We start from the raw sequence: 72089 nt of genomic DNA on the forward strand, positions 1-72089 counted from the left end.
GGAAACTGGTGAAGCCATTAACACCTCCTATGCAAATGCACTGTTGTGTTTTTCTTTTTTCTTTTTTTTTCTGGTTTTTTTTTTTTTTTTCTGATGCCCAAAAAAGGGGCAGACAAAAAGCCCTGGAAATGTGCTGTTCCTTATACCTCTGGGTCATTAACCCAAACCTTATCAAAAAGGTTTTTAATTTATGAAAAATTAAAGCACGTGACAAAGCCACTACGACAGCACTGTGGCCTCACGTAGTAAAAATGGTGTGATCTCCAACTCTTGACGGCAAATGCTTGAAAGCATTAGGTTGATCTCCACACTAAAGAAATCATGCCCCGTCATGTATGGTAATACAGCATTCTTTTCCCTCATACATCCTACTTCGATGCGTGTGGGTTTAGAATGAGCATCTCTTTTCACATTGCTAGTCCTCAGGGACACGTGCTTCACTTTGTGATGAAATCATCCCCCACGGGTACGGAGGGTGTCCACCTGCCCGGAGGCTCGAGGCGCCCCAGGGCGAGCAGACCTGTTTAGTTGCAGACAGACCCGTTTCCATCAGCCTGGACTGGACAACCCCCCACCCCCACACACACAACATATCCACGCACACACACACCTGCACACACACACACACACACACACACCCCTGCACACACACTCACAACATATCCACGCACACCCACAACACAAACACACCCACAACACACACACGCTGACACGTCATCACAACTCGGGTGTTTTGACTCTGACTTTCAAAATCAGAACGCGGTGACGGGGTGGAGCGTAAAATGCTGATGCTGAGCCGACGGGTCTGCGGGAACTCTGCGTCCTGGTTCCCACCGCCCCAGCACCCACCTCACCCCTGGGTGTGTTTGGAACCCAGGGGCTGGGGACCTGAGAAGACAGTCTTCGAAGGTGAAGACACATCATTTATACGATCAGAGTCAAACATCCGGAGCTGTTTAAGTCCCATCTCTAAGACCTTGAAAGATCCCGGGACGCAGATGCTCTCTCTTCTGCTTCGGACGGGCTCAGCCCCGAAGCGGGCGTCTGCGCTGATTCAAAGAGCCGTCACCACAGAGGACAGAAATGTGAAGAAGGAAGCAGGGCCACCTGCGGCCAGGGCACAGACCTGACACTCAGTCCCCAGTGTCCGCCGGGGACGCCACCCCCCTAACGTCACACCCGGAAAAATGCACACGGCGGAGTGCTGCTCTGGGCGGTCGGGGCAGCGACATGAGACGGAGACCCAGCGCAGCCCGACCTGCAAAGCGCTGGTTGGCAGCCCCGCGTCCTCCAGGAGCAGTACAGGCCTCGGGGCGAAGACGGGCTTAATGCGAGTCGTACGTGTACGTGTCCACCGTCCAAGAGCATCACGAGGCCTGGGAAGGAAGGCGCGGGCCGCTGCGCTCTCATCCCCGGGCCGCACAGGCAAGTCTCCGCAACGGAGCCGTTTTCTCTACGTCCACTTCACCCTTCTGCACAGCACGGTCACCTGAGTGTTGTTTTACTTGTCAAAGCCCTGGCCCCGACGGCCCACCGTGCACATTCTAGGGACACTCTCTGCACACGACAGCCCACCGTGCACGTTCTAGGGACAGTCTCCGCGCACACACACGCCTGCCACTCTCCCTTCCGCCAACAACCCGGCGGCCTTTCCCGGGACGTGGCCACGTGATGAAGGCCATGGTGCGCCCAGAGAGCAGTTACTGGGTGTGCGCAGTTCCCGGGACTGTCGTGGGCATGGCTTCTTTTCTTTCCTCAAAGCTGACTGCCTCTTTTTCACATTTAATCTATGTCCCATGTAGCTGTCATTAATTTGGGCAGAACATTACAGGCAAGACGAATAATGTGAAATCCTCTCGCAGTTCGGTCCCACATTCGCGTCAGATCAGCCAAGTCCCTGTCTGCATGTTTCCCGGAGCGTCTCTGCACACACTGCCCTGGCCACAGTCGGTTCTGCCCCTGAGCCCGTGAGGTGGCCGTTCCCTTCAACATGATCCCAGGGGCTCCCCTTCCCCAGAGCTTAATGCAAACTGCTGTTTTCTAGATTCGTGTTGTCGTCTGTTCTCCTTCATTCCTGTGCTGTAACAGAATATGTCCTACAATAGCTTCCTGAGAAAAACGTACAGGGAGGCATACATTTTTAGTATCAAAATATGTGAAAATGCCTTTATTTTATCCTCTCCCCCGCATGACTGAGCATAACATTTCAGAATTGTATTTCCTTAGAAATTTGATGGTATGTCTCCATTGCGTTCGAACTTCTCACGATGCTGCTGAGAAACCTGAAGCCATTCGGGTTGGTAATTCTTTGTATGCCCCATTTTTTAACGTCTCTGGCAGTTAGTGAAATCCAGTCAAGGAGAGCACGCAAGGAGCTCTAGATCCGTCGACCAGGGGGATTTTACACAGCCGCTGGCTCTGGGAGTGTTGGAAGGCTAAGGAGAGACAGTGGGTAGAAAGGTGACGGTGCACCTGTTAACCTTTCCCGAGCCGCCGACCGTAACTGCCCAGCACGGTGGGCCCCCAGCAGGCAGAAGGGCTGCGTGGCTGGCCGAGGCCCCCGACAGCCCCCACGACAGCGGCTGCAGCTTCTGTCCACGTGGCCGTGTAGACAGAGCCAGAAGATGGAAGCTGCTGCTCTCCTCCTGCCTTCTGACCTGGTACCCACACCTGCTGACACCGTGTAATAGGACTGCAGGCGGCTGGAGCATCGGAACGACATAGTTTGTCCTGCCCCAGCTCCTAGAAGATGTAGTCCCTGACAGACGAGAGCGTCCCGGCGAGAACCCGAAGCCGGCGGGAACCCGAAGCCAGCGGGAACCAGAAGCCGGCCGCTAATTCCATCCTCTTCTCCCCCACCTCCCCATCCTCACCCTTACACGACATTTACACGCCGCTGGCCATAACACAAACACCATGTTTCTCCCTAATAGGATTCAGATCTTCCTTGCTTTACTCTTCCTCCAAAAGGGGGAGACCCAGTGTCCAATCAGCTACCAAGTCCACCTTTGCAGCCACCTTCTAATCTGTATGGGTCAGAGTCCATGGCCGGTATCATCAACCAGTCGCTCATCCACCAATGTGCACAATACACATCACTGGAGAGACCGGACCCAAGCCCTCAGGCAGGCGTAGCAATACACTGTCATTCTTCCCCAGGTCCTCTGGATCGATTCAGCCCAGCCTGTAAAAGTTACACCCGCTTTCCCTGCGAAGCGCAGCATAGCAGAGTGGTCATCTCAGCATAAATCTCCATGGAAACCATTATTGTGTCTCTCTGTACATATGCTTCTCCCTTGAAATCAGGATTTCTGGATAAACAGAACCCCAAATTGTAGGGATCTGAAAGAGAAAATAAGCAAGTGACTCTTCGGTTGGATAGTGAGAGAAGCCACGCCCGTTCTTTCTTCTCCATAACTGGCTCTTTCTATCTTGGCTTCTGGAGACAGTGACCATACATGGTTATGCTACAGCTCCTAGGACTGTAAATGCATTTTCCAGGCTGGTGTCAGTCCGCTGGTCCCACAGCTGAGTCTTCCTAGACCTCTCCCTCCTCCTACAAAGTCAGCTGTTCTGGGTTACATAAACTGGATAAGACAGACGAATTTCATGGGTGTAAGATCTCTAAAATGAGCTTGAGTTTGGAAAGCACGGTGTGTGTGCATGTGTGTGTGCATGTGTGTGTGCATGTGTATGTCTGTGAGCATAGCTAGATGATCTCCCCAAGGAATGATGCCACATGGTAACTAAACATTGGTGTCTGCTATTTTCCTATTGGGCACTGGACCATAGCAATGGTCTAATCCATCTTGGGACGGGAAAGTCTATGTTTGAATCAACATGTAACCCACCACTTTGTAGCCATGAGTAGTCAGCACACGGACAGAATGAGTGGACGCTGTGGTCTAGGGAAAGAAAACAGACACCTTGAACAGGTAGAAGGAACCACCTGATTACCTAACGCTCTCCATATGCCCATTTACCACATCATTTCTCTAATTCCTCAATCTGGCCTCCCTACATCATGGATGATTTAATGAAAGCATTAAGCATACTCCGTGATTCAGTGCAGATCCAGATCTCTAGACCTCTCTAGAGCCAAGAAAAGTGGGAAACCACAACCATTGTCTAACTTCTGTCCCGTAGGTGGATTTCTGTTCACAACCCCTCTTCTCATCCGTGGAACGCAAGTCTTACAGTGTTTCGTCTCTTGCTGGTGGCTGCGGCCGGGAACTTACAAATCACCCATAAAACAGGCCCGTGTGTTCCCCACATCCCCATCAACTGCTCGTAGAGCATGTGTGTCCGCCGAGAAAGAAGAGCAAAGCAAGAGAGACCAAGTCACCAGGCTCTGAACCACCTGTTAACTGAGCTTAATTTAAGACTTTGAGAACTTCTCAAGCATGATTACATGTGCAAGATATATACAGATCGAACACATCTACTCGTCAGCTCTCTGGGCATCTCTTAGCCCAGTCAAGCTGACACACAAAATTGACCATCTTGGTTGGGATGGAAAATGAACAAGATCGCCACAGCTCTGATGGGGCGGCTGCTCCATGGTCATCACGCCTGAGCCGGGATTCTAGCGTGAGAACGAAGCGTTCTTATCGCTCGTGTCTTTTTACAGTTTAGTGTTGGTGAGGTTCCTTTGCTGTCGTTCTTGGCCATTTCTTGAAGTCCGTGAGAAAACGTGACTAGTCATCCTCTGTGTCCCTCTGTGGCCCCCGAGCCACCTTTTACCTGAAGCACTTGTTTCTCATTCGTTTGTAAGGTGGATATGAGTCACAGATTTTCACTTTCCATAGCATTACCTTAGCAACAGAAGATGTATTGCACTGTGTTCATGTTTCTTTCGTTTTGGAAATGCAGAGAAATAAGTAGAAAGTGAGCATTTACAGACCGTGTGCGTTTTTCCACACGCTCATCCTCCAGAGAGCTATCGCGTCACGTGTGACGGAGGGTGAGGTAGATAAAACCCACACCCCAGGGAGTCCCGGGACCCATTGCCGAGGGCACAACCATGTAGACTCACTGGTGATGTGTGTCGCTGACCCATGGACAGAAATAAACAGGTGCTTGGTTTTGCGTAAGTAACAACCGATTTTATTCCTTTATGTCTACAGACTTTTACTGTGGAAGTAAAAAAAATGATATTGATCTTTATGTCACTTCTACATATTGATCTTAATGTTAACTGTGGCTCTTTTAATCATGTACCCCAGACAGGCCCATTTACTCTCTATTTGCAACATATAAATGCTCCCACATTCATAACTCAGCTGGGGCAGGTTTACAACAGCCAGTGCGGTGTTTGGCTGAAACTGTGTGTGTCGGTGCGATTCAACAGCATTCAAGCAAGATCTGGGAGCCCCTATGATATGCCAGTCGGTGTATGGTTCCAGAGATAGCAAACTTCCGTTCTGCTCTGGAAATTTCACTTTGTCCATGTTCAGCCCCGATAACAATGCAGGACGGGACCCGTGGAGCAGAAAGATTAGTGGCATCAATTTTTGAGTTCCGGAGGCCTGAAACTGAATCCTAACTATGCTTTCCAAGAAAGCAAAGTAGCAGGTGAAATGCTTGTGGAAGCGCCTGGCTCGTAGCAGGTGCACAGTGAGCGGCAGGTGATGTGTTTTGCTACATTGTAACTGCAGTTAGACTTATTAAGACAAAATCCTGCAGGACAGTAATGAAATCCTCATCTACAGTAACTTTCCAGTAACACATAACCCAGTAACACAACATCAGGTCTCCTTCTGGAGTTGCACTTGCCCCCAGTACGTATGAATCTACTTCCAGTGCCTGTTGCTCACGGTGGAAAGTTTCTGTTGTTCTGGATCCAAGGAGACCCGATGGTTTTCTCTGTCTTCCCGTTTTCTGTTGAGCTCACCCACTGAGTTTGTTGCTGTTGTTGAGTGTCGCAGGTCTAACGTTTCCATTCGGCTCTTGTTCACACCTGGGATATTCTCCGTTACCATCTCTGTCAGGTTGGTGTGTGGATCCCCTGACCCCGGAAGCATTCGGAGGCCGGCTGCTTTATAGAACCTGGTGATGCTAACACCGGCCCCTGCCCCATTGGCTTCTGATGACTGTCCTTTCAGTTTGGGGTCTTTGTGTTTCTTGGAGGCCGTGTGATGTTCCATTGAAATCTGGGCATTTTCATGTTAATGTTGTGACAGTTTGGATGCCCTTGAAGCCACCTGTTTCGGCTGGCTTTCCCCGTCGCCCTCCCGCTGAAGAAAAGGAGGGTGCAGCCTCACTGCTGGCAGGTGGGGACAGAAGTCGGGGCCCCACTCTCCTCTGGAGACAGGGAAGCTCTGTGTGGGTTGGCCTCTCTGCTGCAGGAGCGGGAGCCGTGGCCTCTCGGTGCCGTGTTTCACAGCTCCCTGGCCGCTGTGTGTGGCTGCCAGGCCCTACACTGACCCGTAGTGGGTTAGGTGTCTCGTCAGATCATCAAGGGCTGCGTATGCAGAGGTGACGCAGACTTTTCTGATCTGGCTGGTGGAGGGGTGGGGACCGTTTTTGCCTGGAATACAGAGGGCGTGGCACGAAAGTTCTGTGTTCTTCTGCACTGACCTTCCAGAGGGCAGCCTGATCCTGGCTTCTTTTTGTTCACTCCCACTGGTATTCTCACACGTTTGGCTTCTTCTCTCCGATTCCAGCTGAGATAAGACCAAAGAAGACCCAGGAAAGCCACCACCACGTGTTGCCTGTGTCCTGAGGCCCCAGACGCACGCAGCTTTCTTCCTCTTTGCCTTCTGATGCTCTGACAGCGGCTTCTTCCTTCACATCCATGGTGGTGCTGGGGCAGGAAATAGGGAAGTGTCTCTACTCAACCCCCCTCCAAGTAGAAGTCTAGACACAGAGATTCCAAAGGCATGAAAAAGGAAATGAAAGTCAGGACGGTAACTTTGGTATTCGCATCATTTTCTGACAGTTCTAAATTGCTGATTGGATTCACACAACTCAGCTCAGAATTAATTAGCGTGTGCCTTGGGAATGCAAGCTAATGTAAATATTAGCTTTGATAAAAGATGATTAGTAAGGCACATTTAGCAGCAACACAAAATGGGTTCATTTCAAATTCAAAGAGTGATGATTTAGGGATTATCAACTCTCTGAGATTAGATAAATAATCAAAACCTGGCAGCTCTCCCTAAGAGTCAGAATTGTTATTACTGTGCATGAGTCTCTCTGTTCGGTCTGGTTGAAGATGGGGGGAAGCTACGATAGAGCGGATGGATATTCTAACAAGGCTGCTCACTCTAGTTCCAGTAGGTCCATGAACATCTGACTATCGATGCATGTGTGTGTATGTGTGTGTAGATAGAGACACAGATACAGACATTGGTGTAAAGTCTGCAGAGAGGCAGGCACGGGGCGGCAGAGCTATGCAGAGGGAGACCCTGTGGAGCGAGAAGTCAGCAAGCCCACTTGGAAAGCTTTCATCCCAGCTCCCAATTCTCAACAATCCGTAGTGTTGCGTAGCACATTGTGTTGATAAATATTGTAAGAACGAGTCAAGACTCAGCAAGAGATGAAATTCTCCTCGATGAGCTGAACTTCCACAGAGGCAAGAACAAGATGCGGCTTCGTACAACCAGCCACTTCCGCTCCAGTGAAAGGAAACATGGGAATTGAATGAACATCATAGATATTTGCTGGGAAAAATACAGAATCCAACCAAATTTATGAATTATCTTAATTCAAAAATAATTTCAACTCAAGGTAAGATTTTGCATGTCTTATGACATCATATTCTGAATTGCTTTCTCCTGTAAATTCTATAGCTGCAGTAGGGAAGCCAGATTTTAAAATGTAGAAATGATAATTGTAGGAGTGCCTGGGTGGCTGAGGCAGGTAAGTGTCTAAACCTTGGTTGCTGCTCGGGTAATGGTCTCAGGGCTGTGAGACCACGCTCTACGCTGAGTGGCACATCTGCTTGGGAGTCTCTCCCTCTGCCTCCCTCTGCCCCCGTCTCTCTCAGAAGGAAAGAGAAAAAGAAATGATAATTACAGTTTCTTCCTGTACTTCGACAACACCCTGCAGGATCCCAAGATCTGGTGTTCACGGATTTGTCTAATCCCCTTTCAACATTGCAAAGTGCTTCATCCAAGACAGCAAATGGCTGTCCTCACTTAGCAGACTCATTCCTATGACATAAAACGTGGGGCCTGGTCTTCTCTACAGCAGCCGAGTACCAGCGTTCTGAAACCACCTTCAGGCAGAAGAGAGGTGGGGGGGTGGAGAGTATGGAGAAGGGAAGGTGGGAAGACAGGAACAGAAGGAGGCTGAGGGTACACCAGGGGAGAACCTAGAGGCTGGGACACATGGTGACCCCAGGAGCAAGAGCTTCTGAGACCAGCCAGAGACGACAGACAAGATGACTGTGTCTCAGAGGAGTGTGATTCCAGCAAGAGAGCTGACGTCCGTCGCGTAGAAGAGCAAATGCTACAAAAACCCCAAACAAGTCCCAGGTACCATAGCACTCCATGAAAACGGAGCAGGTTTTAACATACTGTCCTTTAAAATGTTCAAAATAATAGTGTAATATTTAGACATGTGAAAACCATCAGAACGATCACAAAAAGGAAAAATGTTTTGTGTTAAGAACGGGAAGTATCATTTCTATGCTTAATGACAGGTTCAAGGACGTGTTGCCATAATTACGTCCACAGCACATGAATTATTTATCTAAATGTGTTATTTTACTAACATTTTAAGGTCAGAGCCGATACAGTGGCAAACTACCAAACCACAAATTTGTTGAGAGGAAAATGCTTAATTAGTGTTTAAAATTTGATCAATGAAAAGTTAAATATCTTATTAATAGGAAGCAATTAAGTCTACGTGTAATGCATGAACATTTCCATATTAAAATATCTGATGCACATTGTTCCAGAAGAATCTATCCACAAGTCATAATAGATGTGCAGCTATTTCCATGAATCCCCCAGCTGGTAACAGTTGCAATGTTCGCAGGACACGTTTGTTCCATCGGTCTGTTCCGCAAGTAGACTTTCCCTTGTCTGCTTTTGGAAAATACACATGGTCAGCTTATTTTTTAAATTTTTATTTATTTTCTTTTCTTTTCAGTGTTCCAGAATTCATTGTTTGTGCAGCACACCCAGTGCTCCAGGCAACACGTGCCCTCCTTAATTCCCAGCACCGGGCTCACCCGTCCCCCCGAACACCCTCCCCTCCAAAACCCTCAGTGTGATTCTCAGAGTCCACACTCTCTCATGGTTTGTCTCCCCCTCATTTTTCCCCCAACTCCCTTCTCCTCTCCATCTCCCCGTGTCCTCCATGTTATTCCTTCTGCTCCACAAGTCAGCTTATTTTTGAATGATTTTTCCTAAACTGACAATATTGAGCCCGGTGAGGGAGAGCCTGGCCCCCTGGCCAGCCTTCTGCATCGTAAGCCATGAGAACCATGCATGGATTTAGGTAATCACTAACACTTGCAAAACATGTCCTCCGTAAAGGAATAAATTAATGCAAAGCAACTAAAATATTTCTCTTTGTCAGTTTGCTCCAAGAGTGAGCCTGCTGTGAACTGACAAGATATCCACTCAGTTTCCCTGATCATCAGGAGCATAGACATGAAGTCTTCCAGTCAAGCTCTCAAACCGTCAGAAACAAGGTGGAATTGGCCCTCGTTGTCGGCTGTTACATATCGTCAGCCTCCGAGAACGGTGCTGATCTGTGACCTGTGTGAGGGAACTCGAATTTAACTATTAGGAAAAAAAGACTGGAAATTAACAAATTTTTTAAAAAAAGACGACCTCTGAATTGCGGCGTACGTATACTTAGAATGATGTAAACGTACAAGGTGTATGTTTTCTATTAACTTACACAACCATGCCTGCTCCTTAGACTAATTTGGGGATGTGCCCGCACCTGGCTGGCCTGCCTCTGACTGTTCGTCTCCCGTGGAGCTGGCGGAGCCCCCCCCAGCCCGCCGTTTCACTGAGCTCCCCTCTGTCCTGCCCTCCCGTAGCCACTGCAGATACACATTCCATCCTGCCTGTCTCTGCAGCCCCGACGCTGCCACCGGCGGAAGCCTCTCCCGTCACGGGCACCACACTGGTCCAGACAGCGGGCAGCCCGGGCCTGGACCTGAAGCCTCGCCCGCGACGGCCTCCCAGTCCGGGGCCAGGTGTGCCTGGATCAGGACTCCGTGTGCGCGCACAATCCTGGGGCTTTCTCTCCGCGCCTCACGGCTGCTCCCGGACTCGGTTCAGACCCCGAGTGCTGACTCCCGGCAGCTGTGGGTACATCAGCCTGAAGTGAACTTCGCAAATAATAGCTCTAGTCGTTTACTCTTCAGCTTCCACCAACACTGTGATGAGGCAGATGAGAGAAATTGTACTTGGGGGCATCTGGGTTGTTGAGTGGGTTAAACTGTTGCCTTCGGCTCAGGTCACAATCCCACGGTCCTGGGATCGAGCCCCGCATGGGGCTTCTTGCTCAGGAGGGAGCCTGCTTCCCCTCCCCCGCCCTCACTCGTGTTCCCTTTCGCTCTCTGCTCGCCCTCTCTCGTGCTCTCTCTCTCAAATAAATAAATGAATGCATAATCTTTTAAAGAAAAAAGAAATTGTATTCTGATTGATACCACAGAAGGCGTTTGTTAGAATCTTTTAATGAAGTCATAGGTTTCCAGTGAAAGACCCCTAACAAACCCAGGTCTTAAAATATGACCAGAATTACCCACGTCCTCGGGGCGTCTGGGTGGCTCCGTGGGTTAAAGCCTCTGCTTTCGGCTCAGCTCATGATCTCAGGGTCCTGGGATCGAACCCCGCATCGGGCTCTCTGCTCAGCGGGGAGCCTGCTTCCTCCTCTCTCTCTGCCTGCCTCTCTGCCTACTTGTGATCTCTGTCTGTCAAATAAATAAATAAAATCTTTAAAAAAAAAAAAAAAGAATTACCCATGTCCTGACAGATAGATACCTCACCTATGCGTACCCAAAGCTTGCTTCCCTCTTCAAGATTATCTGTAGTTCTTTGTCTCAGTGAAGCAGTGTAGAATGTGTATTAGAATGATTCAGCTTAAAAAGAAAAAAAAAATGACTGAATTTTGTAACCAGAAGAGAATTAAATAATTTTATTCTAATGTGCCAATATATATATTTTTCTTTTTTTATAGGCAAAGTGGGGGAGAGGAGTGGGGGAGGAGAGGGAGAGAGAATCCAAGCAGATTCCACACAGAGCGTGGAGTTGGACCTGGGGCTTGATCCCACAACCCTGAAATCATGACTGAGCAGAAATCAAGAGTTGGACGCTTAAGTGGCTGAGCCACCCAGACGCCCTGCAAGCCTGCCATTTTAAAGAGGATAAAATCTGAAAACAGAGCCAAGAACTTGCCCTTGCTCGCCTCGGGGCGGCCGGTGGAGGGACCAGAGCCGTTTCCTGTGCCCTGCGTGTCCCCAAAGCTGAGATGAGGCAGAGGCGTAGCCCTGTTCTGAGAGTCACCAGCCTTTTTCATTCACTAGACACATAAGCCTTGTCCATGCACATGCTTGTCCTGAAGCTCACACCCTTTCTCTGTCAGGGGAGACGTGGATGACAGAGCTTCCCGCATGGTCTCCAACAAGCAAAGTTTGTACTTTGGTAAGCAATTCTATGATTCTAACGTCTAAACTACATATTTCAACACAAATAAACCAAACGTCACGTATTCTGAACTTTTGGATTTCTATTGAATAGGACTGCCTCAGCTTTCCAAACTACTGTGTCCTGGTGTTAAGCAAAAGAAGGAAACTTTCCCGGAGCCTGTATTTTGATGATGGAGTGTATTTCCATTTTTAGCAAGTTCCATAGACCGTCCTTGCTTTCATTCCTTACAGCCATCACTGCGGAGGGGAGACTTGGCAAGAAACATAGCAGAAGCAGAAACGTGTCAAGTTCTGGAGATGACCACTACAAGGGAAAAAAATCTACCCATTAAGAAACATCTCCCCTGTTTTCTCCACCGTGCTAGTCTTCGGGAAGTACACGGGTCTTGGAAGAAAACTGGTCCAAGCTCAGAAGGACGGGATACGTTTTTGTAGAGGAAGAGTCAGGTGTGTTTTATTTTTACACCTTTATTTGTTTATAACACAAGTTGGATGCTCAGAGGGTCCTCTCCTCGGCTGGATGTAAAACCAATGTGACGTTGGGTTCACAGCACATCAAGTGAAGTCCCAGAACGTGTTTCCCAAAGACGCATGTTTGTCCAGTCGTAGCCTCCCCCGCTCCTGTGGAGAGCTCAAATTCACTGTGACTGGGTCCTCTGACTTCCTAGAATCCCCTTTAAACTAAGGTCATTCTTTCCAGCTGGGGCTTCATTAAACATTCATGGACAATGTTTTCAATGCATAAATCATAGAACATTGATCATCTCTCCCTCTGTGAGTAGTTAGTGTGAATGTACTGAGTTCTTCAGGAAGCATCAAAAGCAATGAAAGAGCACCAGATCTGGGACCCATCTATTGTGAAAGCTACAGCATTTCAACACACATTCTCTGATTCCAGTAGCTTATGTTCCCATAGGAAAACCAATAAGGAAACTGAAGCTTTCAAAACTATATGGTAAAATAATATAATAGCAATATACTGTTATTTTCAGTAGAGAGAAATTTCTCATTTTTTTCTGTAAAGCCTCATGGATGCTATTTTAGGTAAGCCAATAGTCGGCCATCCATTAAAAATTGTGTGTGTGTATGTGTGTGTGTATCCCACAATATATTTGAAATACATATAAGAAATACTCCATATTTTTAAAAAATAATGGTGCTCTCAAAACTTCCTTAGTACTTAATACATATAGTATACATTGTATACCATATATATATATATATATACACACACACAGTATATATAGTATACATACATATAGTATATATAGTATACATAGTATAGTATGCATAGTATAGTATGTACTATATAAAAGTATATACTATGCGTATATACATAGTATAGCATATAGTATATGTAGTAAACTATATGTGTGTGTATACACACACACACACACACACACACACACATAATCTGTATTTGTAAGTCCTGGCGTTTAAGACAAAACAGTTTGAACTGGCTTTAATTTAAATGTTATACATCATTGAAGTTGGAGAATGTCACCATCTCTTCCAAAGGTAAGAGTAACTGATTCATCATTTTCAGTGAAGGGCACGTGTATGTGCTCACTGTGCTGGGTCATGTTTTCTTCGGGTATTTTTTTCTAGTAGCATTAACTTCCGGTGATTACCTGTGTGCTCCAGGCACGGTGCTACGTAGGGTAATGAGACACGAGGTCACCACTCTGATCAAAGCCACCCCATCTTGCACAGAAATAATTGCTGTCATTTTAAAAGATGAGCATCATCTAAACCCATTTACGTTCCCAAAGACAGCATGTTTCTGTTTGGTGGCACAGGGCGCGAGAAATTGTTCTAGGAAGGGAGCAGAAAGAATGAACGAGGTTCAGAACCTTTCAGATCATAGTAAATGTGAAGTCCATTTTCCAAATTCACAGAGGCCGGGCCCCGCAGAGCGTTGATGACAACGGTGGTGTTTGATTCACAGTAGTTCATCCCTAGTCACTGTTCTCTGAAACCTGTCCATGTTGCTGTGGCGGATCTGTGGAAGGCAACACGTCACAGACCATGCTGAGAGTTAAAATGTGGGCGAGAGCCTTTACTCAAAGAATAGGCGGTCATTAGGCAGATACCTGCGAAAACAGCAGATTTCTTCCTCATTTATATAGTCGGGAACATCAGAGTTGAATACAGAAGTAGTTACTAAGAACCAAACCCAAAACCAAAAACCAGAGTCAGTGAAGAGTGCAGACAGCAGGTTATAGGAGGGATTTTGACCCCTGCTACAGAGCTAGGCTTCTCCACGGTCACTTGGAGGAGGGGCATTGCTCACATCCTCTTCCTATAGATTCTGTCTGATGGTTTGGGTTGGAGAATCTGATCTGGTCCTAATACAAAAATGGGACTGCACTCCTTCCCTGAAGAGAGAGAATTTGTAGGGTCGGTCCCATCTGGGTGGAGGGCCCAGGGGACAGCCTGTATTGGGCTACAAGCTTCAAAATGAGAGCATGAGCAAGGCAGGAGGTAGAAGTCCCCCTCAGCCACTTGGTTCTCTTTCCCTTCCTTAACGGCAAGAATCCACTCACTTTCTGGTAGGAAAGAACGAGGAAGTTGTAGAGGATCAGATAGAAGCTTTATCTTCATCCTTCCAAGAAGGTAGAATGTCTAAGTGGGCTAAGACAGAAACAAAAAGAAAGATAAATAAAGAGTTGTTCCTTTAAGCGGGGTGAAGTTCCTAATTTAATTCAATTTTCTCTAATAAAACTGTATGATCTCCATAAAAGGTTATGGTGTGTAAGCCAGCGTACTGCTCTCACTCCCGGGTCCAAGTCTTCGGAACTGGAATGTCTTCAGCAACGGTTTCTCAGTATAACCTGAAGTTGTGTTACATTCGGAGAGATCCAAAGTGCTTTAGAAGATCTGGAGGAAAACAAACGTTGTTTCATGTGGTTTATCTATCGTAGCTCACGGTGATCAGGTGCGTAAATAAGTCATGACAGAAGATGAATGGGATAAAAACAGTCAACACAAGGGAAAGAAGAAAAGCAAAACAAAGAACAGTTGAACAAAAGAGCCACATGCTAGATCTTCATCCAAAACGTATCAGCAATTACTCTAAATAGCAATTGTCTAAACTCGCCAGGTTTTTTTAATTTAATTTTATTTATTTATTTAATCTATTCATTCATTGTTTATTTATTTATTTTATTTATTTATTTATTTATTTATTTATTTGACAGATCACAAGCAGGCAGAGACTGGGGGAAGCAGGCTCCCTGCTGAGCAGAAAGCCGGATGCGGGACTCGATCCCAGGACCCTGAGATCATGACCTGAGCCGAAGGCAGAGGCTTAACCCACTGAGCCCCCCAGATGCCCTAAACTCACCAGTTTTAAAAGAGAGAGGAATTCTAAGGTTAGAGAAAGAAGCAAAGCCCAGTTACATACTGTCTATAGGAAACTCCCCTTAAATCTAAAGACATAAGTGGGTTAGGGACACCTGGGGCGCTCAGTTGGTTAAGAGTCTGACCTTGATTTCAGCTCAGGTCATGGTCTCAGGGTCACAAGATCTCCAGATTCTCTTATGGAAAACTTCCGAGCAGTACATGCATGTCACATTGTTCTTTGTTACCTTCATAAATAATTTTTGCCCTACCTTTGCCTCCAGGTGTGAATTAACCTGTGGCATCTGAACACCTCTTCCCTCAGGAGCTACCCCGTACGTTAGACATGCCCTGTATCTACAGTGCGAGTCACACCCTAACTCAGGGACCTTCTTTCTATCTGATCTAGTCCTCATTCTCTAGAATAGAATTCGTCTTATTTTTTAAAAACTGTAGTAGAAATAAAGAACACAAAATGTACCGTCCTAGCCACTTTTAATTGTAGAGTTCAGCAGTGTCAAGTCTATGCACACTGTTGTGAAACAGATCTACAGAAGCCTTCATTTTGCAAATCTGGAACTCTGCTCCCGTGAAGGAATAACCCGTCCCCTCCTGTCCCAAGCCCCCAGTCCCCACCATCCTACTGCCTGTCTCTATGTGCCTGACGGCTCCCGGCCCCTCATCTAGATAGAATCACATGGCACATGGCTTACTTCACTTTATATAATGTCCTCTTCTGCATTGGAGCAGGTGCCAGAACTGTCCTCCTGGGGCTCCACACTAGTCCGTGGGTGGACCGCATCTATTCATCCGCTTGTCCGTCGATGGACGTTTGGGGAGACTCCAGGTTTTGTATTGTGAGCGATACTACTGTGAACACTGGCACATCTACTCCTTTTTAGAAGGAAACGAACACGATCATTTGGCCAATCTACAAACAGATAATGGTCATATAATATTCCTGGAACACATTGTCAAAAAAAGGAGATGGGTGAACTGTTATGTACTCTCTGATTATCAATCTTTCATCCCAAGTGATGGACTAAAGTTAAGAAAATGCCATGAGAAATCATGGGGAACTCCATGCACATAGCATGTTCCCATGCAACTGTCTCCTGGCTCTCTCTGGTCCTCCCACATTCCTTCCTCATAACCAGGACCTGTGTGCCTTTATAATGTGTAACGTACTCAGCATTCTGTCTGTTGTCTTATGTGTGTATCTATAAAACCCTGCCCTTGTCTGGCTCCCATAGAACGGCCCAGCTCCTGGTACTAAATGTCTTGGACCCTCATTTTGTGGTCCGCCCAGCTGCTGTGACAGTGGGGACCCGTCCTGGTAGAACAGAAGCCCTTCCCTCCCCGATACCTACATCCTAAAAGTAGTCTGTGTCTCTAAACTCAGAATCTAACCAACCGGGGCAGTGTCCTATTTAGGAACCCAGTCAAAGGCATGATTTTCCTCCCATTCTGATCTTACCGCATCTCTCTGCTTCCAGGTTTGAGATGGTTTCCTGGCCTAGGACAGGTGTGGTTCACCTGAGCAGGGGCGTGTGGAGTGTCGGAGCTGTTATCTCAGAGCGTTCAGCAAGACCGGCCCGAGTCCTCATCCGTGGAGCCCCGCGGCTCTACATCATCCCTCTGGTGGACTCTTCACCCATGAACTGGTAAAAATAAGACCGAAACTGGACAATATGGAAAGCCCTTCGTGGGACATGTGGCATCTTAGCATTGGAGTGCCCCTCGGTGGTAACAGTGGACAGTGACAATCCTACTACTACCAGGGCCACCAATGAACGAGCTCTACCCCACGTCCTCTGCCTCACTGCAGTCCTGCTCCAGGGAGAAGAAAAGGGGCCTGCACCAGTCTATGGCCACTGCCCAGAGTTCTAGTGGCCTCCTAACCTTTGCACATCCGTGTTGACCTGAGGAGGCCACATTGCCCAAAGCCTCCGGTATGCTTCCGGTCATCAGGTTAGATGAAGATCCCGCTCTGGGTCTGGTACCTTCTTGAAACGTCATCCAGTGAGAAGCATGGCCAAGCACTTCCTGCAAACGCATTGGGCACTCCATCTTCCAATACGCTCGAGTGTGTAGAGGGTGTGTTAAAAGCAAGGTAAGTGCTTAATGTGCTAATGCATTAACTATCATCAAATGTATAAGCAAAGGTCTGAACTGATGAGAGGTTCCAACCACAGACTATTTGGTGCAGGAGGTAAGCTATACAAGGTGGGATTCAAAAGACCAACCCAGGGGTGGTGGACTGATTCAGTCAGTTAAGTGTCCGACACTTGGTTTTGGCAAAGGTTGTGATCTTAGACTTGTGGGGCCAAACCCTGCATTGGGCTCCGCACTGAGCTTGGGGTTTGCTTGAGGTTCTCTCTCTCCCTCTCTCTCTCTGCCCCTCCCCCCACTCATGCTCTATCTCTTTCGTTCAAAAACATTAATTAATTAATTAAAGTCCAGCCCAGTATTTTTTAGGTGAAATTTTCATGAAGGGAAATGTTTGGTCTCTCAAATTTCCCAAATCAATTGCACATCTAGCTGGTCACCAGGGTCTCAGTAACTTGGTGGACATGACCCGGCCGCTCTCCTGGGCCAAGAAAAGAGCATTCAGGCACTGTGTGCAGGGCAGCAGGACTTACTGAAGGATCTGGCTTGACAGCTGTCCCTTTCTGATTTGGTCCTTTCTGCTGCCTTCCGCGTGGTGCCCAGCCCCCGGGAGTGTACGCCGTTGGCCGTCTGGTGCTGTCTCCATGGGCTGACCCAGTTACAGAACCCATGTATTTGTATATTGTCACTTGCTACCCAAAGGAGCTATTTAGACAGCGTGTCCTGCCACTGGGAAGAGGGGCCCCGGGGCCTGTGACATAAAAATGCTGGGACAGCATTTGCTTCTTGGCTGTAGAAAACCAAGCGATGTGGCCCCTGGCAGCAGGCCGGTGGGACTCTATCTCCGAATGCCGCAGCAGCCGCAGGAAGGTGTCCCCTTTTCGGAAACTGGATTGCTTCCTTTTCGCGTTAAGAATGGATTTGTCTCAGCTTGCTCTCAGAACCCGTACAAAACAACGCCCACGGTCTCTCAGGCTCTCATCGGAACACGCCAGCTGTGACCTGCCTTCCCATTTTAGGGGTCAGACTGGAGACCTGCCCGGCTGTCATGTTACCTGCACCTGGTGGTCTGATGATACTCAGAGCTCCCGAATCAACATGCAAAAGAGATTACCCCCCACACACAGCAATTCTGCTCATTTTTAATGTATTCAAGCCTTCGTAAATGAGGCAAGTGATTTAATCCCACCTTAAGTCTCACGGTACGACAGAGTTCTGTGCTTCTAGCGTAGGCTTCTCTCCTGATGCGGTGTTGCTGGGTGACAAGCTTTCAGGAATTGTACTTTAAGACCCTCCCTCCATCTCTATGTTGAGATTTTTAACAGCTTTTATCAAGTTATAATTTATATACCATATAATTTACCCAACATAGAAATATAATTGTCAGTGAATTTACAGAATTGTATAAAGATCACCAAAATGCTTGGTTCCAAGCAGTCCCCTCGTCTACTCTGTGCAGGTGACATGGTGGTGAGTGTTACCGACCTCATACTCTTGAGTTTGTGTTGCAGATGTCACTAATACCTCACGTCTGACTAAGATCTGTGCCAACTATCTGTATGTGTCAAGGTGACAACTCCACAGCACCCAGATGCTGGTCAAACCCCAGTCTGGATGTTCTCATGAGAGTATTTTATTATGTGTGATTAACATTTAAATCAGCTGATGTTGAGTAAAGCCGATTGCCTTCCATAGTGTGGGTGGGCCTCATGCAATCAGTGGAAGGGCTTATGAGCAAACACTCAGGCTCCAGAAGAGAACGAAGTATGTCTGCAAACTGCCTTCAGATTCCAGACTGCGCATCGGGCCCCACTGGAATTTCCAGCCTGCCAGCTGGCCTTGCAGATTTGGGACGATTTATCAATCAACTGATTGATAGACAGAGTGGGAGAAAGACACCTTGATTACCTACAATGCCCCTTTTTATCCTTGGCCTGCGTATTAGCCTCTTGGTTCCTGTTTGTGTTACATGTTCAAATGTTTAAAGTCGGAACATTAAAATATCATTTCAAACAAACCTGCAGGAATTTGATTGTCCTATCATATGCATCCAAGAAAATATATATTTATGGCAACTTTTGCTCTTTTAGATAGTTGGAAGGGAAGCAGCAGCAGCGAACAAAGTGTGGGTGGGCAGCCTTGGTCTCCAGTGTTCACAAAGTTGCTATTCTATTTTCTTAGGAAATCCGTGACAATGAAAACTTCTCCCTTTTAGAGAATTTGCCACAGCATGGCATCATTATCGGGGCTTAAATTTAAAATGTAACAGTGGATGGGGCGCCTGGGTGGCTCAGTGGGTTAAAGCCTCTGCCTTCGGCTCAGGTCATGATCTCAGGGTCCTGGGATCGAGCCCTGCATCGGGCTCTCTGCTCAGCGGGGAGCCTGCTTCCTCCTCTCTCTCTGCCTCTCTGCCTGCTTGTGATCTCTGTCTGTCAAATAAATAAATAAAATCTTTGGTTGAAGCCACAGATGTGATGGGACCTGGGAAGTTGCTTCTATCTCGGTCTTGTTCAGAAATGAATGACGCCCAGGTTCTAAAAATAAAAAAAAAATAAAAAAATAAAAAATAAAATGTGACTGTGGACTCTGCAAAACAATCTGAGGGTTTTGAAGGGGCAGGGGTGGGAGGTCAGGGTACCAGGTGGTGGGTATTGGAGAGGGCACGGATTGCATGGAGCACTGGGTGTGGTGCAAAAACAAGGAATACTGTTACGCTGAAAATAAATTTTAAAAATTTAAAATTTATTTTAAAAAAATAAATAAATAAAATGTGAGTATCGTGAGCAATGATGTCTTTAGAGTCTCTGGATTCCACTCACTTAGCAATAACTAGTTATCAGTTATATTCAGTTTTTAAGGGATAGTGTATGTTGAACAACTAGGTTTATAAAAGTAAATGTGATACATTGTTGGCAGCTGCGTATGGTCACTGAGGTACCTCAGAACTCACTGGTGAGCCCTTCTCGTAAGACTAATTATTTTGGATTTCTGTAGTACATCTTAAATCTTTGTCAGGATAGAGATTCCCTGAGGCCAGCTCCCCCAGTACTGGCTCACGTGTTTCCAGACCCTCTTTTATTTCTGGAGGCACTTTCACCCTCAGGGAATCTGGTTATCTGTGCCAAGCTCACCAAGCCTTAGAGGACTTTTTTCATTGCCTCTGGAAAGTGAAATTGGAAGATAAGAATCACACACCCAGGCTGCAGAGAAACCTCTCGTGGCAATAAAAATAGACTTCGCACCAAAATTTTTAAAGTTGGTTTAAAGAAAAGTCTCAAATTGAAACCAATTTTTGTATTTAAATTTCAGCAAAAAATGGCATGGACTTTGCCCCAGAAAGGGATGTAATTCTATATTGCAAGGGCGTTGTGGGATTCGTCAGCGTAGAGAGGACTGGGTTAGCGTTGAGATAGGATACATTAAAGAAAAACAGTCCAGTTTGGAAAAGCTCCTCCTTGGCTTGACTGCTTTAAACTCCTGAGGAAAATGACACATTGCTATGAAATTTCTTGAGTCTGATAATTAGCCAAAAGTCACCAGAATCATTAATTTTTACACAGTTCCTCGGGACCTGTTACTAATCCAGATGTATTCAGTAATTGGGCTTTTCTCTTTTGGTCATTCCACTGTGTTCAGCATATTAAATAAAGCTCTAAACGCCCCTGTAGAGAACAAGACACAGAAGAGCTATTTGTTAAAGAATTCCATTTTCTGTCAGATCTTGTATGAAGTAGACTCAAGTCTAAATGGGGAAGTTTTGACCTTCTGGAAAAAAAATAATAATCAAACCTCTGAATACGTAAGTGCCTCATGGTCAAAGGTGGTGGAAGAATCTGTGTGTCCTTGCATTTTTGGAGACTGTGCTGTCTGGGGTCAAGGAATATCCTGGTTGATCTCCTTTCTCGGCATGCTACCGGTCTTTCGTATAATGAGAAACTGATTCACTTCAGTAAAGCAATGGACTTTACATGTTTCTTCCTTTGATGTACAAGGCACAGACAAATAACAATATTCAAAACACTAATGATCGTGCACTTCCCATACGAAAGGGCCAACTTGCTAAATTGTATATTACTGTTAAGAGGTTTCTTGGAAAATGTATGGTCTAATGCAAACAATTTATGGGCAGGAAATCTGAGAGACTAGGACATTTGAATTGCCTGCCTGAATTTTCAAGGAATTCCAAGACCTGGGTCTCTCAGGGGCGTCTTCTCTTCCGCTCCCGCACTGGTTCACTGGGTTAGGCTGGGCTTTATCTTATTTGGTAAACATTGTTGATCTTTTAAAATTCCAAACTTTTTCTTTTTCAAAATGTTTATGATATATAGAATTAAATGGCTCTATAGTCCTGGCTAAACACACACACACACACACACACACACACACACACACACGCGCACACGGGATTATTTCTTTAATTTATCTAGGATAATAACTACTTCACATAAAAATCCTACAGAGAGGCCAGGCATGAAATTATTTACCAAGTAAAGTTAACAAAAAGAGTAAAACTGAAATTACATTGGTGGAGGAAGAATCTCTGGATGTAATATCTGTTTTACACATTTAGCACTCGGAGTCTTACCTGTTCACCTTGAGGGTGACTCTCGGATGGACTCCAGCCTCGACTTGCAGGATGTGATGTGGCCCTCACCGTGCCTCTAACTCCCTGCTCTGTTCCACTGGGTGCAGTTTCTGTCTTGCTTTTCTCGTTTGTCAGGTCACTACTAAGAAAAATAACCAAACAGAAAGAGCCAATTACCATACGGTCTCACTTACTTGTGGAGCAGAAGGAATAACACGGAGGGCATGGGGAGATGGAGAGGAGAAGGGAGTTGGGAGAATCGGAGGGGGAGATGAACCATGAGAGACTGTGGACTCTGAGAAACAGACTGAGGGTTTCGGAGGGGAGGGGGGTGAGGGTCGGGTGAGCCTGGTGGTGGGCATTAAGGAAGGCAGGGATCGCATGGAGCACTGGGTGTGGTGCATAAACAATGAATCATGGGACACTGAAAAAATGAAATAAAAAATAAAATAAAATAAAAATATAATAAAATACTGAATATTAAATATTGAATATATTTTAAAATTATATTATTATATGTAATATAAATCATATAATTAAATTAGTATATAATAAAAAAAGAAAAGAAAAGAAACAACGAGGATACTAAATGTCTGTAAAACACTGCAACATCTCAGTATGCTACATAATGGCTTGATAGTAACATTACGTGCACATTTCCTTTCAATATTGATGAATGCCTGTGTCAATGCACCTTATTACCAGCATTCTGTGATCTATATTCTGCAGCCGCCTAATTCATTTTATTACTGAATTTCTATTGTTTTTATCAACCCCTGTGCTTCTGTTTAAAGCTCTCTATGCTCACTATACCCTGCTCTCTCTGCTCATTATACCTTTTGAGTTCTTCAAAAGCAAGACATGCTTATGTTTGTGAAGGAGATTTCTTTCACATGCCTTTGAGCTAAAATGTAAAGACTGCTTTAAAGCCACCTGTCTACTTTTCTAGACAGGTTAATATCTATAATATTCACAGAGTCTTGCCGACTACAATTTGGGAACCACAGTCCTTACCAGTGTGCAAACACGTGATATTACAGTCGCATTAGAAGATTCATGAAGTCAGCACTTTCATTGGACTTTTTTTTAAGATTTTACTTAATGTTTTATCTTATTATTTTTTATTTCTTTTCAGCATAACAGTATTCATTGTTTTATCTTATTATTTATTAAGATTTACTGATTTATTTTTGGAAGAGAGAGAGGAGAGAGAGAGCGTGAGAGCATGAGCAGGGAGCGGAGGAGGAAGGGCAGAGGGAGAAGCAGACTCTGCCCCGAGCAGGAGCCCAATGTGGGACTCGAACCCATGACCTGAGCCGAAGGCAGACAGTTAACCAACCGAGCTACCCAGGCTCCCTCGGATTAAATTTCTTAAGAAAATATAAACTTAATCACAAATATGGAGTCTCTTTCAGGTCTCACAACTGTTCTTTGGAGATAGGTCCCCTCATCCCCCTGAGAGTGCCTGGGACTGGGGACAGGGAAACAAAGGACATTCATCCAAGACAAACCTGTCCTAAATAGCAGAGAGTGTGTGTGTGTGTGCGTGTGTGTGTGCGTGAGCGTGTGACCTTCCTGTCTTACATTTGTGTCTTTAAAATAAGTAAATGTGGAAAGATTTCCCCATAGAGTTGCCTTAAGTTTTATAGGACTCGGACACCTGACCATAGGGTGACTTCATAAAGGCCATTACCCGGCAGACGGCCGTGCTCCCAGGGCCGTGGTCTCGGGGATGTCAGTATCTACGCACTCCTCCTCGCGTGGGCTCACACCATGTTTCTAGGGACCAGGTGAGCCTGCATCCCGGCTGGTCCGGGGCAGTTTGGGTTTATGGATGTCGTCCCAGTGTGCGGTCCAAATCACCCTGTTCGCGATCTCCCGGGACCCCAGCCCTGCTGTGTTCATGCGTCCCCGCGAGGCTGACAAGGCTCTTCTGCAAAGCAGAGCAGGATCTTGGCTGTCGGAAGGAAGGCACACTCTGCGGCTTTAGAAGAAAGAGTAAACCTTGCTCACTCTCGGTCAGGGTTCTGCATTCACGATTATTCTCGCTCAGGAACAATGTCTGTTGTTGCCTGAATGGTGTCCCTTACTGGCACTCTGGGGCCATCCTATCCCCCAGTAGCTTTCTCAGAGGTTGACAGTGAAGCCCAGCGATCTGCCCCTTCCTGCCATGCGGTCCCTCTCCAGGCAAGCTCTCGTGATCAGGTCAGTGAGTTCTGCGTGGGACTTTCCAGGGTCTCCCTGGCTCGGGGAACACAGACACCGGGTTCAGAGTCGTGCCCTCAGAGAATGCAGGGACACATGGGACAGGCCCAACCACAAAGCGATAAGCCTTTGGAGCATTTTGAAAAGGTAACAGCCCTTTCTGAACTCAAACCACAGAGATTCTGATCTATCATGTCTGTTTCCATGATCAACATTTTCCATTTTTCTTAAGTAATCCAAGCGAAGTTGATGACACCAAGACCACATTTACAGAAACTGACCCTTGGGGGTAGAGGATTTTATACTGGTGTTTAGAAGGTGTATAGAAGGATTCCTTTTGGGGCGCCCGGGTGGCTCAGTCAGTTGTGCGTCTCACTCTCGGTTTCAGGTCAGGTCATGGTCTGGGGGTCGTGGGATCAAGCACCGGGTCGGCCCCATGCTCAGCACCAAGTCTGGTTAATTCTCTCTTTCCTCTCCTGCCCCTGCCCTTGTGTTCACTTGCTCTCTCGCTCTCTCTCTCAAATACATCTTAAAAAACAAAACAAAAAAAAAAAAAACAAGCACATATTCTGATAAGAAACACGTAAAATGCACTGTAAGTAGAGTTTAAAAACATTATGGCTATCATAGCCGTTACGTATAAGGAATATAGGATATGTATGAAGAATATTCGAGTATTGTGGCCTCTGGGTGGCTCAGTCAGCTAAGTGTCTGCCTTCGGCTCAGGTCACCATCCTAGGGTCCTGGGATCGACTCCGCATCGGGCTCTGTGCTCCGCGGGGAGCCTGCCCCTCCCTGGGCCGGCTGCTCCCCCTGCCTGTGCCCTCTTGTTCTCTCTTGCTTTCAAATAAATAAATAAATAAATAAATAAATAAATAAATAATTTTAAAAACGATTCCTCTGTGAGTGACAGATGACAAAATTCCTTTTGACCCTACGACTTCCCGGCACACATGCCACTCCTTCCCCGTCCTGTCGGAGCGACGAGCAAACTGTAACAGGAGAAGCAGAGACACCGGTGAAGGTGAGACAAAGACACGTGTCCTCCACGGACAAGCATGTGGCTGCTGCCCACCAACGCTCGCTCCTCTGTTTCTGGTGTGCGGAGGATTGCTCCCCACGGCAGGACCATGTCGTTGGGTGGGACAAGTTGGCACTGCGGGATCGCGCACAGAGGTCGTTACGAAGCCGTCATGGGTGCTGCGGGGTCCTTCCATCCTTTCCTTTCTGCTCCTGGTCCCACAAGGCAACAGGAGCCTGATGGTGCGGGTCAGAGAGGGCAGAGCCCAGCTCAGACGTGACTGCTCACCCGCTGAGGGTGATGGCAGGGATCGCCCGGGGTCCATTTCTCCCGCAAGGTACCCTTGCCGAACCTCGCTAGTTCGCTCCTTCCCATGGCGGGCTCCCGTTCCCACCCTGCCACGGCCGCTCGAGGTTTCCCCCCTGCACCCCTGCAACCTCGTCAGGGAAGCCTCGAGGGTTCCAGCGGAGCTGACCCCCCCTGACATGCTGAGACCACCAAGCCATGCCCTGACTCCCTCCGAGGTGGACACTCCAGCCTGGGCACCGGCTAAATCTTCACGAATTCTAGAAAAACACTCAAGACCTCCTCCTGCACCTTTGATGAGATCCTCTGAGGACAAAGTGTGAAACATCAACATCCAGTTAGAACCTGAGATGAAATGACCACGAAGCCAACTGCAGGGCATGTGAGACCCCCCCCTGCCTCTACACACTCTGCCGGAACGCCACCTTTTCCCTCAGAAATGATCCCTGACTGCCGAATGAAGAGGCAAGACAAAGGCTTCAGTTTTCGGGCTTTTGAGTCGTGTCAGCAAAATCCCCTGACAGGCTTGAAGGTTTATGAATACCAAATAGCTTTTTATCACTGTGTCGAACGTTTCTCTGGCTCCCATATTTTAGGGCTGCTTTGGATCATTTAGAGGGACGTTTAAGGGATGCATGTAAGTTTTGCTACTGAATGTCAGCGGGAAACAAACAAGACAAAAACGGGTATGTGAGGTGTGTTTTAAGTACAAAAATCTCAAATATAAAATACAAAATGATGATGTTCAAGCTGATATGGGAAACAAAAATCTTACTAAAGGATTTTTTCAAGCTGGGAATAAGTCTGAGGGTGGTTTTTTGTTTATTTTGGTTTGGTTTGGTTTGGGTTTTGTTGCTTTTTGGTTTTCAGTCCAAATTTGAGACTTATCTTTAAACTTTTCTACACACCAGAATCAACACAAAGTTTTGCCTGAACTTAAGTGTGAATTAACAGGAAGAGGTCTGTGAGGTAATGCGGAGGCTTTTCTAGAACCGTGCAGTAGGAGAGACTACCAAACACAAGGGGCCGTGTCCAGCCTGGGGGCAGTCGGTCGGTGGTGGGAGCTTCTCTTTGGTGTCTTCCAATTTCCTTCTACCTTTCTATGGTCATTTATTTCCCCCAGGTTCCTCCTGGAGAGCATATATGCTATAGCATAAAATTATGACCCCATAATAAAGACTCGCTGAGCTTCTAACTTCTTAAATGTTATGGATTGAAGTTTATTTCTCATGCTGTTTTTGTCTGAGAGTTATAAATTGTGTGGGTTAAAGTGAGTACCCAGCTACCCCATCAGAAATGTTCGTGAGGCATCATTTCTAATACGACTGACACTGACTTGCGTCTCTCATTTTGTTTCCTGTTTGTGATCTTCCACCCCACTGATTCTGTGCTCCCAGTTATCCAGTCGGTAAGAGATGCTGTGGAACAGCACAGGTCTTCAAGTTGATCTCAACTGTATTCTATTATACATGAACTGCTGTTCAATCAGCCTCATTTTAATAGGCATATCCATATTAATTTGCACATATCATTAGAAGTTTAAAAAGTATAAAAATAGGAGTGGGGACTATTCTGGAAAGAAGAACTGTGAGTGATGTAATTCTTGTTTATTTTCTGCATTACTCAATTTTCCTGAGAACTTCAATACAGAAGACCATGTTTAGGATCAAGGTTATGCTCTAGGGGAAGATATTGTGCACAAACACAGCATGTGAGCCTCCTCGCCCAAACCTTAATTCGCGAAGAGCTCAGGACAGCTCCTCAGGATGGCTCTGCTCTTTGGAAGGATGGTTCGGTCACAGCAGCCAGGGGCCCCATCGCCTCAGCAGCCCAACCATGGGAGATGGGCGACCACACACCCCATGGTGGCTGCACTGCCCGACCCTGGTCTCCTGGGATGTCAGGCAGAAGAGAGGGGCAGGTCACACCTGCTCTTATACCCCACCAGACAGTGCCGTGGGCTGTGTCTAAGAGGCTGTGGTGACCCGTCCTCCTTGTGACCCGGGCATTCCCCACACACACGCTTTTTTTGGAAGTTGAGTCAACACACAGTGTTGTATCAGTTTCAAGGGCACAGCATCATGTTTTGACAAGTGTAGGCGTTCCTCAACCTCATCACTCACCCTCCATCAACAACAACATTATTACAACACCAGTGACTGCATTCCCCGTCCTGCGCTGGTCACCCCCCTGCAAATCAGATCTGCACTTATAACCATGCAAGAAAACAAAGCTAAGACCCACAGTTCACTGGGAATATTAGTCCTAAGATCCTTCACAGCCCACACACGAAGCCGATCTTTCATCAGTGGTGTGCTGCACAGAGGTAATCTAGCCACATCCTCATTGTAAATGAGCAATGATGGATTTTTGAGGATGTAAATCGTGGATGTCTGCTTTACCCACCACGGCTTTGCCATCAATCCTGCTCCTTCTTCTGTCATGAAGAACCAAGACTTTGGCCAATTATTTCATAAAATATCTTTCAATCACTTCTTTAAAAATTCCTCTGAGAAATTCTGAATTTTAAGGATTGCCCCAGAAGATGCTCAGGAAATGAAATCATAAATGTAAGAAAGACACATGTATGTCACTGAATGCACATTTCCTGCAACTCAGCATGGACTTCTTCATGAGTGTTTGCATCATGTATCTACGGCTTCTGAAAAATCTAATGAGGTAGATGTGGGGAGGGTTTGGGGGCTATGGCTGAATGGGAAACAAATAGATTGAAAGAACCTTAGTGTCTGTTGGGATGCATTTGGTGCCTGAGCTAGAGCTCAGGAAAAGCACTCCGTGTGGGCACAGGCTTATCTCCATTGGTGTCAGTGGAACTTCGGGTTTATAATTAGGAGAAGAGAGACAGTTTGGGGTTGAGGATCAAAGACCGGAAGGAGGTGATTTTGCTGATGCACATACCCCTGTGCATGGGTTCAGCCCCTCCAGTTAGAGGAGAGATGGAATTGGGAGCAAGCATCATTGAAAAGTCTACTTGGGTTTGTGCTTGGAGAGGGTCTCTGCTGGGATCTCAGGAGATTTGCTGTGGATCTCAGCATAGCTGGGGCCCCCAGGCCCAGTGCAGCTTGAGCTGAGGGAAAAACCCCCATCCACCGGCTCTCAGGCTCCAGGACCCCGAGGAGGGCACTGTGGTGCCAGGCAGCTGCCCCGGTACTGCAGACTGACTTTCTGCAGCAGCGGCTCTCTGACCCCCAGACCTGCCAGTTCCTGGGTTAATGTGAAACAGCCCTTTATGGGAAAATTGGGAGATTCTGTGTTTCGGTCTCATTTCTGGTCACTATGCTTTGGGAAGACATTCTTATAATAATCTGGGTAGAAAAACATAAGACTTTTCTGAATTTGTAATAACCACGAGGAAAGAATTGGAGCACAACGTTAAGTGTGATTCTCAGCACTGTTTTCCCCACTCACACAAGAGAGAGTTCCCTTTTAACGCACATCTCTAGCTGCTGTGGGCACACCAGGTCCGTGACTGTCCGCCGAGCTGTGAACCGAGGTGGGCGGGGGGGGAGGGGACGCCGCAGGCTTCTACCATCTCACAGTGGCTGCGAGGCTCCGTGGAGGCACAGCTTCCCCTCCACCGAAACCACTGGTCCCTGGACCACTCCTATGTGGAATCTTTTTTTTTTTTTTTAATGATTTGATTGATTTATTTGACAGAAAAAAAATGAGCAGGGAAAAATGAGAAAGAGGAGGAGAAGCAGACCCCCCCCCCCACTGAGCTGGGAGCCAGCCGTGGGGTTCGATCCCAGGATCCTGAAATGGTGACCTGAGTCGAAGGTGGGCTCTCAACCGACTGAGCCACCCGGGCACCCCTCACAGGTAGAATCTGAAGACAAGATCAAACTCCTAGAAACACAGGAGAAAAGTGGTTGCCAGAGGTTGGGGGCTGAGGAGAGAGGGAGAGGCGGGTGAAGGGGAATCGACTCAGCCGCAGGCGTCTGTCCGTCTGCGTCCGGCAGGGAGGCTGCGGCCCATAACGTCCGTTCTGTGCAACTGCAATTGCCTCAGGGACGAGAACTGAAATGTTCTCATCAAAACCAAAAAAAAAAAAAAAAGATAAAGGTGTGAGGTGATGGGTGTGTTAATTAACTAGAAGGGGGGAGGGAGCCTTTCACGGCACGTACGTGCATCAAATCACCACCATGCACACTTGAAATAACGTGCAATTTTACAGGTCAATTATACCTCATCAGAGTTGAAGTAAAAATCAAGTCAAATCAAATCAAATCAAATCACTGGTTTACAGACCGACTTACAGTCAATGCCAATGTTCCCCCGGGTCCGTGTATTTGGAACACTCAGTAGGTCTGGAAACAATCAAGACATTTGAAACCCGGGAATCCTGTCAGGCTGCCGCAATCAGCAGGAAGCAGGCGTGGGGAAGCAAGCCCGCCGCTCCCCGATCGTTCCGCTCTGTCCTTTGTTGTCCACACCTGTGAACAGGGACATAATGAGAGGATTACTGAGCTCCTGGTTTCTGTGCGTGTCCCATTTTGTAGGAGACAGAACCATTCACCGTGCATGTTAAAATTATCATTTAAAGCAAATTAACTTACTTTTCTTTCCACTAATCTCACTTCTCAGGAATCCATCGGTTTGGTATCCTAGATGAGCTACACATTACCCTGTTCTGAGGGGGTGGGGGGCTGTTTTGCCATTAAATTTTAAAATGTATATATTTAATATATTGTTTCTACTCTTAGGTTATCCAGCTTGGAGGGTGAGAACATGAGAAGCAAGAGAACACACACACGTCACACCCTCTCCATCCTGCTGTCCTTCTTCTTCAGATGAAGAAGCTGAGCCCAGAGAGGCCATTCCCCGGCCAGAGAGCGCCCCCCCCCCCCCGACCTGGAGGTGAGTGCGTGGGCCCCACATCTGCAGGCTGGAGAGAAGCAGGCATTCAATGAACAGACAACACAGAACTGCAACAAACACTCCGGGATACATTGTGTCAAACCGATGAGTGTGTGGTTTGCGCACAGGAGGGGGCATGAGAAAGTCTCCTCCCCAGTGACTTCAGCACCATGGAAAGCTGGGAAGGTGTTTTGCTGCACCTAAAGTTGTAATCAATTTCCTTTGTTTTTGGAAAATACTTTTCTTAGCACAAAGGAGAGAAACATTTTGTGAAATAGTTACTTAACCCTGTTGCACAGAGGCTGACGGAGTTTTTGTTTGGTTGGTTTTTTATCAAAGTTCAAAATACAGGCAAGTTTCCAGGTTCCTCCACCAGTGATCTTGCAGTAAACATGGCCAACAATTATGAAATACTTTGCAGGCTCAACCTATTCTCAATTTGATAATTTCCTGGTGGTTGGGAAAAAGTCTGTTTCTACAGGGATCCGGAACCTGAGACACACAGAGAAGGGTTTTATGAAAAGGTGAAATTTTAAAATAGGTCACGAAAGTAAGTTTTGTCACAAGATTGTAGAGAAAATACACCAAGCATGTAATTTTCACCACCAGTAACGTTATTGACAACGGAGCTCGACCTTCGTTTTGATTCCAATAGGTGACTCCTTTACTCATGTGTCTTTGAAAAGCATGAGGTCATGTAACATATTCCCTGCAACCCAACAGGAGCATGTTCAGGGAATCATCATGAGGTGGAGAGGCAGCCAAGGGAGGACCCTCACGCTGCCTTCACAGAGGACGTAGGACACTCATGCGGCTCTTAACAAAACCCAAATTCTGTTAGCCAGACGGAGGCCAGACCGAGAAAGGGACCAAATTGAAAATAACCGTCAAGAAAGCATAGTGAGTTTGAAGAATGGCAATGAGCTGGAAGAATGACAATGAGTTGCCTAGTGAGGTGCGAATGGGTAGCTGCTGAGGCCAGCTGTCTGAGGGCTGTGTGGGGACAAGCTCTCTGTTCTCCTGGGAGCTCGGCAGGAGTCTTGGCCTCATTTACTCTGCGAAGGGCGAGCTAAGCCCTGTGTTTCCTCTGGTGTTCGGCTGGCATGAGCGGGAGAAGCTGGAGACAGATCACAGTGGGGATGGAGCGCAGGTGAGAGCCTGGCTGGGTCATGCGGAGAGCGGGGTCCGTGGTAGTTAGTTAGTTTTCGCTGGAAAGTGCCAGGAGGACCACCCACCCAGAGGGAGATGTACCTGGGCCCACCACTCTGTCCTCCATCTGCAAACCGCTCCTCAGGCACTGCTCTTCTGGAAGGACCTAAAGCTCTTACTTTTCAAGCCTTTATTCCCAGTTTCCCTATGAATGAATCCCAGATGCGGGCACAGTAGAGAATGCACTCCTCCAGAAAGCACCCGGAAAGGCCACTGGATTTGGTGTTTATTCGGAAGTAACTAATAAGACCTGGGCGGCACTGTGCAAACCCTCCCAGCCCACACGCCCCAGCAGACCCCCTTGATCCACATTAAACTACTTGGATTTCCTGTAAAGGGAATTGTGAAGTGTGTGATTTACAAATCGACTCCGGGCAGACCCTTCACAGAGTAACCCAATACCTCACGTCCATTCTAGACTATTGGTCCTAAGAATGAAGTTGAAAGGCACTATTTGCTAGAAAATGATCTGCTCTACTCAACGAAGAAGTTTAGCACATCCTTTGGGCAGCAGAACCCATAGAAACTTCCATTTAGTGACTTGCGGGTGCCACACAGTCATAAAAGTTAACATTGTTAGCGCGGGATGAGCTAATGGCTTCTTCATTTATTTTCCACTTTGCTCAGATGACCTCTGCTTAGTGCCACATGTAGATCTTGCAAGACATCCTGACTAATGTTTGGAATGAATTTAGATTTAATTGGCCCAATAATTGATTTAAAAGCTGAGGGAATGATATAGTCTAGTTAGTACTCAACAGAGAGATGTTTGTATATTTATATCCTAATTGAAATCATTTTTTATTTTTTACTTACCATATGGCATATAATATAACAACTTATTTTAAAACTTAGAATATATATGTATATATATATATATATATATATATATATATATACTCAAGACCTAAGATGATATCCAAATGATCTCTAAAGAAATTGAGTCACCAACCCCTCGAATTGTCAACAAACTGGGGAGATAGATGATAAGTCATCATGTTGCACATTCATAAATATATTTTAAAAAACAAACAATATATCTATTCTATTTTTTATACTCTATTTTATGTCGGTCTGCTTAAAGTTGAAGCAGTCAAAAATCACATATGAAATTTCTGATTGGCAAACTGGGAAAAAAAACTTTCACATAATACTCGTTCACACAAAATGGCAAAATGACACAGTAACAGTTGTGTGTCAAACGATTCTCCAACTGTTAGTGAAATCTAATTACAGAATGATCTAGAAATAAAGCACACAGTATAATGTGACGATGCTGTTTTTCATGAGATGTGCTAAGTCGTCAGCTGGTGTTGTTCTGCAGGGCACGATCAGATAGAAACCCCACCCCAGCCCCCACCAGCAATGGGGCTTCTACTGGGCTCCCGATCTTGAACCAAATATTCCTCACCCAAAACACATGAGGTCCTGAGTTTGGCAGTGTAAATTCTTGTTGGTCTTTGGAACATAACACAGCCATAATTAGGTCTACCTGCCGTCTGATTCTCCCACAGCGGTATGTGTGCGGATTTCATCCCTGATTCCTGGGTCAGTGGGTACCCCACTATCTCGTGAAGGGACACTGTGTGGCTGACACATGGGACAGTGTCGAGGGATGAGCACCTGTCCTGTGGTGAGCCCAGCCCTGGATCTCTGACTCATGGGGGGACCGGCTATGTCTTGCCTTCTGGATGTGCCCAGAGCACCCAACACTTCTTCAGAGACCCTGGGAGTTTTAAAGGGTCAACATCCTTGCCAAGCCTTGCAAGATTGAGTCTTCTTAAAATTTCAGCCACTCTGTTGGGTGCCTAGCAATTTGTGGGTGTCATCTTCATACTCTTTGTGATAAATGTGTTTCAGTGCATCTTCATGTTGTTGGTCATTTTAAGAACACTTTCCCTCGGTTGTGCAGTGTCTGATTCAATGCTTGTTTTTCCCCCAAGTTCATTTGTATTTCTTATTGATTGTATAGAAATATATATATATTGTATGTACATACATGAATATATAGAGGTCAGTGTCAGAATTCCAGATATGTCAGTCTAAAATTGCAAGGAAAAAATAAGTAAAAAGCAAAAAATCACTACAAAAGGCATTAGACATTGAGGAAACTATTGACAGGTTATATCAAAATGCACCATTAAGAGAGAGGAACAGCCACACGGCATGCATGTTGTTTGGTGGACGTCACCTGGCATTGCACAACGTGTGCAATACACACTGGCAGAATGTGCGTTATTCACAGAAGCAGTCTCTCCTTTGCTTCTCTCAGCAGTGCTGTGCTGTTTTCAGCGTGGGCTACGCTGACCATATGAAGAATTGGAAATTTCCCTTGCTTTTTTGTGTTCTTTAGAAGAATGTGTATGCTTGCTGTATTTTGTTTCTTAAAAGATGCAAGTGAAGAAATCTATACCTGGGATTTACTTTGTGAAAGGATATAATTATGGATTCAGTTTTTAAAAACACATTTTGCATTATTTGGATTTTTTTTCCTTCTGTCAGCTTTGATAGATTGTATTGTGGAGAATTTATTTGCTATACCAAAATGTCAACTGTATTGGTGTAAAATTGCGCCTAATAACTCTTTGTAATCTTCCTTTTGGGTATGATTTGTTCTGGCTTTTTATCACTCCTCATATTTGCAATTTGTCTTTTCTGTCTTCCTCACGTGATCAGTCCGGGTGGTGAATCCTGAATGCGTTAAGCTTGTCGAAGTGCCGACTGGTGGCTTGGTTGAAGTTCTTTGTCATGTGTTTGCTTCTATTTCTTTGATTTCCATTTTTATCTTGATTCTTTTGGGCTTACCAGTCGCCTGAGATGTGATCTGCTGGCCTTTCTCCGGCTGCTGTGAAGGGACCTTCCATGACTGAGAGTTCAGCCGCTCTTCCGTCCCCAGACTGAGGTCCGTGGCTCTGCTTTTCTCTCAAGCAAGAGCTCCCACTGCACGGCAGCGTCTACACCAGGGAGCTTGGATGAATACCCAACTTCCGCTTCAGCATGGATGGGACTGGAGGAGATGATGCTGAGTGAAATGGCTCAGAGAAGGTCAATTATTATTTGGTTTCACTTATTTGTGGAGCACAGGAACAGCACAGAGGACCTTAGGGGAGGGAAGGGAAAAATGAAACGGCGAGGAGGGGAGTCACAGGGAGAGGAACCATGAGAGACTGTGGATTCCTAGAAACAAACTGAGGGTTTCAGAGGGGGGCGGTGGGGGATGGGTGAGTCTGGTGGTGGGTATTATACTGGGTGTTATACACAAACAAAGAATTATGGAACAGTACATCAAAAACTAATAATGGGGGCACCTGGGTGGCTCAGTGGGTTAAAGCCTCGGCCTTCCGCTCAAGTCATGATCCCAGGGTCCTGGGATCGAGTCCCGCATCGGGCTCTCTGCTCAGCGGGGAGTCTGCTTCCTCCTCTCTCTCTGCCTGCCTCTCTGCCTACTTGTGATCTCTCTGGGTCAAATAAATAAATAAATCTTTTTAAAAAACTAATAATGTACTGTATATCATCAAAAAATATTTGAAATGAAAAACCATTTTCATATCTTCGTTAACACATGGCTAATCTGTGAGTTAATTGACATCTTACAGGAGATTTTCCAGTCCTTCCTCTAGCTATTGAATCATGGCTTAACCCAGTGTGCAAAGACGACGTGTTCTGAACAATTTCCATATTTTCAAATGTATCGGACAAACATGTCATTAAATGTAATGTTGACAAGTGTCCCATACATCCATGACAGGAAGAGGAATTCTGCTATCCAGGATCACAGTGTTAGCATAGCAATCGTTTTTATTTCAGATTTGTATTTGAGTGATTTTTTTGTTTTTTGGTCTTTCTCTCTCAGCAATTGAGAGATTTCTGCTCACGTGTCCTGCTGCGACTGGCATTCAGTTTTATCCTTTAAGTCCTTACAGTGGTGCTTCAGGTACGTAGAAGCCAAGTTAGGAGAGATCCTAGACTCTAGACTCTTCTCTGTCTCCGTGACCCTGTTAGCTCTGGGAACAGCCTTCTCAACCTTTCGAAGCCTTGCCTTACGATCTAGTTTGCCTGCACCAGCCCACCGACGGTACCAGACGGTCATGTTTCTAGGGCCTCTCCTTTTTCCACACTAATACTTCCAGTTTATCTGTGTGACTTTATTTATTTTATTTTTAAAAAAATATTTTATTTATTTGTTTAGCGAAAGAGAGACAAGCACGTGATTGGGGGACGGGCAGAGGAGAGAATCTCAAGGAGGCTCCACACTGAGCACAGAGCCTGACGTGGGTCTTGATCCCAGGATCCCTGAGATCATGACCTGAGCCTAAATCAAGAGTCTGATGCTTACCTGACTGGGCCACCCAGGGCCCCTGAGTCATTATATTTAAAGATGCAACTTTTATGAGCATGTAATTAGGATCTGTTCCTTATCTAGCCTGACAGTCTTTGCCATTTATTTGAAATGTTTGAAAAATTTACATTTAATGTAATTGCTGACAGGAATGAATTTTAATCTGGTATTTTTATGTCTATTTTTCACTTCAACCACCTACTTTATGCTTTCTTCTTTTTTTGTTGCTTTTTTTAGATTTATATATTTTTCCTTTTTCCTCATATTAGCTTATAACCATGTACTCCTTTAATATCTCATGCAACTTAATACATTACAGTCGGATCTGTAGAACCCCTAGAATCTTCCGTCAAGGCAATTATTCCTCCCCTGACGTCCTGGTTTCCATCATCAACACCAGTTTTTTGCCCATCGCGATTTCTATGTATTTACCCACACACGTAACCTTTTGGTGGATTCAAGTCTGCTTGCATTTTGTATATCTCTCTTTTCCTATAAGAACTTGTTTTCGTATTTTTCCTGATGCACATCTGCTGGCAAAGCATTCCATGTTATTTAGATAAAACTCCAGTTTTCACTTTAGAAGAATATTTTCATTTGGAGGAGAATTCTAGATTTACCGGGTATTTGTAAGAAGGGATTTGAGTCATCTGTGTCCAGGGCTTTGGTTTCTAGCTGGTTGGAAGGTAGGCGCCTCTCACTTCTTCAAGTAGTGGGAGACCTCGGGCATCTCTGTACACACAGCTCTTTCCGGATCGTCACGCTCCCAAGCCCGGTCAGAATTCACACCCCTGGTGAGGAAAATGAGCTAATGCCTTCGACACTTTTCGCATCTCATGTTGGGTCCTTTCTGTCCGTCACCACCACCAAGAACCCCCTCAGAGTCTGGCTTGGTCACATCAGCTTCACACAAGTATAAAATGTGATCCCGATTTCTTTTTCACCCAGCGGTGGTCCGTAGCGTGGCACAGGCCTGGACTCTGTGCCCACAACCAGGATGGAAAAGCCCTCCCAGGGGGATTTGGCTGCTTCTCATGTGCCGTCACTGAGGACGGGTCGGCAATGTTGCGGAGGATGCAGATCTCAGGGGCAGCCTGAAAGCTGACGTCGCTGTTTTGTAATAAACAAAGTGGGTCATTGAGCTCCCCGAAACTTGGACAGTTACAGTACCTGTTCTTATTTATGTGTGATCTGAGAAGGAGTGTCCTTTTCCCCTATCGTATGACACATGTGGATACACAGATACACATGAATATATATACATATTGCATATGTATTTATATTGTATATAAATATACACATCTTGGCTTCCTGTTTGAGCCCTTGTCACATGCCTGCTGTGGGCTGGATGCTGTAAATCATTTTATCCGGCACAGCACACCTGGGCATCAGACATGAGATTTTTCCTCAGTGTCCGTGTCAGGCAGCTTCCGTTTCATGGAGCTGAGGACCTTGACCCAGTCGCCCTGTTAGCAGATGATATCACAGACAGCTGTGTGTCTAGTCATCGTGTACCCATACAGAGTTTGTACTGTTTCTCTTTCTGTGTGTGTGTGGTTTTGTTTGTTTGTTTGTTTTACAGAAAAATAGACGTATAATATTAAAAACCTGCATGGAAAATATTAAAAGAAACAAAGCATGAAACAACAGCAGTGTGTTCTTTCATAATGAAATAGTCCTAGACTTTCATCTACTCGAAGACCAACATAAAGTAATGAAATCAATCGTTTCGCTGGATATTCTGGGTGTCATCATATAAATAATATCCTACTTCACACATTTCCCATTTCTCTTCCTTCTTTCTTTCTTTAGATTTTATTTGTTTATTGGACAGAGAGAGAGTGCACGCACACAAGCAGGGGGAGCAGCAGAGGGAGAGAGACAAGCAGAGTCCGGCTGAGCAGGGAGCCCGATGCAGGACTCGATCCCAGGATCTGAGGTTATGACCTAAAGTGAAACCAAGAGTCGGACACTTAACTACTGAGCTACCCCCAAGCCCCACACAATTCCCATTTCTTTCTCTGTCACGAAAAAGAGATTGTAGGTAAACTGGTGCATGATAAAAGGTAATCTGACAGTTTTTCAAGGAAAAGAGGGTGAAGTACAAATTGAGGATTTCACAGTAGAGCTTCTATCCACTGCCCTGCCCCTGATGCCGGGGCCACTCCCAGACACTCGTTTAGCCCAAACTCATTTTCTGGGAAAGCTTAAGGTTAAGATATTGCTTCTTTTTATGTTATGGAAAATTCTGACACAAATTGGGGGTTTTGGCAAAGGCACCAGTCCGTACCCTAGTGGTTACAAGGAATCTACTTTCGTCTTCCTTCGACAAACCTGCAGGCTGTTCAGAGGCATTATTGTCCTCAACACGTCACTGCAGTTGAAGTGAAGGGGTTAAACAAGCCGTGGTCACGTAGCACGTTCTTTCCTGCTGCTGTTCCCACAGAAAGAAAGAAAGAAAGAGAGAGAGAGAGAAGGAGGAAGGAAGAAGGAAAAGCACACTGTATTCTTAAATTTAGTCCCCATTGGGCATCAGATGACCCTCACTGTATGAGATCACAGAACAAAAGATCCCCACAGTGCAGTAAGTGTGGGGATCAAATTGTGTCCTTGAGAAAAACAAAGGGAACAGATTTTCATTATGTCTGGTTTGGGGCTTTTTTGGTTTTGTTTTGTGGAACGACAAGGTAGAATTCCGTCTAACTGTGTGCCTTGTCTGGACTGGCTGGTGCTTCTCTCTGAGGGAAAGATCCTGAAGATCTCCGGGGGTTCGTCCTTTACGGCAACACCCAAAAGGGTCTGAAACCCTCGCAACACGAGGGAATCCACACTCTGAAAATGGATGTGTTTTCAGTGTAAGGGGCACCGCACGGACGGAAGGGGTGGGGGCGGCGCACAGTGACAGGAACAGGAAACCCAGCGGAGTGAGAGCTTACAGGCTCTCGGCTCCCTTTTCTTGGAGAATTTACTTCAGAAAACATGTACGGATGGTCTCTGGCTTTTGAAATGTAGAAATGTAGGTGTCAGCATTGGACTCAGGAATTCCTTTCTCAAAGACAGTCAAAGGGCAGTCCACCCTTTGAAAAGTCATCTTCCAGGAAGAGAGCCCCTGCCTCCCAGTCTCTGTGGGCCACACACTTCAGGGACGCCTGCTCCAGTTACAAAACCAGCTTTCTGATGCAAAAACAGGGGACATTTTTTCCTCACTGGGTTGAGCCAATTAGCTAACGCAGTTGGTCAACCCCAATCACCAGGTGGACGTAGGAGGAACTCTCTGTGACAAAAGGTGCTGGAAAGTCTTCTCACCAGCGTTGATGTGGAGACCTTCCCACGAGCAGATACCTCCGCCCGCTCAAGGAAAGGGGGAGATTCCTTTCTGTCTTTGCCACGTCTCAGCAGATGGCCGTGGTGCACATCACATCCTGACTTAATGCCCACCCAGGGATAAAACGGTTCTCTTTCTCTCTTCCCTTGTGGGTTAGGAAGAACTTTGTTTTTAATTATACAACATGCCTCTAAATAGGTTGGGAATGGTGATGTTCAGCTGTGTGACAGTTCAAAACAGCACCGAAGAAGCAAATAGACCTTTCAGGGGGGAAAAATCTTGAAATAAAGAAGCCTTGTGAGTAGCTAGAGACAGGCACGGATTATAGGGAGGCGGCTTCAGAAATCTTTGACATTAAAATATAAAGTAGTTTATACAACATGAGAAACTACTGAAATGTAGTAGTTAATGTGCTGGTACAATATCTGTTTTTTTTTTTTTTTTCTCTCTGTAATTTAAAAGAAGTAACTACTTAATGGGAAAGGTCACATTTCCCAGGAGTGGTTTAGTCTCCAGGTGTAGGTCTCTAACTATCCACGTTCCCGTGGAGTCTTTTTGCTTGAGGTTCTTGTCTCTGAGACAATTCCTGACTCCCGATGAAGGCGTCATAAAGATCTGTTACATGACGGAATGAAGATTTACCGTGTGTCTCTTCAGTTTTAGGGGGTTTTTTTTGTAATTGTTTATCAGAAATGTGATTTTTAGTTATTCAGAGATTTTTTTTTTGTAGTAAAAGGTCATTGTATACATTTTCCATTTTCTTTTTACTGTAAATACCAAAAAAGTAATTTAAAAAATAACTTGGTTGGGCTGCGTAGCTTTAGGCTAAAAATACACCTCATCCCCTTCCTCCTCGCTGCCAAATCACACCCTCCACGGGAGGGAAGCAGGTCTTCCAACGACCTCTCTGTGGCTTTGTTTTCCAAAGAAACGTGTGTTCATTTCATTGGACACATCTTGCTTACTAAGAGCAGCGGTGAGGTCAAAGGTGGGAGACAGTCCTCGAATCATGTGGGACGGCCATGTAGAACGGCCACGCGTGGACACTCTGGTGACTGTTCCCAGCGGCCCCAGCCCTCCTGCCCTCCTCGTGGTGGTGGGGGGTGACCCAGAGCCCGGGCATCGCAGACCTTCACAGAACACATTCTGGGAATGAGGTCATCCCGAGCTTCGGGAGCAGGAACTCTAGAAATCAGAAAGAGGAAGAGTGGGCTCCCTTTCTCATGTCCAAATATTTAAAATGAATTTGAAATAGACTCTCCCAGAGACTGGCAGGGGGACCTCAGCTGGGTATTTCTGGAGGTCTTTGGTTGATTCGCTGGCTTGGGAAGGTGACCTGTCAGCTGGGGACCTTTGGGAAGAGTGTCTTTTCTGAGTTGCGCATGTCACTCCATGACAGAGCTGGTCCACTCAGTCCTGGGGGAGACCGGGCTGAGTCAGGGCCTCTCTGATGTTCCCGTGTCATCTCAGGCTGGCTCATGGGGCTGGAGATCAGCCGGCGGGCACTGGGCAAAGGAGCAGCACAGGCCCCGATCACTGAGAAACCTCCTGGAATGGAAGAGGATCTGGTGCAGACTGTCCCACCGCGGGATTTGTGCAGAGGTGAGGGTTTAAAGGGAGCAGGAGGGCAAGATGTGGCAGGGGCCACCCAGGTTCAGTGGAGCCTGGAGGGAAAACCGCAAACCCGGGAGCAGGGTGGTCCCTATGGCCCTGGGTTTGCTGCCTGGGTTCCTGGCCCTCAGGATCCGGCCACCGAGGAGTCCCAGGTGTTGCTGGACACGAGGGCAGTTCTTGGCAGCTGGGCGTCCTCAGGCAGGACCTGTGGGGGGACCTTGATCCTTGTTCACATCTTGGCAGGTGGGGGGAAGGGGGCTTGTGGGCAGAGACATGGACAGCCTGGCCCAGTCTGGAAGGGGAGAACGTGTCACTGAGGAGTATCTGTGTACTGAAAGACTCCATCTCTGTCTCTAAGAGTGAAAGGAACCACCCCACTCCTGTTTGCCCTCTGCTGGACTTCTGCTCTTGGAAAGAGATGATGATGCAGACTCATCCAACTGCAGGTGGAAATAGGAATGCCAGAATTGGTGAGAAAAAAAAGAAAAGAAAAGATGTACCACAGGCAGAACATATTTAGAAAATAAACTCGATTTTTTGAGAAAAATTTGATAAAAATTATTTTTTTCTTCAGTTTTTCCTCAAGATGCATAGAATTAATGAAATCATATTTATTGTGGATTGAGGCTTAAGAAGATCATAAACACATAATAGTTAAAATGGGTATCCTGTTTTATTACTTTTTCCTATAAAAACCTTTTTTCAGATTTCACCTTTGGTAACTGCAACGCCTCTTGCAACTGATCTGTTTATTTAATTAGTGCCCCTGGTTTGCTTCCTCATAAAAGCTGCTGTGAACCTAATTATGTGCCTTATAATAGATTATATCTGAGAATTATGGTAATATCGTGTCTTCATGTTGACTGCAGAGAACCTTGTTAAAATATCCACAAGTAAAAGACAGTTCCTCCATACTATTAAACACAGATTGTTTTATTTACAAAATAAAGTAAACCAGATAGCAACGTTCAGACAGTGAAATAAATAGTTTTTCCAACAGTCAATGTAAAGAATAAAGAAAAAAGAAAACACCACACTCACATTTATTTAACCCAACATAGCTCAGATTTAGGGTAGGTTTTTATTTTTTTAAAGATTGTATTTATTTATTTGAAAGAGAGAGAGAGCACAAAAGCGGGGTGAAGAGCAGAGGGAGATGCAGACCCCCAGCTGAGCAGGGAGCCCCACGCAGGGCTGGGTCCCAGGTGTCAAAGATGACTGGAACCAAAGGCAGACGCTTGACCAACTGAGCTACCCAGGCTCAGACTTCTATTTTTTTTTTAATATTTTATTTATTTATTTAAGAGACAGAGATCACAAGTAGGCAGAGAGGCAGACAGAGAGAGAGGAGGAAGCAGATCTCCCCCTGAGCGGAGAGCCCAGTGTGGGGCTCGATCCCAGGATCCTGGGATCATGACCTGAGCTGAAGGCAGAGGCTTTAACCCACTGAGCCACCCAGGCGCCCCTAGGCTCAGATTTTTAAAGCCCACAGAACTCTGCCACATATTGGAGTCCCACAGTTCCTCTCTCTCTCTCTTTTGAACTTCTTAATTTCAGTATTTTTTAATTTTTGATTTAAATTCAATTCGGTAAACACAAAGTGTGTTACGGGTCAGTGACTCCTCGGCTGATCGGAACACCCAGTGCTCGTTGCCTCACGCGCCTCCTTTGCCCCCATCTCCGAGGTCCCCATCCCCACCCCCGTCCTCCGGGCACCCTCAGTTTGCTCCCTAGAGCTCCGAGTCCTCACAGCACCCGTGGTCATGATGTGGGAAATCAGAGTGAGCCTGTTCACCGTGACGGATCTTGAGCCCTGGCCTGGCGTTGCCCATCAGCAGAGAGCCCGGTGAGGATCTCTCCGGACCCCGGCCTGGGAACGGCAGGTCTGCCTGTCACCCAACCTGATGGTCACCGTCCCCACGCAGCACCGCAGTCTCAGGCTCCTTCACTTCCGTTCCCACCTGAGTCTGCTGTCGGAAGGTCCTGGCCGGACTGTGCTCTCTGCAGGTGTGAGATGGCTTTTGCGACTTTCTTCACTTAAAACCTTGTGAATGTTGGGAGAATTCTGTTCTCCAGGTTTATGAATACATGATTGTCTTATGAATACTTAAGTAATAATTATTTCATAAAAATACCAGATGAAGGTCTTTTCTGAGTAGCCTGAAGTTCCAAAACTATACTAGGGAAGGAGAATGAGAGTTAACTAGAATTAACAACCCTCTCGGAGTTTGGGGCATTTTCTCTTAATTTTTGGAGTGTGAGTTTCATATTGTTTCCTTTGGTCTTCTCTGCAAATTCATGATAAGGAATTTGCTCCTCGAATATGTAATTTGACAGGATCAACTGAAGGTTTTTTTTCACTCCTGGTCTCATTTTAATTCATAACTGAGTAATTGAATAATAAAAATTCCTCTAGTGAGATAATCACTGTTTCATTTTTTATTCATAATCCTTTTAATTCAACAATATATGATTTTTGTCTAGTAACTTACTTATTAAAATTTAAATGGAATTTCTAGACATAAAGTGTGCATATATTTGCATAGCTAAATTGGCTCTTAGCAAAATATTACCATGGAGACAAAGTAACAGTAAATCAAGTCAATTGATTACATTTTTGAATTTTAAAATTCTTAAATAACGGTTACATTATTCAAACATAAGGAGTTGTTAGTAAATTACAGCACTCAAATATTGAACAAAATTGCAAAGTAGCACTTTATTAAATGCATATATAGACTGTATACAGTTGGAATAAAATGAAAACAATGTTATATACACATGCGCATGTCACACACACACACACACACACAGACACACACTTAATCTCTCTCTTGAATAGGCATGTGTCTTTGTGAATTTTTAACTTCTTTGTAATGAGACCGGGATTGTGCAATTTCCTACGTATTTTCAAGATGAAATCAAGGGGTGGCGTTGACACCATGTTTCTGTTGGCTGTGGAGTTGACTGCTGCCAGGAAGAGCCCCCATCTCTCTGAAAGCAGTTAGAACCTGCAGCCTCTCCTCTGGTCTTGGAGATTCAACACTTGATGTGAGTCCCCAGAGACATGTCTGAGCCAGCATCCTGGGGGAGAAGAAGATCTGGGGAGGGACAGTGTGGTCACTTCTCAGGAATGTGCAGACCCTCCCCACCAGCCTGAGTAGACCCCCCGACCTCAGCTTCCCACGGAGTCTCTCAGCGCCTTTCCAAGGTCCTGACTACCATCAGCGTGGACCAGGGACCTGCTCCCAGACACCACATAATGGCCTACAGATCCTTGCAGGGCAGAATCCCTGGCTAAACAGGAAAATGGAAGCATAAACCTTCAGGGCCCCAGACACAGCCAGTGTGTTTCCTAACGCTTCAAGGTAAGCTAATCCCTCTACCTCCATGTTTTAAAACCAGATTTGCTGATTCCCACTTTTCAATTTGCCTGCCTGCATGTTCCTGTCATCTTTTTAAAAAAATTTCTGGACACTTTGTTTCTTAATAAGAACAATGACATTTCATGGGTATCTGTAATGTATAGGGCAATGTGATTATGTGATAATATGGTAAAATATATTTATAATGATTAGATAGATGGATAGAGATAATCTCCTAATGATACTGGCTTGGAAACAGAGTATCATCCTGCCCATTTCTCAGATGTGAACATAGGAGCTCAGAGAACAATGACTCGCATCCAGGTCTGACATTAAAACCAGTTCACTCTTCATGCCCACCTGTGAAATGACAGTTAGGACACTTGAAAGTTTCAGATCAATACTAATTTGATAAATTGGTTTGTAATCCCTTGCCTCTCCTTGTGCTATTCTGAAAACAAAGCTGGCATTCCAAAAATTAGGATGTAGGATTTCAGCTACTCTGTATGTACCAAGAACATCAAGTTCTATTCAATGAAGGTAATGTTGGGACAGCGATATAGAAAAGGAGGTTACAAGGTGTTTTAAGTTTGTGTCTCTTCTAAGAAACGTTTAAAAATTGAAACCAACAAAGAACACATACCTGTGCCTCTGACATTTCCTCCCCCGTGGAAGCAACGACACCTGGCTGAGTTGCTTGTGTTGAAAAAGTGTCCATGTCCCGTGGCGAGCCTGTAGATGTGGGAGTGTGTGGACAGCACCCCCTGAAATGGTGACCTTGTCGGGGTTTGGGTCTCCTCGGAAGACCATCCAGCAGTAGGACAGTAACAGGCAGACACACCATGGCAGACCCTGCCCTCAAGGCACAGGCTTTAGACTCATATCTGGGTTCAAATCCTCAGTCCGCATCTTACTAGAAGAGCCTAATAACTAGCACTTTAAACTTCAGTTTCCCACCAGTGTTGGAGGGAGAGGAGTTACTGTAAATAACTCTGAGGGCTGTGAAGGCGATGATCGTAAAGTGCTTGTCACACACCGTGCACAGAGAGCACCGGAACTGCCCACGGAGTGTGCAAGTGGGTGCATGGGTCATGGTGGACTTGTAGACTATTCCATGGCACATGAGCTTGGTACAGAAGAGGGTCAAAACTCGAGGCCTCAGAACAATTATGGAGTAGCAGCGAAGCTTATACTTTAGCCATAAAAAAAGTCTGGGGGAACATTCTTGCTGTTCAAAGTTTTCTACTCATGAGCAGAGAGGACCATGCATGGAGCACGGCTGTGCGTGGGTTCGGTCTTGTGACTTAGAGCTTCACCATTAGACTGGCTTCCATCATGAAAATCAGGGCCCTGGGCCAGTTATTCCAGTCTCCTGGTCGTCAATTTGCGTGAAACAGGCTTGGTGACACGTCCCACTCACGGTGTTGGCCGGATGGAATGAGCAGGTGCGTGTGACCTGGCATGACGGTCTTTAGGGAACTTTGGGTTCCAAAGTCTGTGAACTGCCGTTGCAGGTGATGGGCTCTCAAGAACCCCATGGAAACTGGGGGGACTGAGCAGCAGAAGGGAGCTTCTGAGAGACAGAGGGCGTGAGAGAAGCAAGTCCAAGAACCAGTCCCGTCTCTCTGCTCACACGCACTCCCTAAACCGTGCTCTTCTCCCAGCTCACGGGCCCCGACACCAAGTGAGCAGGATCTGTGCATCAAGGCTGGGGAGACAGACCAAGATGCTGTGCTCTGGCTTTCACGGCCAGAGGAGGGTCCCTCAGGACATCCTGCTTGGGCTGCCCATTCTCAGCACAGTCTTCCCAGTAGACAGTCACGACTCAGCGTGGAAAACTCATTTAAAACTTAGCGGGAGTCTCTTCTACAAACAGCAGGTGGGTGTTTTGTTTCTAGCACATTTAAAGGGGCTCAAGATGCACTTGGAAAGTGTAGGAAAGGCCTTGAGGAAGTCCTTCCGAGAGAGACCACCTGGCACATGACAGCAGAGAAAACTTGAGCGGGCAGCAGGTGGCAGAGAGAAGAAACACCCGCTTCCCTTGCCCTGCAGTGGGTCTCCTTCGCCCAAACCTGCTCCTTCAAGGAGGGCAGTGATGGTCAACTTTCCACATCCATGTGGCGGGAGGGGAGGGGCTAGTGGGACCCCATTCCTAGGTGTGTCTGTGAGGCTGTTTTGGGGGAGATCAGATTTGAATCTCTGGAGTCAGGAGGACAGAGGGCTCCCCCAGGCAGCTCGGTCTCATCCGACGTGCTGATGGAAGGGGGTCTAGAACAGGTAGAGGAAAGTCTAACGGACCTTCTCGGCCGAGACGTCCATCTTCTCCTGCCCTGGCGCGTCTATGCTCTTGGTTCTGATAGACAGCGAGAGAGCGCTAGGCACGTGGTCTACATTTCTATATCCTACTGGTCTGCTGTCAACCCCGGCTAATGCGAGGACCTAGATGGAAGGAATGAAACAGTCAGTCTGGGGTTGAGTGCGGACCCACGCCCTCAGCAGCAGAGTCTGTGTCTCCATCAGACGCAGACACACCAGGGCTGAACTGCGAAGATGCAGCCCTCCCAGTGCTCCTGGCACAGACCCAAGGACCCCAGGGAACAACCAAACTATCTCCATAGAAAGTGAAATATGAGGAAAAAGGTAGAAATCCCCACTGCACTAGATTGAGGGGGACCATGGTAAAGCTGGTATCTGTATTGTGGATGTTACCGCCTTGTTTCCACGTTTGCCCTGACAGCTGCGAGTGAGATGGTCGGCCTCTGCTTCATGCCCCCCGTGATCTGTGCCCCCAGCGAGATGCTGACAGTGTGGGGACGTGGCGGGGGAGGAGGCCCGCCCACACCGACCTGGGCGCTTGCTTGGGAGGAGCTTCCTCAGACGATTAGCTGGACATTATGAGTTTTTCACATCACGGTTGGCCTTAGGAATGAGCTCCCTCTTTCCGGCAAAAGAATGTGGATTAGTCATGAGTAGCCAGGGGTGGGGGCACGAAGGCGGAGGTCAAGTGCGTTTCACCCCAGAAAGGAGACCGAGTCCTGGACATGAATGAACCTCCGGTGCTTCCCCGAGTTAGCTCCGCACTCACCCCAGAAAGCCATCTGTGCCCAGGACTCCAGTGCTCTCACGTCCAGACCTGCACCCCAAAGCACCCAGCACGCATGACCCTAAAAATAGCCCCTTGTCACGAGGCATTTTTCTGCCAACACCACGAAGTACCTGTCAGCAGGTGATCCTCCCAGAACCGGACCGCCCATCCCCGGCAGCCGCACTGCCACGGCCACGGCACGGGGGAGATGCAGTTCCTGCCGGAGCCTCCTGCGGGGCAGGGCCCCCGGGGACCGCCGCAGCTGGCAGCCCGCCCCAGAGCTGCATCTGCCCTCACTGCCTCAGCTGTCACCCGCCCCCGCCGCCCCAGCACAGCGCCACATCCCCCCGGTGATCCCGGGGATGGAGCGTCACAGCACAGCGAAGATTTCACGAAGCGGAGAAGCAGAGAGAGCCGGGGAACGCGGCGCCGGGAGCCCTCGGGATAGGGGATGAGTCCCACTGAAGTTCTCTGTTTCTCCGGAAGGTTCTGAGCATCTGTTTCGTGCCGAGCTTTATGCTGACCGCTGGGGTGTAGAAGTGACAGAAGCCCTAGGGCTGTCAACACAGTAGGAAGTGGGGAGGACTCGTCTGGGTTTCTCAAGAGCTAATAACTCAGGACACTCCGTTCCGTCATGGAGATGCACCTGCTGGGGGAGCTCTGCGAACAGCCAGGGACTGGAATCGGGGCCACTGTAGAAGTGTGTTCTGAGCTGTGTTGAAAGGAAAAGGGTTTTGAAAGAGAGACAAATGAAAAGAATTTAAAGCAACGGGGGCCAAGTGAGCAAAGAAATGCCCTTATAAATCTGCCCCAGTAAGGAACAGGTAAATGCTCACAAGACTTCAAGGAAGGCCCGTCCGATGGGTTCAGGTCCCCTAAAAGGCTCATGGGCAAAACCATATAGCAACATGTTCTGCAAGACGTTCTCCTATGTACTGTTCAGGACACTGTGCTTATCTCTGGGTTAAATAATGATGTATTCTCAGTTTTCTACCTAAAATAGATTTTCAACAACCCCAGAGATTTCTATTAAATTTCCACTAACAGGCAAATCTGAGATATTTTAAAACATTCATTTCTCAGATATTCATAAAGCAGGAGTACGTACTATATTTGCCAGAATTCATCATTAAGCATGAATGTCGCGTACAGTCAGTAACACCGTCATCGGTAGAAAATATCACTGCTTGTATTTATGTACGTGAATACAGGGGAATGAATGAATCACTGCAAAATGTAGCTTAGGAGTTCGTAATCAAAAGTAAGAAAATCCTAGCCAGAGGCTGATATTAAAATTATTGAAATATCCCACAAATTTTCCTTCCAATGCAGTCCTTCTGAGTTGAGGTTTAAGTAAAAAAAAAAAAAAAAAAAAACCAGCATTAACCTCACCATCTACAGAACTGTTGAGTAATACTTCACTGCGAACCCCACTCCCTTCTTCAAACGCACTGATGCGGAGTGTACATGACGCATTTACCATCAGGCGGGATGAGATTGGAAATCTGGCTGGAAAGAGTTGCGGTGACAGTGTATCTTTGAAGAAGACCAGGATGGCATGAGCATATCACGCTGCATTTTAGAACCCTGTTCATCAAATCTATTCTGTCCAATGTGCAGGGCATGAAAAGAGGGCATAGAAATAGGGTAATTCATAGTTTAGGGTCTACGAAGCGCAACTCTGACAACACACAATAATCCTACAGACAACCTGCCCCGTATCTTGAGATTCTGACTTAACTGATCTGGTTTGAGCCTTAAGCATCACTATCTTGTCAAGTTTTCTAGATTATTCTAACGAGTAGCCATGGTTGAAGACAACTGCTACAGACTCAGAGGGTCTGTGGCACAGAGATGCGTCTCTCCAGAAGTCTGGATCGTTGGACAAGGCCACCACAGTCTAGACATCCGTAGTGTAACTCCAGGCTGCAGCTCCCTGCTTCCCCACACTTTTTTAAAAAATCAGTCAAGCAAAGAGAGAGTCAATTCTCATATGGTTTCACTTATGTGTGGAGCATAACAAATAGCATGGAGGACATGGGGAGATGGAGAGGAGAAGGGAGTTGGGGGAAATTGGAAGGGGAGGTGAACCATGAGAGACTATGGACTCTGAAAATCAATCTGAGGGTTTTGAAGGAGGTTTGGGGAACAGGTGGCGGGTATTAGAGAGGGCACAGATTGCATGGAGCACTGGGTGTGGTGCAAAAACAATGAATTCTTGTACACTGAAAAGAAATTAAATAATAAAAAGAAGAATGTGTTACCAAATTAAAAAAAAAAAAAAAAAAAACGATCACATCTCTTGTCTCATGTATCCCTGTAACCAGGTCTTTTATACATCAAAGGAAACAAGACTTCGTCAAATGATCTGTCACCAGTGTTGAAATTTATTAGAGTCATAGACAGTGGTCAAAAAAGTTAGCTAATTTTCTGAGATAAAAAGTCTTAAGAAAATTAGAAGTCACGTAATTTAACCTGAAGTGTGTCCCTCTTTTGGGGTGGACCTAAATGGAAGTGACAAAACCAAAATGCATTTTTAATTTGGAAGGAAATTTAGTGATCGTGTGACCCCGCTCCACATGGGAAAAGGGAGCAGAAGGGCTTGACGGGGCAAGTTAACAGCCCAGGATCCTCGTATCCACAGGAAGCACAAAGGGCTTGTAAACAGGGTAGATAACTCAGCTGTGCCCACCAACACCTTCACCCCCGCTGCCAGCTCATGTGTTGTAGGACATCTCACCTCTGGGTTTGTGGGTTGATTCACCTTACTGTGAAGGCTTCCTCTCTCTTACTCACCCATCCACCTGCCACCCATTAGGCTAGACATGACAGATGCACAGGTTGCTCAAGAACTCTTGTAATGCAGTATCGGGAACCTAATACACCCATGCAAAATGGCTGGAGTTATGAGGAGGAAAAATACTCTCCTGGGTGTAATGGCTTCAGTTCATTGAAACAGCTGAAGCCTGTACTGTTTTCACCTCCAGGGACACTCAGTCTGCAGCACTCGGCAGCTAAATGGACAGGGACAAGGTCAGCGCTTGTCAGAGCGACCTCCTATTGCACATAATTCTGCTTCTTGCCCCGTTGCTGTGTGAGGACCACAAGACCGAGCCCAGGGAAAGTAAGAAAGTGTCCGGCGTGCTGATTTTAATAGCATTACGTTATGAAACAACGTCATTATTTTGTTTAAATAATTTCCATTAGTTTACTGACGATCAAATGATCAGTACTTAGAAATGAAGACAGTATGTTTTATTCTCCATTTCCAAATAATAAATGGAGGGAAACATTCCCAACACAGCCTGTTCCTGGCCCATTTATCCCGAAAACGTAGCTGGTATGACTTTTCTCCATCATGCATCATGTCACAAACATCATGGGTATAATAATCTCCATTGTGGCATGATATTTGGATTAAACTCCATAAGTGTTCCTTAGATATTGTTACTTTCTGTGATGGCTTCATAACTTAGGCAACTGAAACTTATCATTGAAATATTATGTCGTTTTCCTACAAATACATGAAGTAATCCAAACATCTTTTGGAGGAAATGTTCATGTGAAGCCACAGAATTCAGTTGCTTTTTACCAGTCCTGATTTGGGAACTCTTTGAAATGGGAACAATCTTGACCACTCAGGTATTTTCAAAAGTTCCCATGACCCCATTTAATAGAGGGTCTTTTTTGTGAGTCTACTTGATCACTGAAACATATGGGCCAGTATCCCAATTAAGGGTCTTAGTATGTGCTAGAAATTGAAGGTGCCACCTAAATGGCTTGAAACACACCCCAAAACCTTGTATCTCCTTAAGTAGATTGATTCTTCTTCATAGGATTTGCCACTAGACCAAAAGCACCTTCTGTATTTATTTATGGGGTTGGCCATGCTCTCTGCCTCTCCACTTAGACTCCCTGAGGACCAGGACCTCATTGAGCAGACTGTGTCCCCCTGGAACTAGGTCAATGCTAGGAATAATAGTTTGAGACTCTTGGAAAGACTGTCCCAGTTTTTGGCTCTACCCAATGGGACAGAAGAAGATTAGAACAAGCAGCCACATTGGTACAATTTCACGGAGAGTGTCCTCCCTTAAGTTCCAAAATGCCCAGATTTTTTCTGGGTTTCTGCCTCCCTTACAGTTCTGTCTGTCTTTGTCATGAACAAAGAAACTGATTCTTTCATGAATTCTTTCACCTTTCTCTTCTGGTCTCTGGGTCACGGAGACAGAAGCAGGATGGAGGAAGGCCCAAAAGCTTGAGGGAGTCACATCTCTCCCTGCGTTCTCTGCTCACGAGTTTGGTTATGAAATATTGGCTCTGGGCTGCTGTCTTCCAAATGCGGTAAGCTCTTGGTGGCTGATCCCTAACAGATTTAAAAGCTACTTTATTGTTATGGAGAAAAGCCCCTGGATTTTAGACAGAGGGTTCAATCCTAGTGCAGTAAAGAAAGCTGATGTACCAATGGCTTCCCAAAGCTGCCTTAGATTGTTCTGGTGGCGCACCTCTTCTGACACCCTGTGCTCCTGCCCTAGAGCAATTAGCGGGAAGCTGCAGACATCCGGCGGGGAAGACGCTCCCGCAGGGCCTGATGGGAGAGGGCCGCGCACAGAGGAGCACGAGGAACCCAGTCGATGAGGAGGGGCAGAGGTTGGAAGTCGGCCCCGGAACAAAGGCAAAGCAAATGTCATTTCAAAGCAGGAACAAGTTTCAGATTGTGGCGGTCAGGGCACGACTGGAAAGACGTGACCTTTGTGCTTTTTTCCCTGACCCTCTGATTCAGAGAGCCGGTTTCCAGAGAGGAGCAGCAGCAGGGGGTGTGGGCGGCAGGGAAGCCGAGGGGTCGGTGACCCAGGGATGGCAGAAGAGCCTGGGTCTTCCGTGTCCGTGGCGGGTGGACAGGAGGCGGATGCAGGTGTTGGCGGGGCTGGGAGTCACAGGGAGGGGCCAGCAGCCCAGGGAGGCGGCAGCTCTATAGGGCCAGCTGGATCTTTCTCTGACGAGGAGAAGACACTGCACATGGTGGCCATGGTTGTTTTAAGACTTTAATTGGAAAGGTCGTAAAATTTCTAAGACGCTGGAGTCTGGTTTTTTTCTCTTTCAGGGATCCATTTATGAATCCAGGACATGAGATTTGGGGTAAGAAAGTCCCACATGGGAAGCCCCATGTGGCACCAATCACCTGCTCATCAGGCACGCAGTTTGCCATTTCCATGACTTTATTCATCAGTGTGTCCGTCAACTAGCCGTGATTCGTTCATCTGGAAAACATTCATGGGACACCCACCATGTGGGTCAAGAAGCGGCGGCTGAGCCCCAGCACACAGATAGACAGGGATTCGTTTCTCAACTAAAGCAGTTTCCAGTCTAGAAGAACTGCAGGCATGCAAATTAAAAAGTATACAATACAGGATAAGAGAGTTTTGATTTTTTTTTTTTTTCAAAATCTCATCCCCAATTCTTTCTACAGAAAACTATGTCTTGTTGGGTCCATGGAAACCATAACAGAGAAAGTCATTGATTTAAGAATGTAAGATGTGTGTCTACATATCAAACTTTTCCTACATTCCATTTCAGACAAGATGTTGACGGAGAAAGATATTTGCTCAAAAACTAAGAGCAACTTGGAAGAGAAAAGTATATGCCTTCACCAGTCCAAGCAATGGATCCCAGCCCTGAACAGATGTGCAAGGAGGCCCGCATGCAGGACCAAGCAAACCCACCCCCCGCACTCCACCTCGGACCTGGGCATCAATCCCAATATTAGACCATGTTCAACTAGGAAGGCTCAAAGTCTCCAAGACAGTAACCCTAATACATGGGAGTTCTGAACCCTAGAATCTTAATGTATTAGCTAGGGTCCCTCTCCTTCACACTGGAATTCATCAAAGAGCTCATGCGAGGGCTCGGTGCCAGGGTCACGGTCACGACGGTGGAGAGCCTGCCCCGGGAGCACCTTCACAGGAGTCCCCACCCTGTCCTCAGGCTAACCGGGCGCAGACCAGACGGGCTTGAGCACTTCCTTTCTCATTCTGTTTGCTTCTCAAGAGAAAAGTCCCAGGGGGGTGGGACAGCGAGGAGAGCGACAAGGCGTCCTGCGGCTGGTGTGTCGGCACCTGTTGGGCAAACCGGTGGAACTCTTGAGAGCACATAGAGCTGTCCTGGAAAGTTTACCGTATTTACAGAACAAGCATTTGGATGCGGATTCTTCAAGAATCCAGAGTTTCAGGCATCCGTGTATCAAATACTTACACATCCGAGTTTATCGAACTCTTGAGAACGGAAATTCACAGAGCTGTTCAAATGCCTAAGTCCGCCGATTGCCTACGGCGTGAACATACGTTGGAAACGGAATATGACTAGTAGAAGTGGCACCTGATTTCACTTCAGTTTTTCAGAATGTAGCACCTTTGTGGGTGTCTGCTCATTTTAGGAGGGTCTCAGCAACCCCACAAGATTCGTTGTAAACTCAGTGACATCACTCCTTCATTCCACATGCAGAGCAAAAAAATGAGTAAATATTCTGAAAAGCTAACAGGAAAAAAAGACAAAAGCAAGTAACATTCCCGAAAAAAGAAAGGTAAACAGAACTTCCTGTCAAAGCATGTCCCTTGCCACCCCTAACCCTAAAGGTCAATGTGATTCACAGACCTGTACCCCTGGGGATAAAAATATATGTTTATAAAATAAAAAATTATATAAAGGTCAATACCTCTACTTTATGCAGTTCTCTGGAATGTTTGTGGGATTAAATGTATTTCCATTCTTATGCATGTATTTTATATTTTGTCATAATATTGAATATTCCCCTTACTTTGCAAAAATGATCATACAGTTAGTTTAAGAAATATACTTCGATAAAATACCATTCACAACTATTCTACATCTGAGTCAGGACCTGAGAAGGTCTCCATAAAACTCTAGTGAAAAACAGTGATTTGCTTTGCATTTGTTGCCACCTTTTTTTTTTTTTTCTTTTTTGCCATCTTTCTGAAAGCAACTGCAGGTGTTGCTACCTTTTGATGGTAGGAGGTGAATGTGAGGTTTGAAAGTGAAATCAGAATTTCCATAAGGGACCCTTGGGAACAGATCTATGTCTGAATAGGTACTAAACACTTTTTTTCCATGCTTCATGGCCCATGATGTCTTCAGGGCTTTGAAAGTCTTGAGGGAGAAGTTCTGTAAAGCCCATTGATTGTCAAGTAAACATATTTAAAATTGACTCAAAGTTAGAAAATGCCTTAACTCTTTTCCTGATCCCCTCTTATTTTATAATTTCAGAAGGGGTTGAAAAGTTATAAATATTGAAAAGAATCTTGGTGTTTGAAATATAAATTTTTGTATTAAAATGTTCTCATGCCTTAGGGGAGAGAAAAATAAAACTTTTTTTTCTTTTTTTTAATTTCCAAAGTCATTCTGGAAGCAGGAAGAGCTCCGTCCCAACCTTGAAACACTTCAGAATCATGCAATAGTTAAGAGTGTTGCTGGTCTTACCCTTAAGCCTTCCAAATTTCTGAGTCATTTGTGTGTGTGTGTGTGTGTGTGTGTGTCTGTCTGTCTGTCTGTCTATGTGTCTGTGCGTGTGTCTGTGTGTGTGTGTCTCTGTGTGTGTGTTTGTCTGTGTGTCTGTGAGCCTTGCAGCTGTTGACAGTCATCAAGGTTAAACCACAATATAGCATTTTTTCCTCAGCTACCAAATCTGAGTAGCCCCAGGCTGAATACAATAATAAAAGGTTAAATAGAAGCATTGTTATTATCATTTTTTACCCTAGATGGATTTAAGGACGGATTCAGCTAAACAGTACAGAGCGACTCTGTCAGCCATTGAGCTCTGGAAAGGGGCGGCTCTCTCAGCGGCTGATCTCTGCAAGAAGGTTCTGGTGTAAGGGTCTGATAACCCAAGGAACAGGGTCATCATGTCTTACCTGCACAGCTGGGGCGAGCACACCTCACCAGCAGGAAAATAAGAGCAGAAGACAGAGGAACAAGCAGGAATTGAAAATGTAGACATCTATGGGGAAAAAAGAGTCCCTCCAGTGTATTTAAACATGGCCATCATTTTTGTTTTTCTTTTTCAACATTTCCTTAGCAATTTGGGGCTCTGCTGGTTCCACACAAAGTTTAGGATTATTTTTCCAGCTCTTTGAAAAATGTTGGTGGAATTTTGATCAGGTTGGCATTGAAAGTATAGATTGCTCTAGGCAATATAGACATTCTAACAATGTTTATTCTTCTGATCCAAGAGCAAGGAATGGTCTTCCACCTTTTTGTGTCTTCTTCAATTTCTTTCATGAGTGTTCTGTAGTTCCTCAAGTACAGATCCTTTACCTCTTTGGTTAGGTTTATTCCCAGGTATCTTATGGTTCTTGGTGCTATAATAAATGGAATTGATTCTCTAATTTCCCTTTCTGTATTTCCATTGTTAGTGTATAGGAAAGCCACTGATTTCTGTACATTGACTTTGTATCCTGCCACGTTGCTGAATTGCTGTATGAGCTCTAGTAGTTTGGGGGTGGAATCTTTTGGGTTTTCCATATGAAGTATCATATCGTCTGTGAAGAGAGAGCGTTTGACTTCTTCATTACCAATTTGAATACCTTTTATTTCTTTTTGTTGTCTGCATTCTCTTAAACCTACACAAAGCTAAACTCAAAATGGATTAAAGACCTCCATGTGAGACAGGAATCCATTAGAATCCTAGAGGAGAACATAGGCAGTAATCTCTTCAATATCAGCCACAGCAACTTCTTTCAAGATGTGTCTCCAAAGGGAAAGGAAACAAAAGTGAAAATGAACTTTCACGACTTCATGAAGATCAAAAGCTTCTTCACAGCAAAGGAAATAGTCAACAAAACAAAGAGGCAACCCACGGAATGGGAGAAGATATTCACAAATGACAGTACAGACAAAGAGCTGATATCCAGGATCTATAAAGAACTTCTCAAACTCAACACACACACAACATGTCCAAAAAATGGGCAGAAGACATGAACAGACACTTCTCCAAAGAAGACATACAAATGGCTATCAGACACATGAAAAAATGTTCATCATCACTAGCCATCAGGGAGATTCAAATCAAAACCACATTGAGATACCACCTTACACCAGTTAGAATGGCCAAAATTAGCAAGACAAGAAATAACAAGTGTTGGAGAGGATGCAGAGAAAGGGGAACCCCCTTACACTGTTGGTGGGAATGCAAGTTGGCGCAGCCACTTTGGAAAACAGTGTGGAGATTCCTCAAGAAATTAAAAATAGAGCTACCCTATGACCCTGCAATTGCACTACTGGGTTATTTACCAGATTTACCAGATACAGATGTAGTGAAAAGAAGGGCCATCTGCACCCCAATATTCATAGCAGCAATGGCCATGGTCACCAAACTGTGGAAAGAACCAAGATGCCCTTCAATGGATGAATGGATAAAATTGATGTGGTCCATATACACTATGGAGTATTAGCCTCCATCAGAAAGGACGAATACCCAACTTTTGTAGCAACATGGACAGGACTGGAAGAGATGATGCTGAGTGAAATAAGTCAAGCAGAGAGAGTCAATGATCATATGGTTTCACTTACTTATGGAGCAGAAGAAATAGCACAAAGGACTTGGGGAGCTGGAGAGAAGTGGGTCAGGGGAAATCGGAGGGGGAGACAAACCATGAGAGACTGTGGACTCTGATAAACAAACTGAGGGTTTTGGAGGGGATAGATGTGGAGGGAATGGGTGAGCTTGGTGGTGGGTATTAAGGAGGGCATGTATTGTATGGAGCAGTGGGTGTGGTGCATAAACAATGAATTTTGAAACACTGAAAATAAAAATAAAATATTTTTTTAAAGAAAGAAGAGGGCGCCTGGGTAGCTCAGTGGGTTAAAGCCTCTGCCTTTGGCTCAGGTCGTGATCTCAGGGTCTTGGGTTGAAACCCCTACATCGGGTTCTCCACTCAGTAGGGAGCCTGCTTCCTCCTCTCTCTCTGCCTGCCTCTCTGTCTACTTGTGATCTCTGTCTGTCAAATAAATAAATAGAATCTTTAAAAAAAAATAAAAATTTTTTAAAAAATAAAAAAGAAAGAAGAAAATGAAGGCTCCCATTCTGGGGTTGGAGTGGGAAATAAAGCAGGAAGCCAGGAGTAGGTGCCCAGAAATATTGTTGGAGCAATTACAACTCAACTTTTTAAAATTTTTCTAGGTAATCTCTACATCCAAGATGAAGCTTGACCGCATGACCCTGAGACCAACTGAGCCAGCCTGGTGCCCCTTGTTGAAGCAATTCTGTTACTGAAGTGTTATAACTCCAAAGGAGAAGAATCATTGTCTGTTTTTATAGCTAAGGAATGCAAGGTGTGGGTGCCTCGGGCAGAGTTCTGGTGGCTGTCCAGGGCCTCACTCCCAGGCCTCTCTGACCCACAGCCCTGGGTTCTGCATATACCACACTCCCCCTCCATTGTGGGCTCAGACCCCCTGCTCTGCTCAGGCTGCAAATTAATGACCAAGAACTAAGAGTTTTCAACACTGTTACAGGTGGATTTTCCAACTGTCCCAGTGTTACAGGATTTTTCACAAGCAGGGACAGACACCGTGATGTGATGAGCCGCTCAGCCTGGAATAGCATGGAATAGTCTGGAATAGTCTGGAGCAGCCTTTCGTTTGTCCTAAAGAGACCAACAGACTTGAGGGTACTGTTTCAGTAAATGGCAAACGCCATTCCAAATGTCCACCAGTGGCCTGAGTACACAGGGAAACGAGACAGAGATTGTCTCTTCTAAAGCCCGTGTGATCTGGGCAAGATAAATGCTTAGAACCTGAAAAGATATGGCTGAAATTACATGTTTTTGAAAAATAGATGCTCGAGTTGAAGGTATGGGCATATAGATATAAAAGAACTACAGATGATGCATTTATAGGTACAGATATGGACGACACAGAGAGAGGGGAAGACATGGACAGACGTGTATGATCTTCCCAAGACAACCTGACGGAGCTCCAGGCCAGGCTGCCGTGAACCCCGCCTGTGGAGCACTCTCTTGGAGCACTGTCCCGTTTGAGATCACACTTGCTGGGTCTCCTCTTCCATGAGGCAAACACTCCACAGGAATTCCGGCAAGGTGTCCTGGTCAGCAGTCTCTCTGGGTGTCGCAGACTGTGCCCAGGGAGAAATGTCAAAGTTTCTGAGGACTCTCTTTTCTCCTTTTCTGATTCTCTTGCTTCTAATGCTCATAAGCCCTCCGTGTCTCCAGGCCTGAAGATCCAGGTCAGCCTGGAACGGCCTCCTTCGAATATGCTGGCCCCGACTCCAGCTTGTGCACGGGGCGCCTCGCCTGCACCAGCGGCGTCTCGGGCACCCAGGCTCACTGCGGCCACCCCTCTCATCCGGCGTCACCCTCTCTCTGCCCGTGACTTTCCCCATGGGCACAGTCACCCCCCAGGACGTGGGGCAGGCACCTGCCAGACTGTCGGCTGAGAATACCAGGTCCGGCTCAGAGCGAGCCTTGGGGGCTGCTGCAGCTGCTTCTACCCGGGGAAGCAAGTCTTTCCAGTGGGAGCCTTTATCTTTAGATCTCTTCTAATTTCACAGCCACTCCGACTTGTTTCCTCTGAAACGAAATCACTCCATATTCCTTTTATTTTTATAATTCGTTTTTTAAAATTTCTTAGTACCCTTTTTTCTCAAGTGAACTCAGATTTATATTCCCAGAACAGACTTAATCCATTTTCACTTAAAATATGCATCACTGTCATGGGTCTCAAAAGACATTTTGCAATATTCCCATATTAGAATATATATGAGATATTCATTAGATCTGCTCCACATTAACAAGCAAGGAAAAGTTCAGAGATTTGAAATCCGCATTGGTATTTTCCCCTGAATTATGAATAACTTTATCTAAAAAGTATCTTATTCCATGACTTTGAACATAATTTAGGTCAGGAAGTAGGAAAGAGAGCTAATGTGTATTGACTGCCTCTTGAACCCACGCATAATCGAATTTAATCCTCTCCACGGCTCTCTCGGCCCCTTAAGAACCATTAACCTCACTTTGTAGGTTTTACAGATGAAGAAATGGGCTCTGAAATGGGTCCCAGCTTGCCTGGGCTTTTCTGAAGTTAATAACTAGCGACCCAATGGTCTTTCCATTTTACCACATTCCGTATCTCATCGTACTTGTGAAATGTAAAAATTCGCTCCAGGAAAGACACGGTGAGAAGGCGAATGTCCGTCCTGGCTCCTTTTACCAGCATTTTAAGGGTATTTCCTGTACACATTGGTGCAGCGACTCAGTCGTGGACGCTCTTGGAGATTTGTCAGAGAAATGTGTGCGCCTTAGAGAAAGCGCCAAGCTGGAGGAGCTGTGTTGGTCTCAATGACTGCAAGTCCGGGCTAGTCCCGTGAAGTGCGAGTTACATGTGATGACGCAGGAGACATCCTTTAACAAGACTTGTTTATATGTGGCTTCAAAACACCAGCAGTCCCAGAGGAGGAAGACCACATGAGGTGCAGAACATAGGGGAATACCTAACTGACCCGTAGGAACGCGCTTTGAATCGGGGGTGCATTAAAGGAGGCTGTTCCGCTGCATCCCAAAAGCCCGAGATGTTCGGTGTCCATTGGAGCAACTGAAATCTGCAGAAACAGCCCCTTGTGCAGAGGAAAACAGAAGGAAATGAAGTGAGAACTCTCTGTCTCGTCCTCCCGGGGGTCCCTGTTCAGAGCCTGTGATCAGCTCACTTGCGTGTACAAGAACGCTCCAAACGTAACCACGTGTAACTTGTTGGTCAGAAAATATCTACTTTGTTGTCTCTGAGCCAGCACCTACAAGCCCCCTCTGCTCCCGACAGACATGAGAACACTGTCTTCTTACCTATTTTACTGGTGACTTGCATCACCTTACACACTTGTCTTCAACTAGTCTTTACCTGCAGACGCTTCACCGTGTCAGATAAGACAGTGCATGGCTCCTGGGTCCTTCCCCGCACCCGCGCCTCCAGTAAGGAAAATAACAATCTATTTCCATCTGCACTGCCCTGTTCACACTTCTGTGTTTGAAACCATACGTTCTTTTGCGTAAGCCGGATCTGACTTTCTTTTTTTTTTTTTTTTTGGATTTGCGCTTATATTTATATTTATACTTATTTTATGTTTATATTTATACATTTTATTTTATTTATTTTATTTTTTTAAATTTTTTCAATTTATTTATTTTCAGCATAACAGTATTCATTATTTTTTCACCACACCCAGTGCTCCATGCAATCAGTGCCCTCTCTAAGACCCACCACCTGGTTCCCCCAACCTCCCACCCCCTGCCCCTTCAAACCCTTCAGATTGTTTTTCAGAGTCCATAGTCTCTCATGGTTCACCTCCCCTTCCAATTTCCCCCAACTCCCTTCTCTTCTCTATCTCCCCTTGTCCTCCATGCTATTTGTTATGCTCCACACATAAGTGAAACCATATGATAATTGACTCTCTCTGCTTGATTTATTTCACTCAGCATCATCTCTTCCAGTCCCGTCCATGTTGCTACAAAAGTTGGGTATTCATCCTTTCTGATGGCCAAACTATGGAAAGAGCCAAGATGCCCTTCAATGGATGCATGGATAAGGAAGATATGGTCCATATACACTATGGAGTATTATGCCTCCGTCAGAAGGGATCCGACTTTCTAACTGCCGACTACTGGTTTTCTCCTGGGCTCCTCTCCCAGTGACAGTATCTGCCACGAGAAACCAGCAAGGGCAGCTCGCGTCCACCCTGTCTCTCTCTCCCGCAGCTGGGCTGGAGTTCCAACTCACAGGGGAGGTGTGTGCTCTTGCCCAGACTCTGCCAGGGCATAGCACATGGTCTAATTTCCAGCTGGTGACAGCAAGATGCTCCCATCCTAAGGACACACTCCTTCTGAGACCGGGAAGTCCCTGGGTTAGCCATCTGTGCACTGGAAACCTGGGAAAGTGGGTGGCATGGTTACATCCCAGTCTGAAGGCCTGAGAACTAGGGTCTGATGAGGTAGGCCCCTGACCGAGGGTGGGGGAGGGTGGGGCGAGATGAACCAGCTCAGCAGCGAGGCGGGAAGAGGGGCTGAGCTCCTCTTTCCCTCATGTTCTGTTCTATTCAGGCCATCAACAGATTGGATGGCATCTGCCCTCGCTGGGGAGGTCAGTCTACTGTACTGAATCCACCAGTTCAGAGGCTGACCTCATCCGGAAACACCCTCAGACACGCTCGAATCAATGGCTAATCCAGGCACCCAGTGGCCAGTCACATGGCACAACCTGTAAACCTGTTCTGTCCCCCAGAGGCCAGACTAGGAGCACATCCTGCCCTGAGCACAGGGACCAGCACTTCTGCATCTATCTGTGTGCATGGGGTTTCCTTTGGGGTCAGCAAAAGTAATATTAATTAGATTCCCTCATTTTAATTCAGTTTAAATACACATTTAATATCCTTTCCAAAGAAAAAAATAAGTGGCCATGATTCAAAAATTTCAGTGATGATGAACATTTTTTTTCATGTGTCTGATAGCCATTTGTACGTCTTCATTGGAGAAGTGTCTGTTCATATCTTCTGCCCATTTTTTGATATGATTGTCTGTTTTGTGTGTGAGTTTGAGGAGTTCTTTGTAGATCCTGGATATCAACCTTTTGTCTGTACTGTCATTTGCAAATATCTTCTCCCATTCCGTGGGTTGCCTCTTTGTTTTCTTGACTGTTTCCTTTGCTGTGCAGAAGCTTTTGATCTTGAGGAAGTCCCAAAAGTCCATCTTCGCTTTTGTTCCCTTTGCCTTTGGAGCACCAGGTGGTGGGTATTGGGGAGGGCACGGATTGCATGGAGCACTGGGTATGGTGCAAAAATAATGAATACTGTTATGCTGAAAATAAAAAATAAATTTTAAAAAATATGCCCATTAAAAAAACTTTTTTTTCAACGAAAGTTTCAACCAAACACAAGGGGAAAACATTCATAGCCACTATGCTAAGTTCTAACGATTTCCCAGAAACCCTGACTGAACCAGGAACTGGAGAGGTCTTCATTTTGCAAAATGTTCTGAGAAGCAGTGACAGGCAAATGCGCCAGACAGAGACGGGGCGGCTCGGCCCCCTGTATGAAGTGCAACCTCTTAGTTCTCATGAGTGGTTTAATCTTACTGCAAGGGAATTTACCTAGAAGTCATGTAGCGAAATAACTTCAACACAGGACACAGAGGTGACCTTCTTGGTCTAGGCCCTGAGGCAGTTTCTCTGTGTAATGATGTCAAAATGTCACCGTAAGTGTGGGGCAGGCGAGAAGGTGCAGGTGGGAGCTGCTGGTACCATAAACCCCTTTGAGGAAGTCTGATAGATGCAGTGAGGCGGAGAAACAGACCTTTGTAACGGAGCTAACCGATCTTTTAATACCTGCACAATCTTTTCTGAGCTGGTGAGTTGTAGAGGTCAGAGGTCGGAAGACCGGAGAAGGAGGACCGTCTGCATCTGCTTGCTGAGAAATTAGTTTCACAATAAATAACAAGATTCAATGTCATTTTTTTCCTGGTGGGGGTCGGGGGAGGTGCTGGGGGCAGGGAGAGTCTCAAGCCAACTCCCCACTGGTGCAGAGCCCCACATGGAGCTCCACCTCCAAAACCTGAGCACATGACCTGGGCCAGAACCCAGAGTCAGATGCTCAAATGACCACACCACCCTGGTGCCCCTCGCAATCTTATTTCAAGGCTAAAAAAGAGTTTATTAATAATTTAATAAAATTAAAATTTGACTTGTAGTCACTTCCAAGCTACTGGAATCCAAGCCATTAGGGACATTTGAAAACATGACTTGTTTGTGCTCTGGAAGAGTCTGGGCCGGCTACCTCTGTCCCTTATCCAACAAGTGCTGTCAAGGACGAAGGAGTAAAGATGAGCTTTGTACCTTCCACCTGCATCTCAACACAAGCCAAGTTCCTGAAGCTTTAATTACCTGCGAAGCAGGAAGGAAGGAAGTTAACAAGAATTAACACATCAGTCTCTGCATTTACAATAATTCTCAGAGTCTTATGGTACCAATCATATCATAATCATCATTACGCTAGATTTACTAGCTGTTACAGAATACAGCATGTCTGCTTATATTTTAAGTTTCTAAACCGAGGCACGCATGCCTAAGTTACACACACACAGAGAAGCACGTATGTTCAAGTATATGATTTAATTTTGCCTTTTAACTGATACAACATCATGGCACACAATTCTGATACGCCAGTACGACTGTCCTTCTGCAGAACGTTAGTGTAAATAAATGTCATGCTATTCAAGTTGGTAAATTTGCCTCTAAGCAGGATTTTTAACCAAATGATCTCTAAGACTTTGGCTCTTGCAATCGCCTGCCTCCCTTCCCTCCTCCTGTCTCTGTACTACTGTTCTTCTGTTTGTTTGGTTTTTATTCTTTCCTGCATTTTGTTAGAGTTGCTGTTGTTTCTGGCTTTGCGTTACAGAGTGTAAACTCAGCTACGGAAGGAGAGGAAGTGACATCAGAACACCTGTTAGAACGAACCTGTTGTATTTGTATTAGATGCTTACTACTTTCTTACAAGGAATCTAATACCAACGACTCTTTTTTTCTGACTATGAGAGAAATCATCCGCGCCAGAAGTCAGGCGTGGACCAGAGCCATCGAGCCGGCTGGGGCGTCACGCTCAGTCTCACGCGGATGCGGCACGCATGTGAGCTCTTCACCACCACCGAGGTCCACCACCGCGGTCCCCCATTGTGAAGGAGAGGCCCCGGCGCCACACCTGCCTTTACCGTCCACCCCTCGTCACACACTCACGCATACCAAGGGGCCGGGGCCTAGACACAGCTGTGGGGTCCGAGGTGGCGAACACCCGTCCTTGTGTGGAGGAAAGCCTGGAGCACCGAAGGAATGCATCTAAGTGACCCCTGCGGGGATGGACAGAGCAAAGAGCACGGAGGGGACAGTGAATTCTGCCAGAGGGAAGGGAAATCAGGAAGGTCTCATCGACAGGGTGGGTTTGCATTGGGAATTAATAAAGGAGCAGCTCTTGGAAGAAAGCGCAGTCGGAGGCTCCAGACAGGAGCCTGATCAAAGGAAAAGGGAAGCAGTGTTTTCTTCTGTGGCTGCGAAGGGCCAGCGGTGGGACAGGGAGGAGGACAGAGGCTCCACTGTGGGACATCTCCCGCCAACGAACGGTCAGCAGCATGAGCTCTCCTGGCTTTACACCGGCGACTTAGATGATGGAATAAAATACGCCATGATCTTCCATCATTTCTTACTAAGCGTAGTGTGTGAATTAAAAATCCGTCTGTTTGGCACTAGTTACGGCGAGGTCTGTGCCCTGGGACTATCGCAGGCCCTGGATGTGCTCCGGGACAAGACAGTGCTGCGTCAGCCAGCGGTCCTTCTCGGGGGGAGGATGTGACAGCACATTTAGACATAAGGGGTTATCGGCCAGGAGCTCTGATAACGAGCCTGGTGAGCAGGCCGACCCCCGGTCGTCGGCTGTAGGGTTTCCTCCATCCCCAAGGTGGGGCTTCACCAGGGAGGACGCAGGGGTCTGAGAGCGGCAGGTTCGCGAGGGCTGCGTGGTGGGCATGGACCCTGTGGCTACAGGGTTCTCTCGGTCTGTCTCTCCCTGCATTTCTGTGTCTATGCCTTTCCAAACAGAGAACTCTTAAGACCCCCCAGGGGCAAGGGCAGGGGAGACTGAGGGAGAGAACCAGTTCCTCATCATCAATCCATGATTCCTTAACAGAGAAGGTCCTGTGGTCACCGAGTTCCTGAGGAGATGCTCCTGTCCTCTGTGCGCAGCACGCGGCCTCCTGGCGATCAGGAACACCGCTCAGTGTTGCTCAAGCATCTCGCTTCACGGCCCGGGAAGGCAGAGTCTGGGGCAAGACGTCGGCCGGGAAGGCAGAGTCTGGGGCAAGACGTCGGCGGCTTGTGATCTCCTTGGGATGTGACTCTAAAAAGCAGAGCAAGGGATGGGGAAAGGAGATGTCAAGATAGCAGGATAGGCAGAAAGGGACAAACGGCCCTTCCCGGCCTCAGGGGGGCACACCAGAGCCCGGAGAACTCCCCCTGCAGGCTGGGGCCGGCCCACCTGCTCCAGACTCCTCGCCACGGTTGCCCCGAGTCTCAGCAGAGCCGCCGCGCCGCAGAGCAGACTTGCTGGGTGCGGAGGAGGCCTTGGGGAGCAAAGGTAGAGAAGCTAAAGGTACAGCTGGGGGGGCTGTTAGCAGGGCCGCCCGTTCCGGAACCTTCCACCAGAGGGCAGGGGCTGAGCTCGGGGCTGGTGGAACAGGGGGCACCCAGGCGTCACGGATTCCGGCCCTGTGTTATCTCAGGAGTCTCTAGTGGACAGGTGCGCGGATCCACAGGCATCAGGGATTCTCCAAACCCCGGAGCGGAACCTTTTCTCAGAGCACAACTTGCTTCTGGAGATTCACTTTCAAAGGACTTCTGCAGGGTGAGACATAACTTTCCCTGATAGAAAATTAACATGAGCAACAGCTAGACAGCATTAATGATTAAAATCAGAGTCAACACGCGGGAAAAATCCCCCAGTGTGAAGGTGAGATTCCGTCTTTGCAGTCTCCGGTAAATGTCCATCTTCTTCACCCGCTGCAGAGGGGCCGAGCTCACACTGACACTTCACTCCAATTCCTTAATTATGCTTCCCTTAATAGTCAACACAACTACAACTTTAAAAATCAGTGATGAGGGTCAGAAACACTTACTGAAATGACGTTCTTTCTAGTCAATAACGCAATCTCCTTAAGTCCTGGTTTCCCCATCTATGAAACAGAGGTAGACATTGTTGTCTTAAATACCCCGAAAGGCTGAGTGATCACCAGAGCAACGTGTGTCCTGGTGCACGAGGTCATGATGGCCTCTCTCCGCGCCAGAACAAAGTGAGCCGTCTCGCCAGGGTCCTCACAGAATTGCCGTGTTAAGCAGTGGGCATATAAAGTAGACATTTTCAAGGGTTTGAATGAATGTCATTAAGTGTCAGGGAGCGAATGAAGCCCTCGGGACGACTGCTTGGGTTTCCATCATGCGGTCACGATGTCCATATGTGCACCTGTTACTTCCGTTTGCTGAGTTCTGGTGGGTCTGCCCATGCCCTTCCCTTGCCCCCACCCCCACCCTCAGCCCTGCAGCTCCTGGGCTAAGCCCCATACTAGATGACTAGCATGTCGGGTCAAGAACAGTTTAATATTCACCGTTGAACGCTTACACCAACATGAATTGAAAACAAAGGAGAAACTTCATAGATGTTTATTGAAAAGAAATAAACTATCATTTTAAGCCAGGGGTTCAAAACAATCAAGCTGTTTCATGTGTCATGTTAAATCTTTCAGATTATTTGATGCCTCATTAGCGGTTGGCAGTGGAATCATTGGCTATAAATCTAATTAACCCATTCCTAAGAAACCAGGCTATAAAAAATGAGCTCTTTTCCTCCTGCCTTCCAAATTTTATGTGCCCATTAAACAAACCAAATTCTACTTTAATGCCTATTTCTTAACCATAATAATTTAAATATTGTTCTGCCCATAATAAATTAAAATTATCTTACCCTTTCTATTAGGCACAAATTATATTTTAAAACCCATTTCATGAAAATGATAATTTCTTAATACATTACAATTGAGGCTAAATTGCCAAGTTCAATTATTAGAAATAGTTCTTTAATATTTAGCCAAGTTTTGACTATGGCAAATCTTCCAAACTAATCATAAAACATGGGGATACATTATAACCTGACTTCAAGTATGTCACCAGAGTCTAGTTTCAGTAATATTAATCTATTTTCTCTATTGTGAATATTTTTAACATTGTGGTTGGAAGGCGTTTCTTTATTAACAATGACATTGGTCATGAATTTTGCATTTTTATGATGTTGCCATTTCCCTGCAGATGATACTGTTAATGTAAATAAACTTAGTAACAGCACCGATATAAGGCAACAGTTTCAAGTAGAAAATCGTAAAATATAATTCCTCATTGTGCTTTTGGGATGAAAGCCTGTCCTAAAATATTTATGTATTAAGAATAAAACCAGTTTTATTTTACCTTAACTAAGTTCATTTTAGCCCTCCTAGGAACCCAACGATGATTTTGCTCCTGATGTAGGGGTGTCTTGGTATGGAAATCATATCCTTATGGTGCCGAATATAGTAAATAGAAAATGTCATCCAGTATGAATACAAATACATTTTTAGAAGTCCTGCAGTCAGTGGGATCCCGTGGCCAAGGACTCACATGCCCTTCTCGGCCCAAGGCCACGTCCCCGTCATCCCCATCGCTGGCTCCGACCACCATCCCACCACCGCCCCGACAGCGAGAGTCCTTAGGCCAGGGCAGGCGTCCGTCCCTGCGGATGGGGGTCGTATCCCTTACAAGACACAGCGTGCTGCATTGTTCTGACAGGCTAAGGCTCTTTTTCTTGACATTGCCACAGTAATTACAGCTTTATTTTCAAACTTCCACCGAGTGACATTTTTAAAAATTGCTTCGGAAAGCACCATGAAACCCCTTTGCTGTTTATTACCTGACAACTCGAATCGATTTGTCTCCCGACTCATAGCGCAGCACTATTCCTGGGATGGATGCAATTATCAGACGGATATGTACAAAACAGAAATCCTGTTGCAGCGGCATGGCTTTTTCCTTTCAAAATTAACTCTGATAGCTTGATCCTGAGTGAGAAATTCAAGACCTGCTTTGAAATAATGAAGATATAAAAGAGATGACTCCTGTGGCTGCTTATCCCTTGGCAGAAAGAAATAATGGACGATTAGCAGACCTGCACTTTTTATCAGACCACTTCACTAATTTCAGTGTGGGTTTGTTTCAGATTTATTTAATTTAATGAGATGCTATAAATGAAACATTTGGAACAGCCTCTGGCACATGGTAGGAGCTCAAAAGATGGTATATTTTGCACACACCTTTGTCAATGTATTTTTTTTTTTCAAAAAACATTTTATTTATTTTATTTGACAGAGAGAGAACACAGGCAGGGAGTGCGGCAGGCAGAGGGAGAGGGAGAAGCAGGCTCAGGAAGGAGCCCCATGCGGGGCTCGTTCCCAGGACTTTGGGATCATGACCCGAACCGAAGGTGGACACTTACCGAACTGGGCCCCCCAGGCATCCCTGTCAGTGCGTTCTTACGTGCGTTTTATATCGACCTGTCTTTTACGGGAAACACGGGGTTGCCCTTTTATGCAGCATAAAAATAAATGGACTTCTGAAATATGACTCAGTAGTATTCTTTTAAGCAAAATTGATACATTTGGAGTCTTAAATATTATTTCTATACTAAAAGTGTTTTTCTTGGTTACAGTAATTCAGTAATAAAACTCCACACTGAGCATAATGTGCAGCTGGCTACTTCCCTTCAGAATGGACTCACAGGTACACGACGCAAGTCCGTTACACACGAGGTAATGTGGCACAACTGGGTGTGTCCTGGACAAGTCTTCATGTGTGGGCAGAGTGGGGACATTCACAGGGGCTTCCAGAGTCCTTCACGCTTCCACCCCCTTCCCCATCACCGACATTCTTAATGCACCTGTTCATTAAGATGGGTGACCGGAGACACTCTCGCTAAAGGCCCTCGGAGAGTAGGCAAGAACAACAATGCTTACGACAGAACGTGATCTACGAACAGCAGAATGCTGAGCGGCGTGTGAAGTCCAACGGTAAGGATCGCAAATGGTCTGAAGCTACGGAGAACGGGTTGGAGAGGAATGAGCAAAAAGCAGCATTCCTTCCTGACTTCAGGTGAAGGTACTGTCCGTGTCCTCTAGGTCCAAAGTCTCTGTAAGGTTCATATCATTTCACCAGTTAACAAGCAAATGTATGACTAAAAGTTTCCACCAAGAGCCCGGGGTCCCCAGGGCATCTGAATCCCAAGAAGCCTACTTAGAGGAGTCAGCCCTGTTCATGAATTCCCTGCAGCTCTGGGTCCTAGACCCAAGGCTGTTCACAAGCTTTGTTCGAAGGAGAGCGTCTGCCCATCGAAGTTCTCTTACCTCACAGCAGGGATCCTTCAAACGGGAAAGGGAATTGGACTTCGGGCGCATAGTCTTCAGAATGTCAGTCTTCGGAAGGAAATTTGCAGTGCAATCCCAAAAGGAGTGTTTGGTGTGAGGCACTGAATTAAAATTGTCTAGTTCCATAACAAAAAGATGCCTTCCTGTCTAGGAATGTACATTTTTTATCTGGCTAATTGCATTCACTAGATAATTTGGAAATATAATTATGGTGGTGATGTAGCTTGTCGGTGAGCACACGGGCCAACGGGAGAGAAAGGAGCTGTGCACGGCTCGTGTCCAGGGTCACATCTGTAAGAGAGTTAAGGATGATATATTCATGCATCTGAATTGACAATTTAGGATACTGAAGTCGCATATGTGAACTAATTTGCCTATCACTTGGCTTATTAAACAGCAGTGTGGAAGCTAGAACCCAAGGGTTGAGATTTCCAGTTCAATGATTTTTTCATAAGCCAAGGATCTCTTCTTGAAAGCATTCATCAAAACTAGTTAAATAAACAAAGGAATGAATCAGTTAAGGCTGGGAATGCAAATTACGTTCAAACTCGATTCTCCAAGGAGCACCTTTCCTCTCTGCTCCTCTGCTGCCAGAGGTAAGAACTCCTCCTCTCTTCCTTCCTGAAATCTCCCCGATGCTCTCAGACAGACCACCTGGGCATGGAGGGCTGAGCCTCCCTCCCTGCTTGAGAGACATGGTGTGAACATTTGCACAGAACCTACTGAAACAATACAAAACACCTTCCTGAAAACAACAATTAGGTTAAAAAGAGACGCACCAAAAAAGAGACTAGAGAGAGCAGTCAGGACATAATAACCTCTGGTTCGATAACCCTGACTACAGTGTTGGAAGCCTTGATGGGTGGATGACAAGGGTCTCTCACTGTCAAAAAGTCTCCTTTAATCTCTCTTCTTTTGCCTTCCATTTTAAATGAAATCTAAGATAAAACTATTATGGCATAAGATTTTTTTAAATTATGGTAATACGAGATGAATTAAACTTCGATTTCCATCATAGGACACTTACATTCATATATGCTACTAGCAGCTCCTTGAAAGCCTTTGTCCACAAATACAGACTTCTAAGTATGGGGTGAAGGAGTCACAGGGTTGGAAGGCACAGCCCGGGGAGTACAGTGAGTGGTGTTGCAATGGTGCGGTGGAGTGACAGACTAGTCACCGCTATGCTGAGCCCAGCACGGCGTGTGCAGTCGCGAAATCACCGGGTTGTACGCCCGAAATTAATGTAACAATGGCTGCCGACGATATCAGATCTTTAAAAATGTAAATAAAGTCTCTTCATGACACAATAAATAAATAAATAACACACTTTGCACACAAACAACTATGAAATTAGTCAAAATACTGTAAAGATCAGGTCAGGTGTTTGCGACAAGTTGGTCGCTTGTTTGGCTTGAAATCAAGGAAGTTCTCCATGCGAAGTTAATACACAATTTACTGTGCTTCCGCGAGCATGTTAGAACAGGTGATCTAAGGAACTCTTTCTGGTGCAAACCTGAAAAGGCCAGCTTTAGAAATAAAAAGTAAAAAAAAAAAAAAAAAAGAAAGAAAAATCCGATCTGTAAGAACGTGTCAGGGGGACAGAAACAACTAGAGACCAGGAAGGAAGAGACCACTGGAGCCCAGGTTTGAGCCACCCTGATGAGAGGCTCCCTGGGGACACTTTGCCGAAGGACGTGTGTTGCAAGGGTCTTAACCGACACGGGGGACAGGAGGCGAAGCGCCCCATGGTAGACAGGTTGTTTCGAGACTCCCGATGGAAGTGAGCGGCCCAAGAGGGCGACAGCGTGGGTGGGTATACTGAGGGACTTCACTACCGTCTGTAACAGGGAGGATCAAAGCATGTCCAGTCCCGCGTGCCCCGGTCTGAGCAGCCGTGAAAGAAAGAGCCGGACCCTGTGCTATCCTGATCCTTCCCCTGCGTACTCAAAAGTCTGGCTCCCTGGGAGCCTGGGTGGCTCAGTCTGTTCGGTGTCTGCCTTCGGCTTGGGTCACGAGCCTGGGGTCCTGGGATCAAGCCCCGCATGGAGCCCTGCATCAGGCTCCCTGCTCAGGGAGGAGCCTGCTTCTCCCTCCCCTCTGCACTCATGCTCTCTCACTGTCCCTGTCTCTCTCGCAAATAAATAAAGAAAAATGTTTTAAAAAGGTTTAGCTACACAGTTACAGTCATCTTCCCACCAATCTGTTTTAAATATTAGGCTTTTGTAGTACAGTTTTAAGTTCACAGCAATTTTGAGTGGCAAGCTTAGAGTTCCCGTGGGTCTCCTGCCCCCCCAACGCACACAGCCTCCCCCTCCTGCTGCCCCCACGAGACAGTGCATGTGTCACCATTGATGAGCCTGTGTGGACACGTCCTCGTCGCTCAGAGTTCACAGGGTACACCTGGGTCACTCCTGACGGCTCCCAGGCTGTGGGTCTGGACAAATGTATGATGACACGGACCCACCACGACAGGGACACACAGAGTAGTCTCACTGCCCTGAACCCTCTGGGCTCCCCCTGCTTGACCCTCCCTCCCCCACAATCCCCGGCAAGTACTTTTCACCGTCTCTGTCGTTTTGTCTTTTCTAGAATGCCACAGAGTTGAAATCACACTCTACGTAGATTTTCAGATTGGCTTCTTCCGCTTATCAATATGTATTTAAGAGCCCTCCATGTCTCTTCATGACTTGGTGACTTGCTCGTTTTTAGAGCCGGAGTAACACCCCACGTTCTAGATGCACGATGGTGTCCATATCCGTCCAGGCACTGAACAGCATCCTGGCTGCTTCCAATTCTGGTAATTATCAATAAAGCTGCTACTAACATCCATGCCAGATTTGGGGTGAACCTGTTTCCCATGGGTCTCCTGCCCCGCCTTTAATTTCAGGGAAATAAAAGGAGCACAGTTGTAAAATGCTATGGTGAGAAGCTGTTGAACTTCCTAAGAAACCATCAGAGCGTCTTCTGAAGCGGTCGCACCGCCTTGCATTCCCTCTGGCCACAAGCGAGAACTCCCCTGACCCATGATCTTCCCGCATCT

The sequence above is a fragment of the Mustela nivalis genome (assembly GCF_964662115.1).
Source record: "Mustela nivalis genome assembly, chromosome: 20".
Classification (NCBI taxonomy): Eukaryota; Metazoa; Chordata; class Mammalia; order Carnivora; family Mustelidae; genus Mustela; species Mustela nivalis.